The sequence below is a fragment of the Pagrus pagrus genome, assembly GCF_965226575.1.
Source record: "Pagrus pagrus genome assembly, chromosome: 10".
Classification (NCBI taxonomy): Eukaryota; Metazoa; Chordata; class Actinopteri; order Spariformes; family Sparidae; genus Pagrus; species Pagrus pagrus.
In genome coordinates, this window is record NC_140194.1 from 25,323,479 (window position 1) to 25,377,626 (window position 54,148).

Genomic DNA, 54,148 nt, shown 5'->3' on the forward strand with positions numbered 1-54,148 from the left:
GGCATGTCCCTGCGTGCCTCCACATCCTTCTGGGTCCCCATGGTGCAGCTGACCGCTCTTCTCAGAAAAAAAGGAGGATGACCCCGGGCATTTTGGAGGCCACCCCAGGCTTTGACAGTGGATGAGAGGGTCGTTTATCCCAAAAAGGTAGAGATGTAAGCTTCTGTTAGAAAGATCCACAGAAAAAAAACACAGATTTGTAGAGAGGCAAATTTCCAGAGCGTTGAATTGTTAACAAATAAGGAGGTGATGTAAGAAAGGGATTCTGACAGAATCAGCATTCACAGAATACGTAACTGTGCGCTTGGCTTGGACAGCTGTTTCTGTTTCTTCTTCTCTCAGAAATCTGATTGCGCATCCCAGACTGGCAAAGTAGATTAGACAATCATACCCAGAACGAACCAAAAAACTCCAGCCCAGAAAATGGATTTCTCTCAGATTACTAGAAGAGATTTTATTTGGAGCATTGCAAAGTACATATCATGGTTGTTAGCGCTCATTCTCCTTCACTCGCACACCCTCTCTCTCCGACACAAACACAGTCCTTTCCTTTTTCTCATCAGCTGATTAAAAAAAACCAATATCCTCACACCACTTACCTGAAGAAACCATAGTCTCTTTGAGTCCAAGCACACATGAGAAAGAGATGAATATACATCATATATGGGCCAAACTATGAGTTTGTTTATATATTCTTCTCAGAACATGGCTTCAAGCTTCTCAAAAATAAACTAAGATGAGCACTTCTTTGAATTCTATGAATATACAGTATGAGGCGCATTTTTAGGTCATACTGTAGGCAATTAAAAAGTAATGAGAATACAATTAAAAGTTGCAGTCGGGCTTATATTAAGTGTTTTCACAGTGGAAGGAAAAGCAACTTTGGATTGAATATTGCATGTTTATGTAAGCAGCCGGTTACTAATATTGGCTTTTCTGGTCAGGCAAACGTCCAGTTTAAAGGGTTTTTCAGTCTTTCAGTTTCTGTGCAGCCTACAGTGTGCACATTTGACCAAAGAGCAAAAAAAGAATTGCTATTTGTCAATCTCCTTATGTCCAATGCAACACTGATACCTTCCTCAAAACCTTATGGGAAGTGAGGCCTTTGGAGTAGTAGCCATTTGCAGTACTTGTATTGGGATTTGTGTACTAATGTTCTTTTAAAGTTTATTACTGTTTATGTTCAGAAAGCTGCAGCTGGCAGGCTGTGGTTGTTATTTCCTGCAGAATCACCGGCTTTCAACAGAGCAAGAGACTCCAGTGAGTGCACGCTATCCTTGTCTAGACGTAATCCCAGCCCAAGCGGAGCTGAGTCCACCCCCACTCCTTCACCTTGCGCCTCCTGCAGCTCCCCAGAGGCGGCAGCAGCAGCAGCCGCGGCAGCCGCGCACTCCTCTTTGAACAGTCGGTCGTGCTCCATCTTGAGCTCCTGGTAGGAGCGTGAGAACATGTGGAAGATGGAGGTAGCGGGGAAGGCCATGATGAGGATCCCGCTGAGGATGCTGCTCAGGGCTACAACCTGTCCTGGAATGGACCTGGGCACCATGTCGCCATAGCCCACGGTTGTCATGGAGATAATGGCCCACCAGTAGGAGGCGGGGATGCTGCTGAAGTCGTGCGTCCCCGTGAGCTCGCTCTCAGCCAAGTGGACCAGCGGGGAGAAGAGGGTGACGGCCACGCAGAGAAAGAGCAGGAGGAGGCCGAACTCCCGGGTGCTGCGCCTGACCGTCAGCCCCAGCGTCTGCAGGCCGAGAGAGTGGCGAGCCAGCCGCATCACGTACAGAATCCTCAGGGCGCGCAGGATCCTCAACACCAGGCCCAGCTTGTCCAAGTAGCCCTTACCTCCTCCTGGCCTCTCGTGATCCATCGATGGATCCTCCTCTTTCACCACCAGGGAGACGTAGTAGGGAAGGATGGCCATAGCGTCGATGATGTTGAGCGGCCCTCGGAGGAATTCCAGCTTGCTGCGGGCCTGAATGAACCGCAGGATGAACTCCAGGGAGAACCAGGCCACACACACCGTCTCTATGATGAACATGTTGTAGCACTTGGAGGAACACTCGCCCTGAGGTAGAGAGGGGAGGCGAGGAGAAGGAGGGGGGTGATATAAGGGAGTGAGAGACAGAGAGATTGAGGATGAGAGGAGCAGGAGTTTGACAGGGAGCAGGACAGATGGGGTGGAAGGCACGGTGAAATGGAGAGAAGACAAAAATCCTGAGGTCAGATAATCACCCTCGGTAATCATTAATAAATCATGAGCGACAGTCACTCAGTATGCTACAGCTACCGCAGCAGCACTGATAGATAACACAGTCACACAATCAATCAATTATTTTATTAGGGCGGGTTTCAAAGATTAATATGACACTCAGTGTGAGCGCTGACAGGAAGCAATCAGGTTTGCGTGCCCTCTAACCACAGTATCAAGGAAGTGCAATGCAATAATAAAAAACACTTGAAGCAGAGAACCCTGCTGTTCATTGACCCTCAACTTCAAAGCTTTCCCCTTTTTTTTTGCAAATTAGCATTCATTCCACCTCCTCACATTTCCAAATCCCACTACAGAACATATGTAGAGTCTAGAGTCTTTCTTTCACAAATAAAGGTCCAGTGTGTAGGATTTAGGAGGAGAATATTCATAATTATGTTTCCGATACTCTCAGACGTGTTCTTGTTACCTTAAGATCAACCTTTTATACAGGTCCTCCATCAAAGACTGGCTCCTTTTGTGTTTTTTCATGGTTTTAATGGCCAACGGGAGAGAGTGAGATGAGGGGTATTCAGTTGGTTGCAATCTGCACCCTCACAGCCAGAAGCCACTAAATCATGAACCTTTAAAGCAACATTATGTAACATTTTGACTTTAAAATTACAGCTTCAAAATAATATTGAAGGTACAGTGTCTTGTAATAGGGTGAATGGTGTCTCTGTCTCAGCCACTCCGCCCCCCATCACTTGTTCCTGCACTATGTAACTTCAGTGAGAGGGTAGGATCACAGCGTTACATACATGTTAAGTTCAACATACAAGTTTTCAACACATAACATTGAGTTTTGTTTGTAGTTAGCACCTACATTACGTCTGACAAACTGCTACAGAGCTGGGATTTGTATTTACCACAGTGGTGTTGCACTCAGAAACTGTGGGGGGGCGCCAACTCACACAAAATGCCAATTTCGACATACTGTTGCTTTAAGAAAAAAGAGGGCATCTGTCCCTCTTTTCACTTGTTTCTGATCTCCAGAGTGAACACTGCTGAAGATCAACACTGTAGTGGGGGTGCTTTCTTACAAACTTAGTGTTAAGTAGGTGTAACACTCATGTAGAACAGAACAATTAGAGTAAAGTCTCATTATCACTGAAGATCTATTAGTGCCAAATGTAAATAACACTATGGGTGTTACTTCCTTCATACTTAGGTATGCTTAAAACTAACAAGTGTTTCGTCCAACAACATCTAAAGGCAAAAGTTTTTATTGTTGGTTCCAAACTACCAAGTGCAATATATTTTTTTTGACCCATCCATCCATGTGGCTTTTTACCACATCACACTTCCTCTTTTGCTGCTACGTGAAAAGAGTCACAATTCCAACAGCTACTAGGGATCTGTGTCACTTCAAGTATTAGGCATTTGCTGAAACTCATTATGCTGTCGTTTTTCTGTCGACAGGATGGGAGAATTCTCCCTCTGCTGTAACTGACTTACATATTTTTGCACAGTACATTTCTCAGACAGATCAAGAACATTTTTGTCTTATTTTTTGAGTGGTTTGCATTTTTCTGTCTCATAAAGTCAGACTGCATCAGAATTCATGACGTCTTAGGTCAAGGAAACATTGTTACGCTGAATATGAGCCTGTGTGACTTGTCATATATTATTAAGGTGGATTTTATTTTGTTCTCTCTGCCTCTCCTTTCATCAGCTTCTGCCCATTTCTCCTCTTTCCTCATTATTCACTCTGCATGTACCTCCCTGCTACTGTGTGCCTCATCTATTTTCCTTCCCTCTCATTCTTCTTTTCTCTCTCTGCCACCCTCTCTTTCTCCTCCGGCCTCTGTCTCCACCTTCTCCTCACTCATTCAGTTTCCTCCTCCATCACCCTCTCCGGGCTCCCTCCCTCTCATCCTTCATCCTCTGTTTGCCCCTAGCGCCTCTCTCTCTCTGTTTGAAATCCTTCATTCATTCAGGCTTCCTTAAAGTGAAACACAACTCCCTCCACTGTTTCTCTATGCATGATGCATCCTTCACCCACGTGTCCCATTCCTCCAGCTCTCATCTATCACTCGCGTCCTCTCTATCTTTCTCACTGATTCTCAACACAGTGTGACTCTAATTCCTGTTGTACAGTACATGCAGGGCTATTATTGAATTGGAGTAGGAAAGAGGCCATTGGACCCCCCCCTTTATGCAGCTGGCTTACATTTGTTTTAAGCTGCAGATCACTATAACCAAGTTATAATCATTTGTGTACGCTTCTAGTGTAGCTGATATTAAAGGCTTATATTGAGGATGTCTCCACTTTACGGCCCTGGCCAACATTTGTGGTCCTGGAGACACCTAATATGGTAGGAATAATGGCACCACAGAGGCAGTTTAGAGTATTTTGCCAGGTGTTTATATGTCTGTGGACAGATTTGGTCAACGTGATAGCTTCACAACCATGTCAGATGAACATTGAACCAGCGATTTGAACCTTCCGATTACTGGACGACTCGCTCTACTGAGCTACAGCCGCCCTTTTGTGCAAGTTTGAAGTTTGTAAAATCTGGCTCCCTAGCAGCATGGCACATGTTTAAACCTCAATAACTGTATCATAACTGCGAATGTGCAACTGTCATGTCTCCAAAGTGGCTAAATGGTTGCCAGAAAATATTTAGAAGTGCATTTTTATGAACTAAAGCAGTAAAAAAATAAAAAAATGTCACCCTAAGTATGCTGTGAATAGCATTTAACAGACTTGTAAATAAAGCAGATTTCTGTCAGTGGTTCATTTAATATTTTCCATCATCCTAATTGCACCAAATGGCTTTCTGAATTTCAGGAACTTCTGTGCTTTACATGAGGGACTACAAAGTTCCACTTGAGGGAAGCAGAACAAGCCAGAAACAAGTTGTTGTAGCAAACATGGTTGCACACACGTGCCTATACAGATTCAGGAGACAGGAAGCAACGTTAGCATTGCTTTGAAGTCGTATTTCTAACCACATGAAATATGGATCTAAGTTCCAATATTCACGCTCCTTTTAACTCTTTTGGTTTTCACCGACCCCTGAGGAAAATATCTGGCTGTTTAGCTGCAACATGTTCCACTATGTTCATCATCTAGTTGCTGAGTTTATCTGTGCTTTGATGCTGGATGCAGTGGGTTTATCAGGGCTTTTTTCATTAAAAAACAGCTGCCAGCTGCAGCTAGAAACAAGATTGATTGACACTGCAGAGTCAGTTATAATTCTCTGTGGGTTCATCACTACGAGTGACACTTTAACATTACACACAGTCATTTGATCCATTCGTAATATAAAGATACCATTTAGCATTTAAACATATTTACTGAAACAAATCATTTTGTAATGTTATCCCATTTAGTTCTGCATATTAATAAAAGATTAAAGATCCATTTTATTGAATTCCTTGCTGACTCCTTGTTCGTTAAGGCATATTACACTTTAATCATTGCATGTGGGTCCAGAGCAGCCGTTGTCCGTGCCCACACAGTGAAAAGTGGAGCCACAATTGCTTCACCTGAGCAGTTCATGATTTCTCCAGAGGTCTGAGGGACTGACTGGGGATACTTGTTTCTCAAGCAGCATTTACACAAGGAAAAGACACATTCGATAGTTTAAAGGGTCAGGTGCTTCTTCATTAAATCTTGAACTAATATTAACCTTTACACCTCTCCTCCTCCTTTAATCTAGCCTGCATCCCTCATGTTTCCCTTGTCTGATGTCCACTCCTGCTCAGATTTCTGGCTGTCTGTCCGTCCTGTATCGCCCCACAGCTCTGACGTCCTATCTCAACCTCTCATTTGTCCCCTTCTGTCACTGCTATTTCTCTCTCTTGTGCTGACATTAGGCCCATCAGGGCTCCATGACACCATTCTCGCCCTCTGCATGATAGGCCATTTGTTGCAGCTAGAAGCTTTCCACTTGTCTCTCTCTCAAACAACACACGGACACACACACACACACACACACACACACACACACACACACACACACACACACACACACACGATACCTCCCACAATAGCCACTATCTCCCTGACCTTATCTCCTCTGTACGACTCTCTCTGGAACTAATGTCAGTGACAGCTCATTTCAACACAGACACTGTTCACCCCGGCAGCTGTCTCACACGGGGTTTCACATTATCGTCCGTATTAACACATTTCAATGTCAAATTAAGATAAAGACTGCAGTGAGAGTGGAGGCACTGTAAAAGGCACTCTCGGGACATTTGAATTGACCATATGGGAAACCACTGCAGCATTATTACAGCTTCCCCTTTAGTCCAAATGCTGTTTGTTTACTTGCATTTCAAGGACAATTCCTAGACTACAGTGCCACAGAAAGGAATGTGGTCAGTAACAACAAACAATAAACTGTGTCTCTGTCGAGAATTTAACAGAATTTCCAAAATATTATAAAAACATAACCAGAGCAGACATAGGACAACTGTGTCTTTCTCTCTTCATCTCTCTCTCAAGGGACAAAAAACAAGAATACAACCAATGAATACATTTCAAGAAAAAAAAGAATAAACACACACACAAATAACACACACACACACTTCCCATCAAAACCCATCAGAGCAGGAACATTTTGAAATGTTCTTTTAGTGAAAATGTTGAGTAAATTGAGTAAAAAACTGAGCAATTAAGTAATAACTGATGATAAGTGTTTGACCTACTGTCTGTGCTGGGGCTGTAGGTCCATTTAAGTGCTTGGGTTTTGTTATTTACGTGACAACGCTTCGAGCGCAGATGCTACTTGTTACTCTCAGTGCGGTCAACATTCATGCGGGACTCTGCATGACAGGGTAACACAAACTCAGCGCTTCAGCTCACGCAATGTAAAAGAAAACAGAACACCTGTGGAGATCAAGTCAGTCTCGGTTACTTTTCTCTTGGACTCGGGCAGGGTAGGACAGAGCCGCACTACTAACACACACACACGTTTTAACAATTCATTTTTGTCCACATAGCGCTGGGCGTTATGGCCTTACAATAATACAACAATATTTCTGGCCATATCCTGATAAACTATATATACCCAGATATTTTGTAATCTTCTCAGAAGCACTTCATAAATGTTAGGACTGGGTGACAAAATCAAATGTCACAATATTTTTGACTAAATAATCCTTACTTTGATATCAGTAGTGCAGGGATGACTGTTATACTATCACAAAATACTAACACAATGAGATTTCTGATAAATAATCATTAGTTATCCAGACATAATGACTAAGTGGTAAGTCTGGTAAGTTAAAAAATACCCCACAGCACTACTGCAATGCAGCACAAACACAACACATACCATATCACGATATCCAAAATCTAATACGACATATAGTCTCATATCACGATAAAATAATATACTGTATATACTGCCTTGCCCTATGTCCATAAATATCTTTTGACATGAGATGGTGATCCTTGAATGCTTGAATGAAGCAGGGTGATGATTATCAGAACATATCCTGCCACATTGGACTTGCTTTTCATTGTGTATCTACTTTCCTCCAAATTATTTATTAAAAAACTCCTCGAGCGTTTGTGTGAAGGTTATTTTGCAACTTGTTTTGAGTGAACGTTTACCAAGTAGTAAATTGTACAGTATGTAGGTGAGATTCTGTTAAGTTCATCGAATAAGACCCGATGGATTATTTTCCATAAAACCTCGCCTAGTGCAGATGGAAATAACACCCACACACTTCAATATGATTTGCCTGAAATGTCCTAAATGACGACCATTTTCAAAGGAAAGGTGATGACTGAGGTTATATCCTGTTCCGTATGAAGCTATTTAAAAAGGTGCACAAAGCCTCTAACCTTGTGCTGAATAGTTTAAACTATGAAAAGAGATGTGTTGTAGTCAAAGACCAAATCAACCACAAGAGCTTATTTTACAAAACATTTTTTAAGCTTTGAAAGGAGGTGTCTAAAGTGGTTGCTCTTGGATGATGGAGCTTTTATAATTGCTGAGACAAGGTGAAAACATTCTCAATATGACTGTCTTTTGACACCTACATTTTACCAAACTGAAGAGCATCGGGGAAATGAAGCCTAGATTTGTGTCAAAATGAGCTGAAAGTGAGACTGACTGAAATCCAAAGTGTGTTTAAACTGATTTTTTAGACATTTGAGACATTTTTGTTCTTCGGAGGAGAAAACAGATGAGACGCTGAGTATATTGAGATGGGCTTTAGAGGAAAAGGGCTCAACATCTAATGACCTTAAAAAGAAAATTTGTCACATTGCAGACTACACTGACTCTACCGTGTACTTTTTTGGTTTTCAGTCGTCTATCTAATTAAACATCTGGCATTTATTGCATAATTCTTTTTAGGGTGTAACACTGATGTCAGTGTTTGCATTAATGGCTGAGCAGACGGTCAGAGAGATGAAATTCGATTAAACTGGTGCAGTATAGTGCACACACACACACACACACACACTGACTTTCTGAGCATGTGTGGCAGTGGTATAAATAAGTGATAAATGACACAGAAAGCACACACACACATGTTCCTTCCTCTTTCATGAAAGTAGAAAATCACATTGGGTTAAGTAATAATTTTTAAGTCGGGTCGAAGTTTGCCTAAGAATCATGATCATTCAAGTATACCACGACTTCTGCTGCCTGCCTGCATCTTGCTATTTTACCACCAAGCCTGCCATCGACTCCCTCCTGTGACCCATCACTGTGCAGTGAGACAGCTGCTGGATGCCTCGACAGCAGGACAGACTGTGTACCACGGGTTTGAAGTGTAAATGTATCTCTTTATTGTTGGACAAGAGAAAGCTTCTATAGCTCTGAATTATGAATGTGTTGTTTCACACTTGTGTATCAGATGCAGCCAGTCATTTCACTGTCTCCAGTTCAGTAATAAGGACACTCTTCCTATGTACAACAGGCATACTGACGAGTGATCTACAGAACTGTGCTTTTCTAACCATAAACTGCAGTGTGTTTAAAATTTGATTATTATCCTCAGGAATGCTCCCGGGTGTTCAGTTCTAACTTTTAATTACATTCTCTGCTTACTTCACAGCATGTCCCATACTCTAGAGCTGTCTCTTCATCTCTCTGGCTCGAGGCCTGTCTCCCAATCAAATGAAAAAGCCGCCCATCATCAAGGACTTTAGGGTTTACATATGGATGGGAATATGTGGGCGTTTCTCTTCAGATTTCTGTTGCTGTTTGGCTGCGTTTGGGATAAAAATGGTGTGGTTTAAAATGTACCCTTGTGCATATTTTGCATATTGTGCTGTTCAATTTCCCGAGGTTGCAAAGCTATGACATAACGAAAACATGACTGGTCAGTTGTAATGATAGTCCTGGAGCAACATTATATATGATGTTTGTTCCAGAGACTACGTCTCTAAGACAACCAATTTAGGCATGACATGCTTTCATTTGATTGGCTGAAAGGGAGGGGGCTTAAAGACTTGAAGTCAGGTGCAAATTTGACAAACAGTATGGCAACCCTATGGCAGACAGAGAGGAGGCGAGAATTGATTAGTGTGCTTACAGTGGTAAGCAGACAACATAATACTGTTTATACAAGCGCGTAACACAGGTGCATCTTCAGGGTTTCAGTTGAGGTCCTAATTATGATTTGTTGTTGTGAAATTGTTTGCCAAATCTAATGAGCAAGGTGGTTTCATAAGAGCTTCTTCACTCAGTATTTAAAGGAGACCTACTATGCTTTTTCATATTTCCCCTTTATCTTGAAAGTAAAAAAGGTCAAAGTCTAGACCAACAGAAGCTCCTCTCTCCCGCCGAAAACACTGCTCCTGAAACGCCTCACCAATAGTCCCACTTTTAATTCCACGCCACCATGTCACAAACTTGCAGCTAGTTTGGCACGTAAATATTGATTTACCAAAGCTGCTCTGTTGCTGTTAGCTGTGCTGGCTCAGGCATGTATGAGCTGACCAATCAGAGCAGACTGGGTATTCAGGAGGGGGGCCTTAAAGGGACAGAAGCTAAAACAGAACATTTCAGACAGAGGGGGAATACAGTGCTGCAGCACTGGACAGTGTGAGAAAACTGATGTGTTTTTTGTGCATTAAAGCATGTAAACTTATTCTAACAGTAACCCAAAATAAAACGATGAACCTGAAAATGAGCATAATTTGTCTCCTTCAAAATGTGTCCCTTCTGTCACTTCGTCCTACAGGTGGCTTGGGATCCAGGTTTGGGCTAAAAGGGGAACCAAAGATTTTTCCCATCAATCAGCTCTTTGTTGAGGCAGAGCTTGAACATACTCTGCACCGCTACATTTCTCTACACTGCTTTCCTGACCTTGCGCTCACTTATAAAGCTGATTGAAGAAACGATGGAAAGGAGGAGAGAATTAATGGATGAGACAGACACAGAGAAGGAATTAGGGGGTGTGGTTGAACACCACACTGCTGGCCTTAACCTGAAACACTGCACATCAAGCACTGTCTTCCCTAGTCATGGGTTATTAAAGGGCTTGTATTATGTGACACCTGCATCCATCATCAAGGCTGTTCTGCTGCGACCTGATAGCTGCTTGTGCGCACTAACGCACACAGGGCTAAACACGTAATGAGTTGCACCCATTCGTTCACAAGAATCCTTGATTTGTATAAGGATGAAAGATACAAACTGCCAAACAACCTCCCAACTCCATTGTCCACTGACTATTGGCACGCAAGACGACAAGCACCATTAAGTGTAAGTGATTGTGAGAGCAGATCCAAACAGTTTTATCTGAGGTACAGGCTGCCAAGTGTCCTATCGCCGGCAAAGACCACCAGCTTGTTCACGCACAAACACCCTAATGGAGAGAAATGAAAGAGGGAAGGTGGAGAGGAGCGATAGCTGGAACAAAAGGGAAGATGAGGATAGAACGAGGGAGAGTAGGTGGCTGAGCGGTGAGGAGAAAGGGATTACAAGATCAGCTGATGAGGAAAAGATGAGGTGACTTCCAAAGCATGGGTTACCCTTCATACCCTAAAAGGCTCTATTCTCCGTCTGTCAGGGTGCTGCACACACACACACACACACACACACACAAACACACACATCGCCACCGATTCAAATAGAGTCTCGAGGTTTGTCCTCAAAATGCTGTTCAAGCAATTCAGTGTTGATAGTTTCTCATCCATTCTAAAGTGTTTCGTGTCTCATCAAATTCAAGATGTTATAGGTGCATCAGCAATATACTCACAAAAGTCACACACACACACACACACACACACAGAGAGAGGGAGCAGAGGAGCCATGTTATTATCACAGCGCCGTGCAAGCACTAAACTACATACTTTTTTATTTTTTATCCATTACAAGACGCTGGAAGTTTCGCATCAATTTGTTGCATCAATAAGCATGTCAGAAAAATAAATCAAAGAGACACACACATCTGCTGCCGGCCCCGCTGGATGCACGTAGGAATGCAGAGGCACGTCGCAAGACAATGCGTTTGATGGGCGCGTGCTGCAGCGTGAAGAGGGGTGTTTAATTTTGTGGTTAGCTCTGAGCAACCTTGCAGGGGCTCAGTATTTAACCTTGGGAACTAGGTACAGAGTGCAATTAAAGGGTTACTCCACAAATTTTAAACATTAATGTCTGTTTACAGGTCTTCAAGAGTGAGTGTATATACAGTAAAAGGGGGGGCTTTTGTGGCTCCATAAACTGCATGTAATCTGATAAATTGCTTCCAGGGATGTCACTCAGTGGCTAAGCTGCATTGCGGGTAATGTAGGTGCCAGGTTTTGAAGAGCAGGCCACTGGTCTAACATTGCACTCCTGTAACACTGGTGGATACGTTAGGGACAGTTTAAAAAAAGATTAAAATCGATACAGCAGAACCAGAGACATCACCTTTGTTATCCCACGCATTCCTCATCCTTTTAAAAGCCTGGTTCCTACATTACCCACAATGCAGCTTAGTCAATGAGTGACATCACTGGAGGCAATTTATCACAAAACCTGCAGCTTCCCCTGGAGCCACAAGAAGGCTTTATATTACAGTTTCAACATATGCAGTAGTACTCCCAAATACCTGTAAACACACTTTAATGTATAAAGTTATCCTTTAAGCCCTGAGGGTGCTTTCTTGTGACTTTTGTCCTCAAGCAAACAACAGAAACATCCTACACCCTGCCGTGAGGTGGGATGCACGCTGGGGAGCTGTTGAACCGAAAAAAAAAACTGAGCCTTTGAGAAAGAACGTGGGCATCAGGCATCCACAGGAAGAATGTGAAAACTGGTGGATCCTGACGCTCAGTACGCCTCACGTTATGTCTGCATAAATGCATGATAAAATACTTTAATATGTTTGTTTTTGTTTGGGAAAGTGTTCGGGCAGGTTTCCAAAATTAAAAATGATAGGCCTTGTGTTGATAATAGTTGGACTAATTTGTTGAACTCATCTGTGACTTTCCTGGCTTTATTGTACCTTCATAAGAAATCTCTGTGGTGTTTGTCACCAGAAGTAAGGGGAAATATTTATTTCTTGCTTTTTTTGTGCAAATTTTAGAGCTTATTACTACAAAGTTGGCTGTGAGAGACCTAAAATGAATCATCTGTCCTTTTCAGAATAAATTGCTGGTTTAAGCCAAACACGATTGTTGTTGGCTGCAATCGAGAGAGAGAACACAACCTCTTATTTTTTTACATTGTTGTTGTTGTTGTTGTTGTTTTTGTTTGTTTGTTTGTTTCAGGCCTTTTGTTAGTGTTTCAGCCCTAGGTTGCATATCACTGCATGGTGTTTCCCCTCCTGTGGGCGTTGTTATCAGAGTGTGTCACCTTACACCCTGTCTCTGTAGAGCTGCTGCCGTGTTCATTTGTTTTTTCATGTGTGTGTTTTGTGTTTTGCATGTGCCGTGGCCTCAGCTGTTTCTTCTTTCCATACTGCTCTGCCCTCAGCTCTTTTCTCTTCATGATGTTTTCAGGTTTCCCTGACGGTGTCATCCCTCACCTGTCCAACAGGCACCCTCAGCGTGCGCTCCTTGCGGTTCATCGTTAATCAGCCCTGATCCGTCACTGCATCACCAATTACTGTCTGAGCGTAAATAGATGGAGCTGTTTTGTATGCTAGTTGCCAGATTGTCTGTTCCTTTGCTGCAGTATTTCTTTCAGCTCTTATGTCAGCATTTGTAACAGCAAAGTTTTCTGATGAAATCTCTTGATTTCAAAAGGAATTACTGCAATGAGTTTATTTGCTCTTCTAAATCCGTGGGAAAAAAAGCACTGACTGTGCTGTATTGCAGAAACCACTTTCATGTAACAGTCTTTGCTGGAGTGTAAACCACTCCATTAAAAAGGAGTGGTTCCCAGACATTTATGAGAGAGGAATCAATGGGCCATTTGAGGGGGGCTGCTATCCCCCTTGTTAGCAAAATGACCAAAGTGCATCTCCCTTGTTTACCTGCCATCTCCCCTCTCCAATCCCGAGTAGCACAGAGCCTCTTTCTCATGTTAATTAGTCTGCCTGCGTTATTGATCCTCTATCTGACTTAAGATTGTACAAGTTAGAATATATGGCCCCGGGCCATGGCTCTGAAATATCGGCAGCCTTCTAGATGGAAAGTATCTTTGAAAATATTTCCCCCCAGACTCATTTTTAAATTCCATAACCGATAAATATTTGTTTTTAATTGTTAGCCCATCTGCTGTTAAGAAGCAAGCGGTGTCTATACACAGACATACTGAACTGCCTAGTAATATGAAGGCCTTTTTTTGCTATATGCAGACTATGAGGTTGCATGGGGGCCCTGAAGCCACCACACCAAACAGTGTGCTCTGGTGATGATCTGGCCTAATTTATTTTATTAATTGTTGTTGTTGTTCTTTTTTTTTTTGGAGGGGAAGGATCTATTTATATGTTAAGTCCTGTATGATTTCGGTAGTCTCTTGATATTGGGAAGCCCCAGTGTTTCCAATTTATTATCATTTTCAGAAGTTTTATACTGCTGGGTTCAACTTGCGATGTTGGACCTGAATTTTCTGGGTTAAGACTTTTTCTCTCTTGCACTAGATTGATGGTTTCAATAATAAATGGGGGGGCCTCTGTTTATATGTCCCATGTCAAAAAGTCTGCAAACAATCCTTCCCACAGTACAGCTGATTTCTGGTGCACTCAGGGGTTTTTCATCATCTGATATAGAGATGAGGTCATTCTTACAAGGTGTTTGCTGGTTATTGACTAACAGTAAATCACATCATCAAAGTTTCTCCTCTGTTCCATCACTATTTATCACTTTGCAGGCTGCTTTATTGCCACATCCTGATGGGAGACTCGTCTTGTTGTTGAACCCCATTAGTTGTGGTTCGGTGAGTCTTGGGGAGGATTCCACCCGCTGGCCTTCAGTCCTTTGAAGGACACACTTTTCTTAGACCTTGTTTTAGCACTTTGTGTCCTTGTAATTTTCCATCACCAAAGAAGCACAAAAAAACAAATCATGAAGACGTGGAGAGGTTCATTCTGTTTAAAAGTTATAATTTTCTTTTGTCGGGCTCATAAAACAGCAGAATGTAAACTATGAAAGGTCCTGCATGGTGAAATCAGTATTTCCCCTGGAACACTAACTATCAGCAACAATCACCAGCACCAACATATTGAGATCTAAGAGGCTCCTCTCCTCTCACTTCAGTGCACTGTACTTGTCTATGCTGTGCCGTGCTGTACAACCCCATCCTGGCACGGACAGGATAAACACCTCATACTTTGCTGTTCTCTCCCATAATCCCACTTGGCAGCCATGCAGCACATCAGACAGGAGGGGATACAGCTCGTAAGCAGATAGGCTGCAAGAGGCATGGAATCTGCTCGGCACTGATACGGTCAAACAGAACACACAGATGCCCGCAGACATAAAAACACAGAAAACGTGTGTGCATGCTAATTATTAGCACATACACTGACACTTATATAGCGCCAGTGCCGTAACGGAGGCTGGTAATTAGCATAAACATACTTACAGATACTTATGTGGCTTGAGGGTGTGCAAGATGGAGAGAGAGGATATTTTTGCATTGCTTTCTTCATTCTCTTAATTCTGCTGAGAAGGTCATCTGCAGCTACTGTAAGGTCAGCTCCTTTTGATACTATATAATTGTGTGTGTGGGCTCACCACTCCTCTCTTCTTCATGCATCAGCTTTATTCTTCTTCCTCCCTCTCCTTTCTCTCCCTTACACTCACTCTCTCCATCCACCCGCATGCCTTAAAGTCTTATTTACTTTCTTGACTTACAGTCGCTCCGACTGACTGCCAGCCTCAGTCTCTGCATGCCCAGCCAACAATGTTTACGGACTCGGACATCTATTTATGCCCCGTTCATGTTCATTTGACAGGGGCTGAAATTATGAGGACGGGAAGATTTTAAATGTGGCCCACGAAGAATGCATTCTTAATTGTGTGGCGCTGTTTTTCCACACTGAAACGAGGCTCATGATTGATGATTGTGCTTTGTCTTGTAGCAAGCTGACTCTGTATATAGAGAGAAACAGAGAGAGTACACACACACAAACACACACACACACACTGATACAAAAGCTGAGTCATTTAAAGCCTTTTTGTTAGTTCTTTGTTTCTGCTGTTGCAGTGTGTTTCAGGTGTGGGGCTGACTTACCTTAAATAAAATGATATGCTTGGAAGGTCTACAATAGTATTTGCAGAAAAGGAATTCACAATGCTTCATTTTCTTTTACAGCTCAGACTGTTGGCTGTGTTTCTTTGAGCTGCAGGGGAAAATTCATTCATGCTTCCAAGTCCAGACGGTTAAAAATGTTGGATGGCGAATCACAACTCCCCCTCAGAGACAATAAATGTGGAAACCGACTTTGTTGATTCGCATAATGCGATTCTGCACAGTCGAGAAGCAGGAGATGTAAGCAGAAATTCTTGTGAGATTTTATCACAGCCAACACTTTGATCTCTTTCAAATGACTGTCAATGGAGGCGGACATTGGTGCATAAATGACAGATAAGGGAACAAACTCTGCTTCTAGTCTCTGCTGGCACTATGACAAACATATTCAAGCTAGCAAAAGATAAAGGCTCATTCCCATTTCCAATTTTTACTCCTATCCCTCATTTTTGAGTGCCCCCAGATTAAAGTTCTACTCCAGTCCAATTTTTTATTAGTAGGAAATGCTGCTGCTACTGGGTGGAGAGTGGGGATGCCCCCCCAAATCAGCACACCTGAAATCGCCTACTGGTGGGGTTTATATCAACCATATGGAATGGGACAAACCTTCAAGAGGCTCATAGGTAGGGGAAATAATGGATGTTTCCAATCCATTCACAACTTCACGCTATCAATTAAGTCATCAAATAAAAAAAAAACTTTGCTTCATTACCAAAAATGATCCTCCTGACCAGTCAAACACCCTGGAAAATTGGGGTTTCCAGTCTTAAGGGACGCTCAGTGAACATATAATTATTATTAAATAACCTTCAGTGTTGCATGCAAATTACATTTAGAGGAGCAGTCCCGACAGTGATTGGTTGCAGGTTATTATTCCAGGCTGTAATATTCATTTCCCATCACCACAGTGCTGTTGAACAGGACGAGAATGGGAGCTCTTTTTATAGACACAATGTGATTACACACTCTTACATAAACTGACCTAATATTAATGACATTAGCGTTTGTATGTAAACTGAAAATCCTCTTTAGCCTCTCCAGCAAATGCACTGTCATTGTCACAAATCACGTTAAAACTCCCTCATGCCCATGTGGTGCAGACAGATGCGGATGACACGCATGTACTTTTCTCAGGCTTTGTTTGATCCTGACATAAGAAAAACCTTGTTTTCTAGTGATCATGAAAAAAAAAAAAAACGATTTTGTAACCAGAACAGAGGTTGTTTACGCAGTTTTAGCAGCCTGTCAAGATTACAACTTTTGTCCTCATGATGAAGCGAGAACCTTTGCTGAACATCTATTTAGTCATTCAGATCAGAGTAATGAATATTTCCTAATTATCATGAGAGAAGAACTGAAAACAATCATCTTTGCCAAGGATCTTTGGCATTTCGTGACATTGCTCAGTTTAATTTGTTTTATAAAATGTTGTTTTTCTTTCACAAACGATATGAACAATTATGCAGTTTGTCGATCATACTTCAAAAATAACAAATATTACTGTGTACTAAAGCCATGAAGTGCTTGTCTTGGTGTGCGTGTGTGTGCTCTGCTTATGTGTGTCCCCTCTTCCTCGTGCACCCAGGTAATAACGCTGTGTCTCAGACAGTCTTTAAACTTTGAACAGCTCCTCTGGGAGGGAGATGAGGGAGAGAAAGGAGGCTTCTTGGCTGCTTTGGTGTTTACATCCTCCTCCCTTACTCTGCTCTCTTATCATCTTCCTCTCCCTCTCCACAGCCCAGACTCCTCTGTTTCCTCCCTCCCCTCTGATATAAAGAATAACCTTATCTTCCCTTCAGACGTCACAACGCACATTATCTCCTTCTTACTACATCTCTACTTCTTTTTTGTCTCTTAATAGATTAAGATAGCACACACCCACCTGCCCACTCTATAATCACTTGTTTGATGGTTCAATGAGATTATTGACACGTCTCTCCTTGAGAACTAGTAAAAAGTCAATAGGAGAACGTGTCAAATCTTTCAGTCTGAGGCTTAAGTCATACAGTCTGCTACTCAGCTGTCTCCATCGCTCTCTCTGTCCCTCTCTCTCTGGATACTTGTGATTGATGCCTTGGGACGTAATTATTGAACAGCAAATCCCACTCCAATTTATGGCATTAAGGACATAAAATGGCCACTTCAGTTACTCCCCAGGCCAGAGTATGACTGAATTAGGAAAAGGAGAACAAATCTGATGAGGCTGTCTGAAAATACTTCATCACCCGGCGAGAATATTAAAGACATGAATCTGAGTGACACTCGCCGAGAGTGAAGCGCTCCGATGTATATGCGGTGAATGAATAAAAAATGGATGCAGGGAAAGTTACTGCTTTGTCGGAAAGTTTTACTCAGACATCTGCGCAGAGTAAGTCAGTGTCTTCGGTGGATGTTTGACATTTGAACAGCGACACGATGTAAACTCAGGCAGGTTATCAATGTGTGCTGAGGCCCGCTGCTTTCCATAGAGAGTTATCAACTGCATACGCCCTGTTGATCCCAATCTGAATGCTGCTGCTATCCTGCTAGAGATTGCTGAGGCCAGTGCAGGGTTAGGACGGTAGTCGTGATGGAAATTCATCTCGTCAACTACTGAATAAAAGTGAAGATAATATACGTGCACCCACTGCAAAATGCTGACATTAAAGAGCCATGAGCAGAAGGGGGATGGTTTGGGCTCGGTTGAAATAGTGGCAGCATTTCATTGTTTCACAGCTGCATACATCTTTCTTCAACTCTGATCAACCTGGTTACATTTTACACAAAGAGTTTTCTGTAAGAATCATTCTGTTCACAATTACTGCAAACGGAACGATGTGAGCATCCACACTGTTGAACGATAACCTCCTGTAAACGCTGGCGTGCTCCAGCTGTGTCGGCCGCTTAGGAAAATTGATATTAATGAGCTGTTACTGTTGCACGTTGCACTGAGAAACAAAATATGAAAACCCACAGACAGATATGGTTTCAGATTGACAGGAGAGTTAGGAAAATCCAACACTCTGTCGACAAATTTTATTCATACTTCTGGCTGAATCAACACGAGTTATCCTGCTGATCATTACAACGGACATCAAAACAAACTTCAGAGACCCAATAAGCGTTTGTCAGTATGTCTCAGGTCAAATTACACTTTTTTTTATGAGTTGTATAAATATCCATCTAAAAAGTGTCTCTTACTGTAAATGTCATCAATTAGCTTACATAAAAGAGGTTAGAAACCAGTATTATTAGCACTTCTGCAACATTATTGTGGCAGCTCTGATTGGTCAACTGTTTCTCCAACACAGCGTCACATCTACAGTATTTGATATGGTGAACACATCAGAGCTGTAGGTGGAGTTTTAGCAGTCTGGAACCAAACTCAAACGTTATAAAAACATTTCTTACGTCTGTGAACTTTAAGCGAACATCTCACCTGACAACAAAACATCCAGATCACACTGCTGACACCGTCCAATCCACGGTGGAAGAATGTGATACAATGACCTTGGACATTTGAGTTTTGGTCAAAAAAAATGTCAAGTTTGTACACAACTTTGTACAACTCAAGTTCTACTCCGGTCCAAAGTTTTGTTGAGAAGTTATCATGCTGTCCATAATGTTCACGTGCATCTCTCAGCTGGGTCTAAAAGTCCACCACCATTTGGACTCCCTGATCTGACATCAATAATTCATGCAGCAATTTGCATTTCTGACACACATCAGGGGAGTTGTGCTTCCCGTCTTGCAGTCTGTACACAGCCTAAAGGAATAATAGTGGCTCCAGAATAATATGAAGAGTTTTTACACTAAGAGCAGAGCACTTATAGAATGGATGGATACACACTGACAGCAGGGGATGGAGGAGTGGTGGAGTGATTATTATAAGTGAGCTTAAAACTGAGCTGTATGACAAAGGCGCCTCTCAAAGCATTTAGTTCAATGTGATATACTGTCAACTGAGGACATGCAGAGACACATTACATACTGTACAGATAGACAGAGGGGATCAGGAGGAGGGGGGAAATTAAGCACTGTTTATCTCTTGCTTTTTTCCCGCCAGAATCTCACTCATCCTTTCTCCATTTTAATTCTCTCTCCAGAGCATTTTCTTTAACTCCATCTCTCTCAGACATATCCTTTATTTGTCCCCGTCCTCCATCCCTCACTCACTTCATCTCTCCTTTCTCACTCCGAACCCAAACCGAGGCAGGCAGCAGGATGAATAATGAGTGGACGAGGGAATTTTGGCCCACTCCAGCACAAAGCAGACCAGAGACAGAGACAAACAGCAGGGCCATGTGAATTAAAGATGACAGGTTTCCTACTGCTCCAGCCTGGGCAGGCGAGTCGGACACTGCAGATGGAGTTCAGCAGCCCAACACACAAGAACTCAGGAGCGTGCAGAAAGAAAAACATGAAAGCAGCAGATGGATTTGTTTACTTTTGGAATGAGCTGCCATCCTATTTCCGAGAATTAGTATCGACATGTAAAGTAATGCTTGGATGAACACACACGTCTAACATGTCCTTATAACCCACGATGTCCTAACAAGGAAATGTCAGACACAGTCATGCACGAGCAAAAACACACACAAACACACACCTAAGATGCACTCACCTATATACCACACAATGTCCTCACGAGGCATGGAGATGTCTGACACAACCGTACGGACATGCACGTGCACACACACAGCAGTATAACATTTCACAAAACTCTGCTGCTTCCTCCTGAACACTCGTGCCAGGAATCAATATCAGAATGATGGTGGCAGCGGAGTGTACTGACCCCTGACAGCTTCACTTCTCCCATGGAGCTCCACTGTCGCTCCGACTGTGTTCACCTGAGAGATTTAAAAGCCCAATTTCCTGTTTACAACAGATACAAATGCAACCATGACACTATACAACAGGAAACAGAGATGGGGACTCTAGTCTGCGACTTGGACTTGAGTCGCACTTTAGTCGCCACACACAGAGACTTGAGACTTGACCTGGACTCGCAATCCGAGAGTCTTGAACGATCTTTGCTTTAACTCTGGCAACTCTAGCATCACCTTGCAAAAGGCATCACCTTTTGCTACAAAGACTGTGCACAGGGCCCAAACAAAAAATTTGCCAAATGCAACGTCTGCAGAATCAAAATAAAGGAGCCTTATTGACCACGTCAAACTTCATCAGTCACCCAAAAGCACATCCGAATAGGTCAGCTGTGATAGTTAACGTTAGCATCTATGGACGGTTAGCAAACATGCTTAGCTCAGCATATGCAATGCCTGATTTAAGTGATCATATATCAAAACACTGAATAATGCTGATATTGTTTGCTAATAGTTAAAGGAGTGATAATAACATGGTACATGCTTTGAATTCCTTAGTTATAGTTATGCCGTGTTCTAAACAGACCGGACGGCACACAGCAAACATTAGAATTCTCATTACAGCCATAAGAGACTTGAGCCTCGACTTGCAAAAAAAAAAAAAAAGACCTGTGAGCATCTCTGTCAGGAAATAGCATAGTTGCATTCAGCGACACTTGTACTGTGTCTCTGCTTCTGCTGTATGAATATCTGCATGCTTGTGTGTATCCTGCTGTATATTTGACTCCGTTGATGTGAACCTGCCCTGCACACAAAATATATCAATTTAAGCATCTGACTCCACTGGCCTTTCCCCCTGAAGGCTAAGTCTTGCAGATTTGTCCAAACAAATGCGATCAAAGGTCCATGTCGTAGGAATCATCCAGTCACGCAGGTCTACAGCACTCAGTGAATCAGGGACTCTGTCCAAGCTTTTACCCAGGCTCTTCCATCTGTGTTCCTATGACTGTCACCAACTACTGGACTTCTCTTGGCAGGGCTCTTGAAACACTCTCCTCAGCCTTTACAACTCATCAAGCATTCTGCTCTCCTCCGCCTCCGAAATTCTCCAGTATCACTCGTGCGCTTGATCCTTTGGCTGCCTTTGACTGCTCATATCAAAATCAATACGGAGGCACCGCTGTTGACGATTTCTTAACAGCTGTTGAGCAGGTGTGTGGAGTTTTCCCGCCGCAGCCTCCGCGCACACATTGCACATCGGATGAATATATGGATCGTATGTCTTATCACAAGTGAAGGGTGGATGCACTGCATTAAATTTCAGCCTGATAGGAACAGAAGACTCAAGACTAAATGTGTGCAGAATTCAGAGAGAGCCGTATCGGTTACAGCAGATCAGTTCATTACTATTGAATGTGCATGTGACCTTGTGTGTGTGTGTGTGTGTGTGTGTGTGTGTGTGTGTGTGTGCAGGAATGTGACTGCCTCGTGCAAGTTTGTGCGACTGTTCAAGTGTGTCTGTTGATGTGCACATTTGTATGCGCGCGTGTGTCTTTTGTGCGAGATACAGTAAGCCCATTTCATTATTCCCCAGTGTTTACTGACAGATACTGGACAGGCCTCAGTGAGCAGCTCTGGCTTCATTATCTCACACTGCTATGGGTAGACACAGATCACAGGACATGGATGGCCAACACACACAATCAGCGGCATCCCACAGGGATATTTTAAAGGGTGTGACGACGGGGCATTTTCATATTTGAGAGTTGTGAAGCCCGGCTTTTTGCAGCATCACAAACTCTGCCTCGGTCTGAGATGAAGGAAAGACTCTCACACTGTTTCATCACTATTAAACAATGGGCTACTGTAGACACACACTGACGATAAAATTCAACATTACTTTCCTGCAAACAAAGATAGTGTCTGTCTAAATGAGCATCATGTTTGTCATGTTAAGCTGTGAACAGCTCTGTTACTTCGTGATCACTGTGTCTTTGAGTGGTGAAGATTTGTGAGATGAGACAGCTGTAATCATTCACACCACTCGGATAAATCTCACTGACAGACTGGCAACTTACTATAAAAGTGAAATTTATGGGCCTTCTTCTGGTTGAGTATTATAACTGATTATTTAGAACGAGTTTGACTTCAGTTCAGGGCCCTATGCTGCTGACGGCTACATTTACGACATGCAAACACATTGATTGACTCACCCTCTCCTCTTCCTCTCTGAGGTCTGGCATGGTGCTGATACACAAGCTGACGACTGTCACCGCCACCATGATCACCGACATGCAGGCAAAGATCTTCCCCGGTAGGCCAGACTGTGGATTCTCCACCATATCTCTCAGCCAGTTCATCACCTTTCGGTACCTCGTCTCCTCCACCGGCACACGCTGCATAGCGTTCCTCTGCCTGCACTCCTCCTCGCGTCGCTCCAGCTCGTGCACCTCCTCGATGCGGGTGTACATCTTCCTCTTACAGCAGCGCTCCATGTACGTTATCTCCACCCCCCAATAGGTCAGCTCATCGTGCAGGGAAAGGACGCACATCTCCCGCAGCAGACGCAGTTTCCCGGCGGCCAGGAAGTTGAGGATGACCCTGAAGGCCGACGGTGAGCGGTCGAAGAAGAACTCCTTGCGGGCTTCGTCATAGTCGTCGCAGATGCTGGCGATGTCCTCAGGTGACCGGCAGCCACAGAGGCGGCCGAGTCGTGTGAGAGGGAATTGCTCCAAGGTGCTCCAGGGGAAGGTGTAGCGGTTTCCCCCAACGTTGATCACTGCCAGTAGCGCATGGTCGACGGACAACAGGTCCTCTGGCCGACGGATGAACTGAGCCCTCTGGTAGTGAACACCCTGGAGAGTGAACAATGAAACCCTTCAATGCAAGACCAGCTGCATCTGAAATATGTGTGACTACAAATAGTTGTCTACAACTTGATCACTTATTAGTGACCATCTTAATCATACCTTGATGGTCTCAGTCTCGGGGATCTCTGTGAAGATGCGGTCGAGACTGCTGTCATCGCTGAGGGACAGATTGCTGAAGTCATGGTTGGCATTGCTGATGATGGGCATGGCGGCATCTGGAAAACACGCTGCTCCTCACTGGGCAGCTCAGACCAGGTGATAAACACAGAAAAAGTCTACAGATTGCACCAGGCTAGACTTTTCAGTCTCAGGATACAGCAGTCTATTCTGTGTCACAGCCTCCAGCAACTTACGTTAACTCTTGTACAAAGCTTTCCCACGACAGCCTAGGTCTACTGTAGACAAGCAGAGCATAAAAACAGCTGTAGCTCTCAGTCTTTTTGGTCTTAGAACCCCTCATAACAAGGAGTTTTTTCACAGCGACAGACGAGCTATGGCTTTGGCTTCTAACCAACAGAGCAAAAGCCCAGAGAAGAGAGGAATGAGGTGTGGAAGGAAACCTTTTGTCACATTTGAATGTGGGTGAGTTCTGACATTGCCATCAGAGGTCCACAATAGACTCAGCTGGCATATCAGGATTCAGCATTTGATCAGTGGGTAATCCCAGTCTGAAACGAGAGCATGGGAAAAGGAAAAGCCGGAACAGAGAGAGGGTTAGCATTGATCAGTGGCTCATAGCTGCAGAGGATGAGCTGGATGAGTCAAGGAGCCTAATATGTAGCGCTGGGGTGTCCGGGGACTGAGGGGGATCCTCTGTGTCGCCGCAGCAGGATCAGGGAGGGCCTAGACATTTGGTGGCATCATGCAGGCACTGAGAGAGAGAGAGGAGAGAGAGAGAGGGAGAGAGAGAGAGAGGAGGGAGAGAAATGTCAGAATGGAGCTAGGATGGGATGACATTAAGCTGCTGTCACACTATAGAGCAAAAATGAACAAATAATGGGAAGGAGATGGTGTGAAGGCAGAAAATGGTGAGGGAGAGACGGAGAGAGCACACCTCAATGAGACTGCAGTGCTGTAGGCTCCACCCCCCTCTTACACTTCCTTTCAGTGGGAAACAAGACAGACAGACACATCAGCTCTGCTGCTATAAATGGCCGGTCACTGTGGACAGTGGAGGACTTGAGCGTATAGCGAGGGATTTTACACGGAAATCAACATCCAATGAGGACGGCCTGGCTGGTTTACTTAGCACGAGTGTTAGAAAATTCTAGGAATGACAGTAGAAAAGAACATTCAGGTCTGATGTGTTATTCACACTCTGAGTGAGTTATTGGCTGCCGTAGATGGGCAGCAATCCGAGCAACAGACACTGAAACACAGGGTCCAAAATGTTTTTCTTGGCAACACAATTGCCCTGAAACTTATTGGCACTGTTGGTTGTTACAGTTGCCCAGATTGGTGTGCTGTGTATCAAAGCCTTCAATAGCTGAGGTAATTTAAACCTGTTGTATTTGTTATTTGTTTGCTGTGACTACCTTACAGTTCGTCTTTTTTCCAACTGCAGTCACTCGATTATGCTACCTGCATGCAAACATTGGAAGTGAAGGTCAAAAAGAATGGCAGTGGAAGGAAAACAATGTTGATGTTTGACAGCTGATATTTTGACGGTTATTTTCTTTCATCGCAGCCAAAGAACAGGTGGAAAGACTTAATAAAGGCTGTGTGCCGGTTTTCCATCATTTGCCATCCCATTTTTGAAAAAACGCTGCAAAAGTGCCCTCTTGGATGTCCCTGTGGTAGTTAAACTATGATAAAGTGCCCTCTAGGGTGACCTTCTTAGTGGAGAAAACATGGTTAAGTGTCCTGCCTTCACTATAAATGTACCACCACTTTCCTGAATGCTGGTGCCCCTTTTATTTTTTTTTGCCCTTGCCCCTTAAAAATCCTGAGTCCGCCCCTGGGTGCAGCGAAAAAGGTCCGTAACACCTATTTAATTGTATTCTTATTAATAATTGCATAATTCAAAGGCGTGTTTTGACAAACAGAATTTCCACATTTCACCAGTGACAGACCTTTAGAGATTACAGCCACTCTGTATAGGCACTGGGTGAGATGGATTTAGTGTTTAATGGTATAGTGCCAGATGAAAAAAGAATAAGCTTTCAGTTGCTTTCAGGTTGAAACAGCTGGAATCGTCCTTTGAGACTCATTGTGCTGTACTGTAGACTAAAGCTGACTAACATTTGTAAGGCTGCCCTGCTCTTTTCTTCTGCCAGCTTTTGTTGGGACTATGAAGCTGTAATAGATTTTCTACACATGCCACGGCAATTTCGAAAAGCCAGTCCAGACCTGTCTACCGATGTCTAAACACATGTGTAGGTACAAATGTCCCTGCACACACTCATCACTCATCGGTCACTGACTCACCACACTGACGGTGAGCACAGTCAGTGTCCCTTAAGACTAATACAGACCTATAGTCTCTTCACATTTTGCTCTCAACAGCCTTTATAGCATTATAGCATTATCACCAGCATACTGCTCAGAGTCTATCTACAGTAACCAGAGGCTTATTGAATATGTGGCTGGACAGGGCATACAGTTTGAAGCACTGGACCGCACCAACATGCGTCACTAATTCAGATCCAGGAGGATAGGATCCTGTACTGGAGGGACCAATAAATCACTTCTGTCAGGATTACTCTTGTTTCATTTCCACCTCACAGGAGGAGGAGAGTGTGATGAAGTATTAATTGATTTGTATTCCCTGTGGATGGGACTGGTGATTCTTAGCGTAAAGTTAATAGAAGGAGGTGTTTCCAGGAGGACACTGCTGTTATCAGCTCCACTCGACCTGGTTTGGTTCTCTGCTGGACTCAGTTGGGAGTTTAGTTACATTTTTCAAGACTCATTTACTGTAAAGACAAACTTTAATGGCACTTAAATTAAAAATTTCTTATGTACATAAAAGAATTAGTACATTTATACTTTTCTTAATTCATTTTTTATGTCTTTTGGACTTTACCGATGATGGGATCATAGTGCATTCAGCATTCAGTCAGGGAGCTTATATTATATTCATGGGCAATGTCAACAGTGGCTGCATTTGGTGGAGGGACCTGCGTCTAATATGGATCGAGTTCCTCTCTCTCTCTCTCTCTCTCTCTCTCTCTCTATGTATCTATCTATCCCTCTATGTATCTATCTATCCATCTCTCTCTCTCTCTCTCTCTCTCACACACACACACACACACACACACACACCAACTTGCCAGAGCGCACACGCATTGTTCCGCAACTACTTCGCGCCCTTATCCAGCCCGCACCTTCCAATTAAGCTCGGTGAAATTGGGCGATTAATTAAAATCTCGTAAGCGAGTCTCGTTTGGGTGTTTTCACGAGGAGAAAAACACATTATGGGACGCCTGAAGTCAGGGTCAAGTGTTGTTTCCCTACATGACAATTAATTCATTAAAATGGCACAATTTGGCTCTTAAATGTCTGTCTTGCGCTTCTGTGTGTCTGAAGCACCGGCGTTCCTCATCTGAAGTACTGCCGCAGCATTACAACTTCAGAAGAATATTCAATGACAAACCCAAGCCCCTGAAGACGGCAGGATAACTTATGACTTACCGTCCTGAGCCCCGCACTCATCTCCACACGGTCGTTATGAAATCCCCTCGTCTCCTCGCAGTCCCTTCGATCATTCAACCCCAAATCAGGGTGTCAACGAGCTTCCCCGTCCGCCGCATGTCACAATAATAACAGGAACACCTCTCCGGCGTCCGCATCATCCAAGCCGGTGGACGGCGCGCAGAGAGTCTGAGCGTGTCACGGACGGGAGCGGGTAAAGGTCTGGTGCGCTTAAAGTGTCCCGTTACTGCTCGGTTAGTGGTGCTGCAGGAGGAGAGGAGGAGCAGGGGAGGGGGGGAGGAGGAGGAGGAGGAGGGGGAGGAGGGGGGAGACAGAGCCGTGGTGCGCAACAGAGGAGACTCCCGGGACCCAAGTTCAAGTTCGAGCGTAAATGTGAAGGCAGGCGCAGTAGTGGGCGCGAGTGAGCTCCCTGTTAGAGAAAGATGACATTTCAGCAGGACTGGAGAGGGAGCGGGGGATCGACACCTCTGCCTTCCCGCTTGGATAATGTGAAATTCAAGGACACCGAGGAGATGCTCTCATCCGCGTCTCCTGTCAGCCCCGACCGCTTCACGCGCAACAGGGGGCGCGGTTACCTCCCAAATTACCTCTGCCAAGAGTCCGAACTGAGCATACAATGTGAAATCAGTGCGAAAAGAACAAAATGTTTTCACATTAGACGTTTATAAAGTGAGTTTAATTTTGTTTTGTCCTTTTAAATAAGAATTGTGAAATAGAAAGATAAGAGAAAGATAGAAATAAAACATAGGTTTTTTAAATATAAATGAAGAGCAAAGACTTGATTGGCTGTGTACAAATCAGACATTTAAAGCCTGCAGATGAGGACAAACAACAATCAGGATATGTTTAAGGCTTGTAGCAATTTTCACATGAATATGTAGAATTGCTCATATTGATGTGACTGATGTTATTTCTTGTTGTTCTTTCATGTGTGAATTAAAAAGTAAGCCCAAATACCTAAGAATGTGTTGTGTGTCAAAATTGAGCGTTTTTCTCAGGGAGTCTGGTGACTCTGGCAAGTTAGTTACTGTTTACCAGATTTGTAAAATTTCACGTTTACCATCAATATGTTGTATTCTTTAATAAAGCTGGTGTAAATGGTGAAATCAGTTGAAACAGACAGGCTTTTACAGTGACGCCACGACAAACTGACACTTTTTTACAAGAAAATCTTAATGTATTGTATTTAATGCCAATTTAACAAGAAGGGACCAGTGATTTAAAATGTGCCGTTCCACAAAGTTTATTAAGTTTCTCCTCATGCAAAAACTCTTTAAATCACGTGATTTGTTACCGTTACTAGTGACTTCATTACGTGGTGTCCATGACTTTCACACGCACACACACACACACACACACACACACACACACACACAGAGAGAGAATAGGGTGCATAGTTCCTCTTGAAAACATGTTTCTAATTAATCAATGCGAAAATTATATTACAAAAGTCATTATATGTGATTAAAATAATGGTTGTTGGTGATGTATTAGTAATGTATTTACTGAGTGAGCTCAGCTCCCATTGGCTCCCACGTAACTCGAACCTACTATCATGTTTTATCTAACACAACGGTGTCCAAGAGGGCACCTTGGCTGCGTTTTTTGGACCCCGCCTCCAGCCTCCAGTCCACCAGTAAATATTGTGTGTATAACTATAATGCATATTATGTACAATGGCTGCGTTTTGTAATCCCATGCGCAGGCATGACACAGAACTAAAAACTAATTCCACTGATACAAGAGGAGCTCTCTGTCCCACAGAGGGAGGAAGGGCAGTGGTACTGTACTTAAGTGACAGAGAACAGATGGCCAAACTTTTAGCTGTGTCACAAGTTAACAGTTCACAGAGTTCAGTAGTGCCTTTGCAAACCCGGACTGTTCTAGATTAACACGTGCTGTATCATTCCTGCCGCTGCAACACTGGAAATAAATTTGCACAAGGTGAAAGTTCAGAGAGAAAAAAAAAATATCATTGTGCTTGCAGATTCATCTGCGTCGCTGGCTGTGCACACCCACTTTGTCCTTGAGAGGCAGCTCATTAGGTTGCGTGCGCCTGAGGGAACTGCTAAAACAAGCAAACACTTTGTCCGGGGCCCTTATGGCTGCTAAAGGAGCAGACAACACATTAGTGAGGCTAGAGATGGAAACTGAAGAGGTGGGGGTCTGCATGAGCGTGTGTGTGTGTGCTGAGAACAGAGACGTCCAGCTTATTGGATCCCTCCATCACTAGTCATTAACCTGCAGTGCAGCATATGCCCCGGGCTGGTTAGTGTATGCAACATGAGACTGATCACACACGCTGGCCTATTAGTTCTCAGTCAGCTATTTTTCTCACAAAGGAGACAACGTTTCAGTCACAGCTGAATGGATTAGGTGCCCTGCTATCTGCCTCGGTGAGACAGTAATGCAATACGCCTTTTAAATTCTGTCTGTCATTTTCTTGTGCTTTATCACACGCATACAGACTGACTGAGGAAACACTCACACAGCCACAGAGGGGCTTCTCAGTCTGGATTTTGCACAGGTGGTAGATATGGGAACACCCAGCTCCTCCAACACTCAACCAGCTAACTTGTTTATGTGTTGCACCACCCTCTGTGTCCCTGCACTCATTGCTTTTTATTAATCTCACACACATCTATACAGTATACCTGCAGCTGCCCACCATCCATCTCACCAGTACACCGGCACACACACACACACACACACACACACAAACACACACACACACACACACACACACACACACACGCACACACATGCAGCAGAAAACACCAAGATAGTCACAGCCCTGTCGGTACTAATAGCAAGCCTCAGTCTGGCGGATTAAGAGTTTAATCCCTCACAGGCAAGAGGGGCTGAGATGAGATCGCAGCAGCCGGCGTGCTGCGGTCTGATGAGCAGTGGTGTGAGCTGCGTGCAGGAGAAGAGAAATGAGTCATTCAGCTATTTAAAAACTGTTTGAACAAACGCTTTCACACCGATGGACGGCCACCCAAAGGTCCCGCCAGATGGTCCTGTCCAACTTTTGCTCCTTTTCACTTCAAAGCTCGCTTTCACTCTCTCTCTCTACGCCTCTCCTCTGATTTCCCAGTGTCTCGTCTCTCTGCTGGTCCTCCTATTGCACTCCCCTGCTGAAATTTGTTTGATCTCAGCACCAGGAAGTTTTGATCAGGTTAATTGCTCTCTCAGCAGAGGGTATGAATAGACAGATTAGCACTTGGTGCCCGCGATGGAATGGAGCGCAAAAGAGAGAGCAGAGAAGGGACAGATTCAGCAGAATGGATTAGAAGAGGTGAGGAGGGAAGGCATTTAGGTGAAGAAAAAGGTAGACAGGGCGGAGAAAAACTGGGAACACAGGAGTGGAATTAAAAGGAGAGGGCAGGTTGATGAAACACCAGGCTGATACGGGAAGACAGCATCTATATCAGGTCTGTTTCAATTAGTGCCCCTGACAACAAGGTTTTCTCTTCATATGAATTAAACATCCAAACACTGTTGTGTTTTGCCTGAAACTGTCACTGTACACCAAAAATCTGAAGGCATACGCAAATGCTTTGGTTTACTTGAGACTCATCACACAAACAGTTTGAGACTGGACAAGGACTCACATAAACACCTTTTAACACAAGTTAGCCTCAGTGACCTTGACAAATAGCTAAAAGACATTCTTACCTGCTATCTGTATATAATGGGCTTCCCTGTAATAGATAAACAGGCAGATCAACAAAGATGTTACAAGCTGCTCTTACAGCCGATTATTCTACGCATAAGGCAAGGATGATTCCTAATTCAGTTCTGATTAATGGACTGTGGAGCAACAACCTATCTAGCCCTATGAAATATGTGGTGGAAGCATCTGTATGGATGGCTTTATAGATGAATATAATAACTGAATAAAAGAAAATGCTGGTGCCGCCTCTCAGTCCAACATAGCCAGCCAACCTTTTGACAAAGATAGCAGTGGTGGGTACTTTAGGGTCTCTGATGTTTAGGGACACGATTCTAATTTCTGTACAGAAAATCAAGTATAAATGTCAATTTAGCAATACTGGGGCATCAAGCATATGCCATCTGCCGAATGAATGTTAAAGTATTCAGAATGAACCTTAGTGAAAAGCATCCATTTAGTTTTTTAGCACTAACATATGGTTATGTAGTTGGAGTTAGAGTGAATCAAATGAAGACTGCAGACAGTCATTCTGTCTATAATTTTTCAAGGTTGCAAGTCCTATAAATATAAAGAATCTTACAAATAGTTATCATTTCACCACTTTCCAGCTGATCAGCAACTGAAAAGATGTGAACTGCGAAAATCTAGTGGGACATCGGGCCGTATTACAAGGTAAAGCAACGTATTTGATATCCGTAAGCTAGCAGTAACATTCAACTACTTCCTTGCTAACATTAGCATTTAATTACATCCAGCATGTGTCACTTCTAGAGTCAAATAAAAGTGTCCAAGATGTGATATTTTAGAACTAATTTATGCCTTTCCTATTGTATTGTGTAACACTATCACACATTAATGTTAGCCAGGAAGTTGTTGAATGCCAGCGTAAGCTGTTGTCTAACTGAAGCTAAGGGAAATATCAGTTACGTTTTACCTTAAAATGTGGCCCAATGTCCCTCCAGATTCCCACTATGCATTGCCTTTTTGATTGCTGATCAATCAGGAAGCAGGGGAATGATGACAATTTGACGAATATCATTACGTAAATTTAGAACAATACTGGTCCGAACACTGAACCTTGTGGAACTTGCCTTTAGTAATGTCTAAAATATCAGAATGACGTAGGTTTCAAACCATAGGCTATGGATAGATTCAACACAAATACAGAAAAGGTTTCTTAAAAGAATGTTCATCAGTACCTAATGCTTTAGACAAGTCTATAAACAGAGCAGCACAAGATATTTAGCGATCCAGGGATAGTGCAATGTCATTTAAAACCAGGAATGTTGCAGAGATGGAACCATGGTCTATTTCCAGACTGATAGGGAGTGAGTACAGAAAACAAAGAGATGTAGATACTGATCTTTTAATTTACCAAATACACCAAGATTTTACCCAGGCAACTCAATCTGGAGAGAGTGTGATAATTATTCATATAGGCTTTGTCACCAAACGAAGGACATAAGCTGTTGTCCAGGCTGTGGGGAGTAGAGTTTAAGAAAAAGAGCATCCAAATTATCAGCACCAGTTGATTTCCTACTACCAATGCTAAGAACAGTAAGACTAAGACTAAAGGAGGACAAACTGAAGCTTTGTGAGGAAACATTACCCTTCAGTTCAGCGTGTGGTTTGAGGGTATGACTCAGTTAACTAATAACATTATCAAAAAGATGCCCAGCTGCAGCAAATTGACTATTAAAAGCAGTGCAAATTTCTTCACAGTCTGTAAATGGACTGTGCTCATTGCCAGTGTGAGTTTGAAAGGAGCTATTCATTTACAAAACTGATTAAACAACCTTACAAAATTTATTCGGATCATTAAAGGAGCTGGTGAAAAAGTGAAGGTAGTAGTCAGACTTATCTTTTCTTAGTGCAGCCATACAGCAATTCCTAACATAAGCCGATGGGAGAGGTTTGGGGGCCTTGAGTCAGAGCGCTGTTTTTCATCAGCAGTGACCATGGACTGGGCCTAGCTTTTACACTAAGTTTCTTAGAAGGAGCATGTTAATCACCAATTGATTAAAAACATAGATACAATCATTTAAAGCAAGTACAGTGCTTCAGAGATTTTTATAACCACATATATGGTACTGTACTCTACAAGTCATGTACTGTAGAAGAGCTTGATCATTGAGGTTTTCCAGATTCCTTCTAGTTATCACATGAGAGGTTGCTTTCTAAAACCTCATTCAGACCAAAGCAGGCATTGTGTCAAAAACACCAGTCCTCGTTGAATGGAGGTAGTGTGTTAAGGCTGCAAAAAAACACAGCCGCCTGCTGTGAAAGGTTGAAACAGAATATACGTTGGAAAGACACAACCTGCCATGTGTAACTTGTAGTCATTCAATTTGGTCTTTTAAACACAGTTACAATTCCCCGTCTTTGATGCAATATGAGATTGTTGTGTCAAAGTCTGTTTCCCAGTCAGACAATGTCGCCCTCCTGTCAGAATTGGCTTACCTGCGAAGCCACCCAATAGTGCAAGTTAAGGATGGTAGATGGCACACATATCAAAGGAAACTGATCGCAACACCAGATATACAAAGACTAACATGTAATTTAACGCCCCTTTTTATCTTTTCTGATTGCTTTTTTAGGAATCAGCCACCTTCTGAATTCATACTCAAGACAAATAGCGGGCAGCATTTCACCAGAGTAACTGCTAACAGCTGCCAACTGATAGCTGAGTCAGCTGACAGTTTGTCTAACACGCCCAACGTCTTACTCACTTAAACTTGCTGCTGCATGTCAGGTGGATTGTTAAATATATAGCTTTCCCTTTGAAAGTGCTCACAGACAGATACAGTTGATAGAGTTAACAGATGTTTTGTACCCCTCTGTGGTTTGAGGTGCTGGCAGGGTGACAAATCAGGGCTCAGTGATACAAACTGTAGTCCTTATTCTCATACACTGTATACACTGGCCTGCATATATATCGGTCCGGCTCTACTCCTCTGAATGAGTCACAGAGTGTTGTGTAATGGTGGCACGCCCCTTCTTTGTGGACATCAGGAACTTTGAGGAAAACTTTTCATTCAACCACTCAGTCATACAGAGAAGAATGTCTTGTTGTGTGTATGTTTTCAAAAACAATTATTTTTAATGGCTTCTAATGCGGACGTTCGTCCTGAGACGGCTGCACGTCCTGAGACGGCTGCACGTCCTGAGACAGCTGTACGTCCTAAACCAACAGATTCTGGTCCCAGCTTGTGGCAGGTCATCTTCTGGATATTTGTCTCGATCATTTGTGCATCGTTCGAATTGTTTGGGGACAAGAAGGCCGCAGAGGAGAGAGTCGATCAGAGCGTGCTCTACATGAAACAGGTGAGGGATTGAAATGTGAGTAGTTTTTGCAGATATTCTGAACAATACAATGTATAAAATCAAATTATAAACCACAATTAAAAAAAGAAAACTGTCTACTGTAAGTCTGGGTGAATCCTCTGTGTTTATTTTGTTGCTTATTTTCAGAAAATGTGAAGAATAATGAGCTACTTCCTGTTAGGGTTCGGTGTAATCTGGTAATCCTATGTGTACTGGTGCTTACTTTTGTGGATTAGGTTTACAGGACTTTTTTATTTGCTTGTAAAATCTGCTTCTTCTTACGGCTGGACAGCCTCGTACAGTATGTATGAGGCAACTTCTCCAATTCAAGTTTACATATCTGTGCACCCAACCTCACCAGACTGTCAGCCAGGCTTTCTCTCAGGCTCGGGATGCTGTGGCAGGAGGTTTGGCCAGCAGTCTGAACGCGCTCTTACAACATGTCACACACTTCCTGCAGGCTGCTGGAATCCAAGGTAAAGAGATTTTATAATTCATTAGAGAATTATTCCAGTCAGACAATGTGTGAGTGCAACATGTTCAGTCATAACAGTTGCAGTTCAAAGTCAAGTACATTACACTTCCCTTTCTTGTAAATCAACTTTTGATCACCTACCATTAAAAATATGCCAGAGCAACACAAATATTGGAAATATGATATGTATTATTGGTACAATATACTGTAATTATTTAATATATAATATTATACAGTATGGACCTGCATGGCAGTCTTTTTTTTAAAGTAGCTACTTAGGTTAGCCACCACCACAAACACACTCCCAGAGACTGCTCCACTTTTACCAACTGCTACTGTGTGCTATAAGCTATGGAGGGGGACATTGTTCTGTGTTCCCAGGAACCCTTAACATCCCCCCACCCCCATTAATTTCCATGCATGCATTCTTGCTAATAATTTTAACATCTCCCATGTCTCCACAGCTGGTCTTCCCATTAACACAGTGACACCAGAAGGTGTCTTCTTTGTTGCTCAGTGGGTTCTTCTGCTCCTTATTTGCTACGGTGTGATCGCCATCACCTTTCTATTGGCCACCTTCCTTCTGAGGCGGCTGTTGTGGCTCCTGAAACCGGGAGTGGCTTTGGCCTGTTTTGGACTAATCCTGAAGGACCACAACGTCAGTATAGAAACCACAGCAATCAGACTGATGTTCCTAGGGGGCATCTGCATCCTGATGAGCATCAGGCCATGGAAGGACCAGGCCATGGCTGCTAAAATCGCTCATCTGGAGGAACAGCTGAAGATCTCAGATAATCGAGTGAGAGAGATGGAGAGATGGAGGAGAAGATTCATTACTTTGTCTTGTTGTGTGATAGGTTTTTTGTGTTTAGTGGTTTTTATAGTCTTTATATTTTATATAGTCATGTCAAACTCAAAGGCCTCGTGAGTACTATTTTCTTTGTGAGGGTTTAGAAACTTCAGGGAAGAAAAGTTCATTTAGAAAAGTTAAATAATTAATTTCTTATAAAGGGTATTACTTTTTTCATTTCTTTTAACGCTACTTCAGTACTTGCTCTAAATATCTAAAACACTTTTTGGATATTATTTTATAAGCATTGAATTCCATACTGGCCATAAGGAGATCCCTTCCTTTAGTGCTTCCTATGTAGGTGGTGGGAGACAAAATTCCCTTTTACACTATCTGATTTTTAGGGGTGTGCATCTCTCCCTTATAAGATGATCCAATACTGTATGTATCTAGATACATGGGGCTCAGATATGATTCAGGAGCATTTTTTAATGCAGGATGATTCAGTGCGATACGATGCAGTCTAATACAGTTCTTAGCATTGTTTCATGTAGTCATAGATTTTCCATTATGAATGAAAGTGTTAGTATTTGGGGTTTTTGTGTCTTTGATTGAGTATATACTTTAAGACCAGGGAACCCCAAGAACTTTTGCTACTTCATGGCATGGGGGAAAAAATGGAAGACAGATGTGGATTATAAACCACGCTGAGGGCAGCAATGAGAATAATGACTGGTAGCACTGTCATTAATGTCCACATTAGTATTGTTTTCTACTCACTGGCTGTTGCAAAAATCATGATTGTGATTATGACCTTTGCAGTAGACACAGACAAAAAACAACATATGAGCAAACATTTTCACATTATGAATATAAACTGTCTCACACAGCCAGGCCCAGGCGCCTCACTTTGGCAGTAGGGGGGTAGAAATGTGAAATGATGTCTGATATCCGCAGCCACATAATTACTCTTCTTTCCCCGGTTATGTTTCATCATACCGTCTCTCCAGGTGAGTGTTTCCATGGCGCTACTGGTGAACCTAATCTCTGTTAAACAGACCTCACAAACGACCAGACTTTTGTCATGTTTCCCTTCTTTCTTTTAAAATCCAAATGTCTTCCAAACTTTAGACTTACTGGTGCACTGTGAACCAGCGTCGTCGGACATGTTGTTTTTGATATCGATGCAGGGCCCGAACATCGCTGTTCTCGCAATATTAATGTTACAAACCGATTTCCGATTCATATTGGTGAATCTTTACAGCCCTGAGGATTTTATTTTCTGTTCACTAGCTATGCTGTCATAATCAAGATGTCTCAAAATGTTGTCGGACTGGGCAGCTCTGTACTGAAGAGGAGACGGTCGTTATCTCGGTGTGAATGAAAAATATTAAAATGTACCTTCCACTGCATTGTGCACATAATATAAGAAAAACACTAGACTGTAACTTAGGTACCCTATATTTATAATGGCCACTATTAACACTAGCAATGATTACAGTATGCAACCCCTGCTTCAGTGTTCATATGGGCACCGGACTATGGTTTAATACGGACTTGTAAAATTGTGAAGCTGTCCTTTAATGCTGTTACAATATTGTAATAAAAAGTGACTTTCTTCAGGTGTTGAGATGGATATCACTTGTGTTTCTGTCCTCCACTCTGACACGTCCACGAGTTTAGTACAGCAGGAGGGGAAGGCTGATTGTGACCATATTCAAAGTCACCCTAGTTCACATACCAGGGGTCAGAAAGTTAACAGTACAGTAATGCTTTTTTTCTATGAATGCCATAAAACCCAAACTGGCAAAAATCTCCTCCAAAGCAAAAATGAAAAATGATTTGATTGAGGAAGAATGCTGACTCAAGAAGCAGACTCATAACTCCCACTCACCCTAAACCGCTCTCCTTTACTGGCTTTGAAAGGTTAATGTTTGAATCCTTGAATTTTTGTAATGGGCTTTGGCTTAGCCAGCATTTTCTGCATGTCTGTGCTGAATCAAGGTATTACATCGACCATTCACAATAAAACATTTTCTTTTAAAAGGCACACAGGCCTTTTATTCCTTGCTTCATGATTTTTTTCAATATCAGTCTTAATTCCTGCACCTTCAAGCAACATTATTTAACTTGTTTACCTTAAACTAACAGCTTCAAACTCATGTTGATGGTACAGTGTCTTGTAATAGGATGGATGGTGTCTCTATGACTTGTTTCTGCACTATGTAACTTCAGTGAGAGGGTAGGATCACAGCATCACATATATGTTTCTTCAAGGTACAAGTTTTCAACACGTAACATTCTTATGATGTAATGAGTTTTGTTTGTAGTTAGCACCTACATTACATCTGACAAACTGTCACAGAGCTGGGATTTGTATTTACGACAGAAGTGTTGCACTCGGAAACTGTGGGGGGCACCAAACTGCTCAAAAAGCCAATTTCTACATAATGTTGGTTTAAGCTAATTTTTTTGTGCATAAGACTCCTAAAGGGTCGGTTCACCCTTGATTGATAAAAAAAAAGAAATGTAACATGATAGACCTTTAATGTTTTAATCTAGAGAGTAGGCCGTTTATTGCTGTGTTCAAACTGGATAAAACTGGAGTAGGTACAGGTGCAGCATTCCTATAAATAAACATTAGTAACTGTGGTCTTTATAATGATGAGTGATGGCTGTTTGTGAGAATCCGAATGGGTCCTGTTAATGTAAAGATATTCAACACGGCACAGCCTCCAGTGGGCTAAATCAGTCCAAATGAGGCAGCATTGTGCGTGCTGCTCAGGGTAAAATAATTCATATTCAAAGCAGGTTCACAGCTTATCAACAAGGCTCCCTACTGACTTCAAATCCCTTTCAGCATTAAAGGAATCCCATACAGCAGACCGCAGGCTACCAGGTGGGCAGCACTGACTGCAGTCTCAGTCGTCTCAGTGTGTCCATTTCTTCATTTCATCGTCTATTTTAAGATCCAATGTTACATATTCCTCTTCTTCTGGATGTAGTCATTATCGCTCACAAGTACTTAAACTGATTAATATAATTGCTTTTTTGAAACGATTCAGATTTAACTTCCGCTGTATGAACTGCAAAGCAGTGCTGACCGGTTTATTTCAGTCTACAATGCATAAAAATAAGAAACCCATCCCCTGCTACCCTCTCTTTCCATCTCAGAGGCCAGGTATCTCTAAGAAGAGTGGTCCAAAACTATCAAGCAACCACTGGAAAAACACTCCCAACACTCAATTTGTGTCTCGGCATTTGGCTGAAAGCTTTGCTGCTGCATTTTATACGAGCCCAAAGACGTGAGAAGCTCTTTACTGAGGCAGGGAGCTGCCGTCGCCTAAAAGAGGAGATATAAAAATATATAAATAAAAAGAAGTTTCTGTGCTTTGCCAAGTGAGATAAATGATCTCATTCTGGATTCCTCAGCTAAAGAAGGCAAAGCTGAGAAAATAGTCTTGACCTGTTCATCAAATCCTGGATCAGTATTACAGACAGTGTTGCTGCTAAATTCCAGACTGCTTGGATCATAACAAATCAAATGAGAGGGGTTGGGAGGTCCGTTTCTTTTATTCATGAAGGCTTGCAAATGTGATTTCTGTACAGCAGCACCTAAAAGTTTTTCGCAGTACTTTTAATCTCTGGCACCTTTGAGCAGAAATGTCTCTCAAAGCCCTCAAATAATATGCACTTCATCAGACATTTGGCCAGAGGTTACCAGGAGGGTTTTTCCTCCCCTATGCCCTGATTTGATCTTTGACGTATTTTTCCTACAAGCAGATGACAGAAACAGTAGCCAGGCAGCTGGAAAACCGATCCTCTCTGACTCTATTACGCTCTCAAGTTCTCACTCAGGTACGCTGCTCGCCTTCTCATTAAAGGTAACAAAATACACAGTATCGTGCACTGGGATCAAAGTAGAGCCCCTGATAGAGTGATGATATCGCTGGCGAGAAGAAGAAAAACCTAATCTAGCCAGGTGATCAGCAGTGGCCACCTATTCGTCAGCATTACGTAAATTGGATAGGTATTGATCCTCTTGATTGAGCGGCCTGCACTTAGTCGGTTACACAACTCTGCAGGGCAACATGTTCTGTTCTTACTTAACATTCCCATGCATGTGAGTTGCTCCATTTGTATCCAGGTATATGTAATACAGATGAATTTGTAGGATAGTACGATTCACCGTCATTTGGGTCAATTCAATGAAGCTGCAATTCAAATGTCTGAATTCAAATGTTTAATGGTAAAGTTGTGACTGATATAATTCAGTAATGTCATTCATTTTTATTTCAAATTCTTAATCAGAAACAACCAACAAAATGTCCTGTGCCACACATCACATTGTAAACACAGGGGGGTGTTGGAAGTGGATATCTTTTTAGCGAGTCCCTACGGAGCATCAACTCACCATAATGCTGCTTATTGGATATTGTTTACCGCTGTGCAGGCACTGACGGACAGTCGAAATTGGCTGGCTGGCAATGCATTTCTTATTTTTTCATCTTGTTTTCATTATTTATTTGCTGTAAAAAAAATAGTACCTCATGTTGAAATGTCAGATAGAAGTATATTATGCTTTTGCAACTCACTCGCAAAAGGTCCGGGCACACACGATTTCAAAGGCGCCACTGCTGAGCAAGGGATGGATCTGTGACTTATCAAACCCGAGGTAGCCATGCCCTGAAGCATAACAAGCTTAGTTGTCTGTTTTGATTTATTTAAATGGACCATGAATTACAAAATGAATGTCATGATGCATTAAAGAAGGCCTGAAACTAGCAATTAAGACCATAAACTTATTAGGAAACAATTTACTGAGGGAATAAATCAAATGAGAAGTAGTCATTTTCTCTTGACTTTTATACAATTGGACCTCTTTTTGCAACCATTGGGTCGCCCCCTTCTGGCCACTGGAAGGAATACAGGTTAAAGGCACTCTGAGGCTTAACCTCAGACATAAAAGTCCACTTTTAAAAAAATACAGTCTGGCATACAAATGTTTTGAATACAGCATTGTAAATGGTTAGGTAAACCTCTCAAATTTTCTAGTCTAGCAACCACTCAAGCACTTAACAATACTCGTCACATTCACCCATTCATACACACATTCATGCGCTGATGGCAGAGGCTGCCATGGAAGCTACTATAGGTCTCTTTACTCAGCTATTCATAGCACTCACACGCCAACAGAACAGTCATCAGTGATACTGGTTCAGTATTTCGCCTGAGAATACTTCTACATGCAGGAGATTAAGGGATCGAACCACCGCTCTACCTCATGTCACTGATTTTGATAAAAAGGTGAGGGGGGAATTCTTTCTCTTGAGAAGGACATGCATCTTTAGTGCTAAAATGATAAACAATCCACTGTCCAATCACAGCCAGGGGGCGGGACCACGTCAATTCCAACGCAAGATAATGGCAGCCATGACAGACAGCCTTTCACATTAAAATAAAATTCTGTAGCTGCCGTACTGCATGATAGCAAATACAAACATAAAAAGGAAAAACATATAAAAATGTGTATTTCACTTTATTTCATGTTTGATTTTTTCTCACTCAGGCTTTTTAAAAAATATCTGTGCACTTCTACGCTCTCATGCTCTTCATCTTTATGAGGCTGTAGGTTGCACTGTGCAGGCCGGAGCAGTGGTCAGCACATCAAGTTCGCCCTCGATAAATGTTTTAGTACAGAGACGGTCAGAGATCAGTTTTTGACAGCTGCATCAACATTTTATATTACGTAGAATTTGGGTTGGATCTCTGTTTGTGAATTGATGTAATCAAAACTCCAACCCTTATAGGGTTTAACCTGGTCATCGCCACTCTTCCAGCATTTCTAACGGATTTCTTTCAAGTTTTATCTCTCTCTTGTACGGATCTACAGTGTGAAATATCCACACGTAAGCAATCCTCCATCTGCACATGTTGTGTTATGCTAATTTGCGAGTATGTTGGACCAGAGGCTGCGGTGCGTGCCGCTGTGTGTTGCCAGTGGTGTGTTTGCACTTTTCCCTGCTCAGTCTGGGCAGCCTGGTGTGTGAGAGTCAGCTGCCCTCATTGTTAATCAGAGCATCCCCTCTAAACATGTCAGCATGCTATAATGCATGTCGAGTGGCCATTTTTTACCCTTACTGCCCCGGGGTCTCTGGGTGGCGAGGGAATGTAGCAATGATTTCACTGCCAGAGGTACGCAGACCATCAGTCTCTGTGACAGAGGAGAAACAGAGAAGAAGACGAAGAGAGGTGAAGACAGAGACAGATTCACCTTCTTCAATCCCTCCAGTGGCTGTTTAGTATGAGACTGATCACACACACACACACACACACACACACACACACACACACACACACACCGGCCTGTTAGTTCACACTCATTCTGTGTTTCAGTCACAAGTGAAATGGATTGGCTGTCATGATCTGCCTCACTGTGACACCAAGCCTCTGGCCATCATGTCTTCTACCCCATCAGTCTGTCCCTCTATCTGCTGCTGCCCGTTTTCCTTCCATCGCTCTGACACAATGCAAACAAAATAAAATAAATAAAAGCAGGTATTTTGCAAACAACCTGTCTCTAACACTTCTGGTGAGTTTTCATTTGATAGTGTTAAACGCCTACCTCATCTCAGGACGCCACAAAGATAAAATAAGTGAGTGAGTCATCAGAGACACCAACGCCAACAAGCATCACCGCTATCATCATTGTGATGAAGTCGATGATGCTCAGTTACAGTCACTGCTGACATTATTACCTATAAGCATTCTTTTTCAGGAGTGTTGTGTATGATTTCTTTAAAAGGAAAAAGGAAGGGAGAAAATATTTCTGCACAAACAACCTGGAGCTCGTTTCTCTCATATTTTAGAGGCTCGGCAGTATTGTAGCTTGTAGGCTCATCGCTCATTTGGCTGCTTGTTAGTGTGGGGCACAGGTGCTTAGGTGACAACAGAAACAACCGGAGCCTCAGCAAGGCGACTAAAAGCCTCCAGAGGGTGGTTGTGAAGGAGATGAAAGCCGAAGAAACTCACAACTCTTGGCTAAGCCTCATACTGCAAGAACTCAACAAAATACAAAGATTGAACCACACAGCACGTCACAGCGGCTCAGTGTTGAGTATGATTATCAGACAGTCGCTGCTCTCTGGACTGCAGAAAGCAGTGAGGCAGCGAATACAAAATACCTTTCTAAAGCTCAGTGAGAGAAAATGTCACAAAGGTGGCACAGTCTATGTCTAAGTGCTGCATTTGCTGCTGCGCTGAATGAAGGAATATTTGGAGTTTAATAGCTAAAGCAGGATTTTCAAAGTTTGAAACTGTGGGCTCATAAATTAAAATTATGGACTTTTTTGAAATTTCTGTTCAATTTAGGAATTAATAATGCTCTAAGTCCACAAGTGGCCTACGCTGTTGTGAGAATGTATACATGTGCACTGGCATGTCTGCATTGCTGGCTGTGGTGAGTGGATTGTTAACTGTACTTTCCCCAGTAAACACACCAACCCATTTGGTTCGCAGATGTGCCTCTGAGCTAGGCTGAGTGGACAGGCTGTGTCTACAGGGAGGGCTGCCTCCGGATATCCGGCCTCGCCCTCTCTCGTCCAAAGACAAGACACACAAGCAGGGGAGAGCGGCTCCGGAGGAGTATAACCTAAGAAGAGCAGCAGCCGGCTGGTCAGGATTGATGACAACAACTGAAGAGGTGGGTGTGTTTGCTGGGGAAACTCCATGTCCCAATTCTCTGTATTAGCACTGCCACAAACTGAGGAGAAGGCAGAAAATACAACATTACCAGGCAGACCAATCCCAATTGTTGCAGTCTGCATTCTTGCGACTTGCAGGCTGGAAACAGGATGAGACAGTTAGCCTGGCTCCATCTGAGCACCGAACTCCATAGGGCCGTCGTGAATACCATTTTTGGGGCTTTTAAGCTTCAGTGACAATTACCTGGAAATGATGGTACCTTCAACACAACTTATCACACTTGTGGTTTTTATTTTCCATACATTTAGCTATTAGTGTAATCATGAGCTTAATAAAAAGGGGAGACATTAGCCACTTTCTCAACCTCCAAAGTCTTTAAAGTTGAGCAAGCGAGTGTTGAGCAACTGTGAGTGTACAGGGTCTAGCTTGCACTCATAACAGCCCCGTGCTTGTGGGACCGCGTGTGAATGTGGAGCAGAAACTCTCCCTGCCTGTTTATTTATTTGTGTGGGTTAAGAGATTATTTAAACGCCACAGAGGAGCTCCATTTCTCACTCTTTTACCTTTTCTTGGTGCAGCTGATGCAACGTGTCCTTCTTTAAACAACTTATGTGGACGCCGATTACCATGGCAACCATAGAAACTTGGAGGCGTCAAAGAATTTTGATCAGCCCTCATCAGAGGGGGAGAAAATCCACCTATCAACACCTTGAGGGTTCACTGATTAACATCCACTCCTTGGGCGGTCCACTCCTTGTAATAACATTCTTATAACATAAGAACATTGCATATTTGGTGTTTGAAGAGGATTAGGCTCGGTTTGGTCTTTATACTAAATCACCCTTCAAAGCGTATTTCTTTTCAAAACAGTGGAACCATGCTTTTAAAGTCAAGGCAAAGACGAAAGACAAGATTAAAAGACCATCTACTCACATTAAGTAAAGGAAGTGTGACTGTGTCGTGAGTGCTTGACCGAGGGTGGAGCTCAGACTGTCCACCGCACGCACACACAGGCCTCCAGAGTCAACTGAGTGGAGGTCTGCGTGTGTGTGTGTGTGTGCTTGCCAGCTAAAGGACACACACATGCATCCACATCCATACATCCTCATCAAATCCATCTCTACATACCCAGCTCCCTCTCCCTCCTCGCTCCCATCCCGAGCTCAAACAGCAGCACTACTTAATTCCCACCCTAGAACAACGATATGAGTGGAGTGGAGCGAGCAGGGGGAGCTGTGTCAGCCGCGAGCAGAATAATAAGTGAAGAGAGAAGCACAAAAGTGTGAAAAAAACATGAAGTTGGCTTTGTCTCCATCATTCTTGCACTTTCTTTTTTGGCCCTGATGGCCTCTCACACAAACTCTGTCATCAGCTGCAGCTTCAACAGCTACGTGAACAATAAACCCTTAGTAGTGATACAAGCATCGTTCATTCAGCACAGCAGGCTTCTATTTGAGCCTCCTGTACGTTAGGAGGTCCCACATGAATGAGCCATCAATAATGTATCATAACCTTGCATCTACAGCCTTGTTTCCCAATTGATTCAGATTAATGGAGCAAACAGAAAAGTATGAGAGGAAACTGGAGAACGGAAACAATTGATCCCAGTGTCTCCTATATACAGAATCTGCCTGAGCAAGCAGGTCCTTCCTCAGCTACTTTACCTATTATGGATTACTGCACTGCACTCATGCGTTTTCATATGTGGCTTTAAAATGTTCTGTTATGTCAACCCAATCACCAGAATAAATCTCGTAAAGCATCCATCCATGGACCCACCAAAAATGTTGCGGCACAGATCTGGCACATTCATCCGGCCCACATACTGCATGTAATGCTTTTACTTGGGCGGTTCACCCCTTTTTGCCAGATCAGATCAGCCACAAGTAGGCCATACCAAGAACACATGTCAGCCAAGAGCTTATCGAAAAAAACAGATCCAGCCCACCAAAATAGAATGAACTGGTGTGGGCCAGATGAGGGCGTCTGGTAAAGTTTCGCTATATGTTGAAACTTAAAACTTTTTGTTTCGTTGGGTTACATTTTAAAGCTACGAAAGTGCCCATATGGTGGATAAAACATGATAAAGCGCCCTGTTCCGGTGCCCTTTGTGCACGCTGCTGCCCCTGCCGCTCAAACTTCCTGACTCAGCCACTGGCTGGAGAGTACTTGAGGTCTCAGTTTTGTCGCCACAAACATATCTGGAAATTGGCTTTAGGTCTCCATTAATATATCCACTGGTGTCATGCTTACAAATGTTGCAACGCTTGTTTTTTATTAAATAAGTGTTAAATAGCTCTATATTCCAGCAGTAATCACTGCTATAGAGTGTTTGGTCACTTACCCATGTCTGTCCTCCCACTCTCATGCAGTATCCCTGCCAACTTAATCCAATCAGGACTGGGAACTCCATAAAGAGGCGGTCCTGTCTGCTCAGGAACGCATAGAAAGCAGGATCCTCCTGTTTGCTGTTATGTCTCGCGATTACCGCTGTGTGTTCACGTGGTGACAGAGAGAAAGGAGGGCTTGCTAACAGCAAAAAGGACAGGAAGTGATCTAAAACAACAACAATGCTTACAGCAGCTTTAAAGGATCCACATCACTCTCATGTCTGTGTGGTAAATTTAAAGCTACCACCAATAGTGTGTTAGCATAGTGTCATATAAAAACTGGAAATACAGAAAACTTGAAAGGCTAGCTGTTTCTCCCTGTTTCCAGTCTTTGTGCTAAGCTAAGCTAGGTGGCTGCTGACTCTAGCTTACAGACATGAGACTGGTATTGGCCTTCTCAACCAACCCAGTTGCCAGAATAATTGTTAGATAAGTAAGTTTCTGCAAAGCCAGAGATACGTTAAAACATAGCGTCAATAATGTCTAATATCTGCTTAGGTTAGGGTTAGGAAAACGTCTTGGTTTGGCTTAAAGTAGCCTACCTGTTTTGAGAACGTGATGTGCCACATATCTGTGGTTTGCAGAAACATCGGGGCGACTGGGCTGTCTCAACTAACTCTCAAGCAAGAAAGTGACATTTCACAGAATGTCAGACTATTCCTTTAAAGGCTCCGTGGCGGTGTGTATTAATTTTCCTGGACAGTGAGATGAATGCATGAAAGCTCATTTGAAATACAATTGAAATAGCTGCCTTTTTGAGGATGTTTTCATCCGTGTCGTCGTGTGTTTATGCCTCACAGTAGCTCGTACAAACGGAGGGGACGATCATCTTTTCTGTTTGAAGTGTGCGCTTTTGACCTCAGGCAGTGGAAGCTGTTCAAAGCTAGCCAGAGCTGTCTGACAGAAAAGAAAAAGTGTGTGGATGCCTTCGTGTGTGTGTGTGTGTGTGTGTGTGTGTGTGTGTGTGAGAAACAAGACTTGAAATCCTTAGAAGCCCAAGGAAAAGCCTACAGAATAATATACAGTGATAGATCTCACTCAATCCTTGCGTCAGTCTTTCTATACTGTCCATGTCATCAGCGCTCCGTCTCTGCCTCCCTTTCTCTCTTTAACCACCTTCCTCCCACTCATGTTATAGTGTGCACACACAGCAATGAACGGGGCGTATTAAATTACACTTAACCTCCAATTATTGTTCACTGTTGAATGCTACGGAGATGCTGTGCCATGCTTCAACATATGGATGGGCAGAGCTGCTCTGGGAGGCAGAAAAGGCCAACTGTTCTCTCTAATTGTCACGCAAGACTCTTAACAAGGGTTCACAGTGCTGCAGGCGAGCTGGCTGGTTTATGAGAGCAGGGGAGGATGTGCTGTTACACAATGAGGATGGAAAGAAAGATGGAAGGAAGGACGCTTTAATGAGTCATCGGCTTCCACCAGCTTTCCAGTATTTTTTGATTCATTTTCAATAATTTCTAATCCCTTCATTTTTATTCATGAAACAAATTAGCTCTTGTTCCTCTTCCAAACACATAAAGTAAACAATATCTCACAGCAAAACTTGCAGATGACGGTAATTGGCTCATTTGTAACTTTCTGGTTTACATCTTTGTTTTCTGTGCTTTGTGTTTGTGTGTTTTGCAGCCATCTGGAATGCAGTAGTTATTACCACACACATCAATTTGTAGAGCTGCGATGGTCTAATCTGCAGACTTCTTTTGATTTTTCTCAGCTCTTATTTCTGAGGATATTATATAAATGATAAACAAGCTGGCTGAAAGCCATGTTCGTGTGCCAGTGGAGTTCCCATCAATGTGCGAATCGCAACTTTTCACTTTGAAGAAGGAGATATATTTAGTCCTGTCCTCCTCCCCCTCAGATGGTCAAGCTTCTGCCCCAGCGTTTGTCACTCATCATGATGAGCTGTCTACCTTGAATACACATCAAGCCCGAGGCAGTGGAAGTAACCAGCGTCCCTTGGGAAAACCAGAAGAAGTGAAGCACAAACACGGAGAATGAGTCAAAAGAAATAAAAGGAGCGATGGTCACTGGGCTTTTGAGACGTCTACTTAAAATGGTATGTGTCCAACATCCATTGTCTGTTACAGGCAAACATGATTTAGACATATAGTACACATACACTGTTTTTATTTTTTGTAAAACAAAATCATACTGTAACGTCTGCAGTGTCAAATGCCAAATGAAAAACACTGCAATAAATCTTTTGACTTCTCATAGTCTGAAAATCAACGGTAACGATGGCTTGGTTCTGTTCAGGGGACCCAGTGAGACATGACAGTGTGACACTGAGCCACAGTATCAGGACCCTGAAACAGAAGCAGCTAAATGGAATTCATTATTAATTTCACTGTTTACATCATTTACCCTTGTTTTTTATACAGTCACGAGTCAAAATGTTTGCTGTGATGAAGGTTGATTGTTTCCTGCACAGACGACAGAAGCCCCAAATACAAGATGTTTGAAAAAGGGAACATTCTCAAACTACATGTGTAGCATAATATAAGACTGTATGTATAGTCATACAGTAGGAACTTAGGAAGGAATTAACTTATATACTTATATGGTTAGGGTTATATTTCTATAATATAACCCTAACCATATTAGGTTATATATTTATATATTTATTTATTATATTTATCTTTTTTTTTTTTTTTAATGAGGAAAGAAATGTGTCATTTCTGGCTTCCAGGATAAGATATAAAGTTACAACTTAAGAAACAGGTTAAGAATAGAAACATTTTTTTCATCCAGATTATCAGATGTAATAATAAAGCTAAAATATAAAAATGTCTCAAAGTAAAAGTGCAACTGTATTCAAATTCATAATTTTGCAAGATGGTCGCTCTTGGTTTTCTGTAGCTTTTATAACCATGCAGATAGATTTTGTTTTGTGCGCCCAAGCCTCGACAGAAAATGGGGTCTATTATTTCCTGTAAAAAGTGGTCAATTTTCTTCTATTTCCTGGAGTCTGAGTGTCAAAATCTCGCACATACAGTCATACCAAAGTGACCATTCACAAGCAGAACCAGCCGACATACCCATCCTCGTCTGTGAGTCATGTCTATATCCAGCCCCTGTCTTTGATTATTCAAGGCTATCAGTGAACAAGCAAAGAGTCACATATCACACGCTTGAAATGATCCGTTGAAAGGAACTGTGGATCCATAATAATCAGATGATCAAATGATTTCCGCTCTGTGCATCGCAGGCTCGCTGTGACATACAGTAAATGCAGCGTTTGCGCTTTGTGGCTCTGGCGGTGGCTCGGGACTCCATTCAGCATCGCAACTGGACAGGAGCTGTGTATGTTCTCGCTTCCCGTCTTAGATGTCTCTTCATACAGTCAGTTCTTTGCATGCTGGGGTTCAAAAGCTCTCTTGACAGACTCGGTGATGCGTTTGAGTAATTCATTAAAATATATAATGTTATATATGTATGCTAAAGAAGATGATAACCTCATCAGTGTGTACCTCCATTACCATTTCTGGAACTGGATTTTTAGTCACACTGAGCAATAAACTGGGTTTTTGCTATCAAGCACTGGGAGGCCGGGGCTAAAGCAGCATGACAGCAGCTGTGAAGAAGATCACAGACCCATTCAACCAACTCCTCAGCATCCTGAGGGTGTGTGGCTGGAGAAGCTTAAAGAAACCAGAGAATGATGCTTTAAAGTAGTGTGACAGTAACAGGATAATCCCTACAACTGCACTCACACACGCAGGCACACCTGGTGTAAGTCACATTGATTTTTGTCGCTTCTATCATCCCGCATTAGTTTTTCTTCTTACACAACATTCATTATTGTCATCAAAAGAAGAGAAAGCTGCACAGGAAACAAATTGATGGAGCAGACAACACACTCGAGGTGAGAGGGAAGCACAGCTGAAAAACAGAAGTTCACTTCTTTTAAGCTGAGTGTCTGAGAGCTGCTGCTCTTTTCTCTACTAGCCTGTCTGGGCCTGTGGAGCTGTAGTTAATAATTCACTCGGGGAACAAGAGGTCCATAAAGGCTTGCAATGATACAGCAGAGAAGAGAGGCCCGTTTTAGTGAGCTAGGTGTGTGGGAGGAGAAAAGTCTACTCTCTCCAGCTCAGTCAGCCTCTCTTTCTTTCTCTGCCATGTATCTGATAGCAACAGAGACAGTAAGTGAGAGAAGACAAAGACCCAGTGTGTTTGTGTGTGTGTGTGTGTGTGTGTGTGTGTGTGTGTGTGTGTGTGTGTGTGTGTGTGTGTGTGTGTGTGTGTGTGTGTGTGTGTGCACGCACGTGATGCATCCATGGAAGCGCTCAATGTGGGCTGATAAGTCACAAAGAGGATGTGAGAGTGTTAAAAGGTCGAGGAGTTGTTTACCAGCAGGGAGGAGAGGCAGTGGGTATCCCCTGTGTGACGGTGTGTGTGTTAGTGTGTGTGTGTGTGGTTTATTTACTCTCTAGGTGACTTTGTGCCGTGCTTTTATGTTTGTCACATTGTTCTTCATGCATACAGTATGAATGTAGTACTGACCAGTGCACAGTATGCTTTGAAGATTACAAAACAGGTAAAAATGTGACATGTTTTACAACTTATAGGTGCGTAATTAGAAGCTTATTTGCATTTCCTCTCATGTACTAGTTTGATGTGGTGGTCAAATACTTTTAATTTGTCAGATCAATGTATATTTAAGATTTTGGAGTTGTTTCTCAAGAATAAAGGACAACTGACAAATAGTAAAATGGAGAGGGTTTATTTCTATTGGTGTCTGAGGCTGCTAACCCTAACCCAAAACTGAACACCCAAATATAGCGTGGTGTTAGCATTTCAAAATGCAGAATTTAACTGCACAGCGGCTAGTACAGACAACAAGGTCAGGAACACCTGCGATATGTTATCTATGTTGAAATCACACATTAGTAAAGGATGACGGAGGGTAATGTGTTAGGGGTGTGATGAATCAGTGAAGGACACATATTGACTCTGTGCTGGGCTGATTCTTTTTGAAAATCTGGGTATTTTCCAATGAACACCTGAAACTCAGTGTACACAAACATACACATGCATGTCAGCTGTATATCCACATGCAATATCCACATGGCTGTTCTCCAGCATAACTATACCGTGCTCAGGACTCTACAGCTTCCCTGCAAAGCCACTAATTATGATGACATCCGCTCTCCCACAGACTCTTCTTCCATCCCCGCTGCTCTAACCCAATGAGAGCATCTTAGTTGTCAAAAGCGGAAAGTCGCTGTGCTGTGCTAATGACGTCAATCAAGGTAATGGTACGGTCAATGGGAAAAAAGGCCAAGATAATAGCTTTACAGTTCAGTGAAATGTTAGCTTCCTGCTGCCACAAAACTTTGTTGTACTGAGTCAAAAATGATTTGTAAAATCTAAAGTGAAGTTTAATGTCAAATTCACTGTACCTTAGTTTGTAGATCCCTTACCCCTCCATCTTAGTTTTTTTTACCTCTTTTATGAAACATTTAGCTTACATTTAATACTTGCTCTTGACAGAAATGCCAAACTCTGTTCTTACTCTGTTAATCTCGTTCCCCAGCAGAGCATCCTAAATCTACAGAATAAAAATCACTTTTTTGCACCACCACTGTTGTCTTGTATACCAAAGCTTTGACAGAATCAATGCACCCGTGCAAGTGAAATGCTTTTGAGATGACCTCTTATCATTTCTTCTTCATGTTGATCCCTCATGTTCCTCGTCCTTTCTCTCTATCTTTTCATCCATGTCATCCTCCCTACTTCTCTCCCCCTGGCCTCTCCTTCAGCTTCTTCTCCATCTCTGTTCCAAACGGAGCAACGTTAGCATTAATTTCCTGATGTATTTCTGTCCACGTGATGCAGGTAAGTCCAATATTCACTCTCCTTTTTAGTCTTTTGGGTTCCCATCAACTTCTGAGGAGAATATATTGCTCTTTAGCTAATGCTCACCAGCTTGTTGCTTCCATTGTCTGGCTGCCATTTGGTTCTGGGCAGGTTTTGTATAATGGCTTTTTAGAGCTTTATTGCTGAAAATAAGATTTGATGGGAGCTTTGAAACAGGACCAAAACATTGTTGAAATCAAATTAGTGAACTAAAAAAATGCTGAAATGCTAATTTGTTGTGGCTTTGGTACTACGAGCAAAACCCATTTACATATGAAGTAGAACATACAGAAAGAGAGTACTTTGACATTTTTCAATTCAATTCACAAACTCATTTGATCAATTATCTTTAAAATGTTGATTACAGAGAATTTTTTTTTTCTTATGAACTATTTCACCAAGTCTGATCTTAACTGATCTCTCTCCTGTGTTTATGTCACTACTGGTTTCTTTTTTGTCCTGAAAAGTTACTTTGCCAGAATAATCCCTCTTAAGTTCCTCATTTTTTTTCCATCTGGGAAAACATGAAAAAAAAGGTTCACTGAAACTGAGTGGGGGAAAAAAAATGTGTATTTTTTTCTGGTGTGATGAATCAAGTGGGATTTTCAAAATAAAGGAAGAAACAACTAAACCACAAACCATGGCAACCTTTAAGTAATTCTCCATTAAATATGACTACACAAGCAACAGTCAAAGTAAAAGGTAGGTATAATTTATCTAAATGTATCTAAATTTATCTAAATCCTGCTAAATCCTGATTGGTGCAGGGAGGTTCGTGACATCATCTTGTCACAACTGAACCTGCCCATTTCAAACCAGTAAGAACAGCAAACACAGACATCTCTCATGTGAAGTCAAAACTGTTCAAACCTCCACAGCACAACAGAAGCCGATTGAGAGGACCCCTTTAAATAGCCTTTAAATCCCTGCTCCGTCTCTCTTTTTTATTCACTATTCACCCAAGGTCAGTCACTAGGCAGCTGGATTGTCCGTGGATCATTCGAAAGACCTTGCAGCAAACCACATCCAGGGTTTGCTGTGGACACAAAGCACTGGTGGACTGAGTCTAACTGCTCAGAAATAAAGCAGCAATCATGTTCAAGACAACGGCCTGAATGTAGTGAATTAAATTTGAGAAGCACTAATTAGAAATCATTTACACATACGTCACATTTACACTGTAAATCATTACAGACTGAGATACGTACAGAGTAAAAGTGATTTCCTGACTGTTAACATAAGCTGTGACAGCCGCACATACTTCCTTGTCAGTCACTATATGAAAAAAAGGTGTGATTTCTCTTGCAACTGCAGTATTAAAGACTTGACGGTTAGCACAGCTGCCATATACAAATCATTTGTTATTCTGTCCTCATATTGCCTGAATAAACATTTACTGTGATGGAAAGGCCATTATTACCAACAGACTTTCATCACCTTTTTTCACATCCCGGCACACACACACACACACAGGAATAATGAGGAGCCAGCTGAAGCATGCATGCTAAATATCCTTACACTCCTGTTCGTAGCCTTTTAACTCGCGTTCTTTTCATCATCTTCTCCATCTTTCACGTCGTCTCATCCCTGTCACGTAGCCTCTCCTTAAAAGTCTCTTTCTTTGCAGTCAGATTTACTCAGCCTCTCATCGTCTCTCCTCCTCCTGACTCCTCCTCCTCCTCCCTCTCATCTCCTCCTCTGTCCTCTAACCCTCCAGCCATCAGTTATCTCCCTCAGGGTGAGGGAGGAGATGACACTGCTGCCCTTGGATCTCAAGAGAACTGCCAACATCTGTGCCGGGACTTTTACTTTCCTACAGAGGAAGGTGATACACACAGCAAACTCAATGCACCGCCAAACATTACAAATCACTGAGTCTAGGAAGGGTCATGGTGGGGATGTTGTTCCCTGAAATTCTTTTACTCATTACCTCGTGTTAAGTTTTGCATTCTCTTGCAATACTTTTGTGTTGCTTCACATTAAAGAGGCATATTATGTTCGATTTCAGGTTCATAATTTTTTTTTGGGTTACTTCTAGAATAGGTTTACATGCTTTAGTGCTCAAAAACACATCAGTTTCCTCATACTGTCCAGTGCTGCAGCTCTGTATTCCCCCTCTGTCTGTTTTAGCTCCTGTCTCTTTAAAGACCCCCCCTCCTGAATACCCAGTCTGCTCTGATTGGTTAGCTCAAACACGCCTGAGCCAGCACTGCTAACAACAACAGAGCAGCTGTGCTAAGTAAATTCTTACGTGCCAAACTGGGGATGTAATGTGACATCACAAAGTCACAGAATTAAAGGCGTGACTACTGACGAGGCGTTTCAGGAGCAGTGTTTTCTGTGGGAGAGAGGAGCTTCTGTTTCTGGGGACTTTGACACGCACATGAACCTACTGAATATGACACACTGAAGGAGAGGAAAGGGAAAACAAAAAGCATAACAGATCTCCTTTAAGTTTTGCATTTGTGCAGGTCCATACTTCATTGCAGGACTTAGCTAAATGTAACTTTCAGTTGTGTCATGTTCTTGAGTATTGGCGACGTCACTCAAGATGCATGTTGAGACATACCAGGTGTGAGCTGACGAGCTGTCCAGTGAGGATACAGACGTTTCATACAGGAGACGAGTGTGTATAACGTGCATCTATCTGCTCCGGTCTTCAGTATACTTCACACAAGTGATTGATAAACCAGTAACACTAACAGTAACAGTAACATTAGGCTTCAAG

General features: G+C 42.6%; 1 protein-coding gene across 1 annotated transcript; it reads right to left on the reverse strand.

The window, feature by feature from the left end:
- Positions 1–436: 436 nt before the first annotated feature.
- Positions 437–27,409, reverse strand: kcng4a (potassium voltage-gated channel, subfamily G, member 4a). Its single transcript, XM_084365021.1, has 4 exons — positions 27,161–27,409; positions 23,627–24,398; positions 22,871–23,512; positions 437–2,065 (listed from the first exon to the last, which is right to left on the reverse strand). Exons 2-4 carry the CDS (start codon positions 23,732–23,734, stop codon positions 1,184–1,186), a joined length of 1,632 nt encoding a protein of 543 aa, XP_084221147.1. The 5' UTR covers positions 23,735–24,398; positions 27,161–27,409; the 3' UTR covers positions 437–1,183.
- Positions 27,410–54,148: the final 26,739 nt, after the last annotated feature.

Excerpts from the sequence above, each read along its gene's own strand:
- kcng4a (XM_084365021.1), bottom strand. The coding sequence starts at position 23,734 with ATGCCCATCATCAGCAATGCCAACCATGACTTCAGCAATCTGTCCCTC. Across the intron at positions 23,513-23,626 it reads CCGAGACTGAGACCATCAAG|GGTGTTCACTACCAGAGGGC; the intron begins GTATGATTAAGA and ends TTCACTCTCCAG. Across the intron at positions 2,066-22,870 it reads TCAGAGAGGAAGAGGAGAGG|GGCGAGTGTTCCTCCAAGTG; the intron begins GTGAGTCAATCA and ends TCTCTACCTCAG.